We start from the raw sequence: 55,094 nt of genomic DNA on the forward strand, positions 1-55,094 counted from the left end.
ACAGCGATTCACATCCGCGACATGATTTTTCCTAGATGGTCCTGTCGCGTCCACCCTCGCACTCGAAGCATACACACTGCCTGGTCATGTGCCCGCTCGCAAGAGAAACTCACGGAAAGCCGCCCACCAGCTGCCTGTGTATTGTGCCTCTGTCTGTCTCTTGCGCTGCCTCTGTGTGAACCGGTCAGGCACAGAGAAGGTCAGCTGCTGAGAGAGCGTCTCGACTGTTGCAGGGCCTGCATTGGTGAAGCAGGTGAGACGGTAATGAAACAGAGGCACAGGGCTTATTGGTTTTTAAAGACTGCTTCCTTCATTGTGTTTTAACCTCAGTTTTAAAGGATTGTTTTAAGGATCTCATGGGATACCCCTAGCAAACTGTTTTACACGCTGCATATAGCGATTCACTTCCGCAAGAAACATGCCTCTATGAAGAGTCAACGTGGCTCAGAGTTGCATGTGGACTCTACGACAGACGAACATAAATGATGCCGGTTTTCCTGTGTCATCGCGTCTGAGTTGGTGGGAGTGGCCCTGCGAGTTGTCGTCGTATCCAATGGTCTTAGAGTTGGTGGGCGTGGCTCCTTCCTGCGTGCGCCATGGGCGTCTTACTTGTCGGCGGCTTAGTGAATCCACGCCCCTTCCGGCGTGCTTTCCATGGGTGTCTTGCCTTAGTGAATTATATATATAGATATACAGCTGCATAATTTATTTATTTCATTTTTAGTGAAAAATTAAAATAAACTCTACAACACAGATCATATGCTTAAACGTCCATGGCATAAACCAAACATTTTGTGAAAAAAAACCAAAAAAACAAGAAATCTTAATAGTTTGAGCACTTACTTTGAAGAAGGAGCTTGTTGTGCCTGCTTCTCATTCTCCAGACATGTAATATGAGTTTTAACAGCAATAGCAACAAGTAACTGCCAGTGGCGAGCTGGCTATTGTAACACTTTACGACAGAGAAAAACCTCACAGTAGTAATAAGAAACTGCCATGTTTCTAATTTTAAAAGTAAAAGCCTTACTAATAGTTAAAAGGTTACTGGATGGGGTACTGGCCAACCAGATGCTAGGACTGAACAAATCCTACTCACTTGTCATTATGCAGGAATGGGCCTAATGCTCTTCACTCACCTTTTACCTTCATTATGTTCTCTCCAATTCATCTCACAGGTGGCTCCACACAAAACGTCTCCGTTCCATCCAACTCCTGTGTTTTATGTTTGTGTTTTTTTTTTATATGAAACAATATTACACTAATTTTCATGCAAGCTGTCAGTATACTTCTTTAGTATGTCATGGTACATGAGCATCCTGTTCCTGTTGCCTTCAATAGAGAGGGCTTTCTCTATCTTGGAGAAGCTGATGTTTAGCTTCCTTCACTTTATTAATCTGTTAACCCATTTAAACTTTTGTGTATACAGTGTTGATGCTTATCTTCATACCCTCTTTCAAGCCCATTGCAGGTACAGGTACAATTTACACCTATTGTGTAGAGTTTGTATCTAAGCTGAAAAACTCCAAAACTAGGTGCCTATGCCCTTTTGAATCCTCAGAAGATAAATTCCAATAACTATGTGTTCTGCCTCATTGAGGACACTCTCTGCATACTCAAAGTGAGATCTATTGGATCTCTTTATCTTCACCTGTTCTCGGTGATAACATTTTCTCAGTTTATCCTGACTAAACTGGCTTTCATTTCAACGTTGTTAGGTCTGGCTGGAACGTTACTTGTAATTTGTGAATATTCACTGTACCGCTTTATGATTTTGAGCGATACATTTTCAGCAATGGGTAATTGTGCTAACTGTACTCAGTCTGGTAAAGCAAGATAAACATATTATGTACTTTGTAATTTGTATTATGTAATGAGGTTATTAGAAATAAACTTGATGCATTAGGATTAAAAGTCAACACGGAGGTAAGGAATTTAGGGGTAACTATAGACTCGGACCTGAATTTTAAATCACATATTAATCAGATTCTGCAGTGGGCTGGCGCCCTGCCCAGGGTTTGTTTATAGTCTTGCGCCCTGTTGTTGGCTGGGATTGGCTCCAGCAGACCCCTGTGACCCTGTAGTTAGGATATAACGGGTTGCATAATGGATGGGTGGATGGATATTAATCAGATTACTAGGACAGCATTTTTTCACTAATGAAATATAGCAAAAGCTAGACCTCTAATAACATTGCAAGATGCTGAGAAATTAATCCACGCTTTTGTTTTCAGTCGATTAGATTACTGTAACGCTCTCCTCTCAGAACTACCCAAAAAAGACATGCTGTAAATCGATTGCAACTAGTGCAGAATGCAGCTGCTAGAATCTTAACTAGGAAAAAAAAATCCGAGCACATCTCTCTAGTTTTTATGTCACTACACTGGTTGCCTGTGTCATTTAGAATTGACTTTAAAATCCTGCTTATGGTTTATAAAGCCTTAAATAATCTCACTCCTTATATTTCAAAATGTCTTTCACCTTACACTCCAAGTCATAACCTTAGATCTTCAAATGAGTGTCTGCTTATGATTCCAAGAGCTAAACTTAAAAGAAGTGGTGAGGCAGCCTTCTGCTGTTATGCACCTAAAATCTGGAATAGCCTGCCAATAGGAATTCGCCAGGCTAATACAGTGGGGCACTTTAAAACCCTGCTAAACTCATTACTTTAACATGGCCTTCTCATAATTTCATTTTAGTTTAATCCTGATGCTCTGTATATTCAATTAATTATGATTGTTCATGGTGGCTCCAAAATCCATACTAACCCCTACTTTCTCTTCTGTTCTTTTTCTGGTTTTCTGGGGTGGCGACCTGCGCCACCGCCACCTGATCAAAGCACTTTGATGTCCCTACATTGATGGATTAAAGGCCAGAAGTCCACATGACCGCCATCATCAAGTTCTTCCATGAGAATCCTGAATACCATGAGGACTGATTGAGGTCATTTATGTTAGGTAGAATGCCTAGATGAGGCTGGGTGGTCTCATGGCCTGGAACCCCTGCAGATTTTATTTTTTTCTCCAGCTGTCTGGAGTTCTTTTTTGTTTTTTCTGTCCTCCCTGGCCATCTGACCTTACTTTATTTCTATGTTAATTAGTGTTCCCTTATTCTAATTTGTATTTATTTTGTCTTTTTTCTCTATCTTCATTATGTAAAGCACTTTGAACTGCACAATTTGTATGAAAATGTGCTATATAAATAAATGTTTTTGTTGTTGTTGTACCTTTCCACAAATGGGCACTCATGACTGGTAATCTAATTTATTAGGTTTTACATGTAGGAATATGAGGAATCTAGAACATGTTTACTAAATGCTGAGTCCATAAAAGTAAACTGCTTATTGCATTTGCAAGAGATGTGGACGTTTAAATGAGTTTCTATCCTTTCTTGGTATACATTTTACTTTTGGTTCTTTCCTCATTTTATCCCATTTCTATTTAATATTCTTCCTCCTCAATGTTGTTCTGAGCAGTGTCAATGCCCACTTCTTCATAGTCCTTCTCTAGTGCTGCCAAATCATCCCTGGCCTCTGAGAACTCACCTTCTTCCATGCCCTCCCCTACATACCAATGTACAAAAGCTCGTTTTGCAAACATCAGATCAAATTTATGATCCAAACGAGCCCAAGCCTCTGCAATGGCAGTTGTGTTGCTTAGCATGCAGACTGCCCGTTGTACCCTGGCCAGATCACCACCTGGTACGACAGTTGGTGGCTGGCGATTGACACCTACCTGTTAGAGAAATTAATTGAAAGCCACACAGTTATTTGTTACAATCTGCAAATTACATCTTCATTCCTAATCCTGGGAAGAAACTATCACTTTTTTAAATTATCAAGTGTCATTGGGCAGAACTGTTTTGGCTCAGCTTATCATGGCTCTAATACTGTGTGGACTAAGAAGAATGGATCAGAAATTAAGGTCATGCCATATATGTGAAGTATTGGAAGTAGTGAAAGGTTGTCTAATGAGGGAAAAAAATAACAAAATTACAATTGGTTTGGCACCTAGAAAGGTACAATGCCAAATAGATTGTCCTATTGTGTTTGTTTGGCAATCTGGAAAATTAATTGTAAATAATTGTGATCTTTATTTCCTGGCAGTTGGTTGCTATTAGGTCACTCCTGTTGGAGCTGGTACATATGGGGCAGCTTCATCGTGGCAGTCTGCCCCTTAACGCGGACACTTTTTGTTTATATTTATGTTAAATTACAGCATGAGGGCTGAATAATCTGAAATTTCAGCACCTCTTAAAAAAAATATAGTAAAGTGTATATGTTGATATATGTATATAATTTTTTCGGGCTTTAGAGAAAAATGGCATGGTTTAAGGCTTTCATGATCCCTTATGCTGTAATAGTCTCACATACCTTGAAGCCTGTGGGACACCAATCCACAAACTGGATGGACCTCTTGGTCTTGATTGCAGCAATGGCAGCATTCACATCCTTGGGTACAACATCACCCCGGTACAGCAGACAGCAGGCCATGTATTTTCCATGGCGAGGGTCGCATTTCACCATTTGATTGGTTGGCTCAAAGCAGGAGCATGTGATCTCAGCTACTGAGTGCTGCTCATGATTGGCCTTTTCTGCAGATATTACTGGTGAATAAGACACTAAAGGAAAATGGATACGGGGATATGGCACCAAGTTGGTCTGAAACTCCGTTAGATCCACATTCAGGGCACCATCAAAACGTAAGGAGGCAGTAATGGAAGACACAATTTGTCCAATGAGCCGATTAAGGTTAGTGTAAGAGGGCCGCTCCACATCCAGGTTTCTTCTGCATATGTCATAAATGGCTTCATTATCAACCAAGAAGGCACAGTCTGAATGCTCTAAGGTTGAATGTGTAGTCAAGACGGTGTTGTAGGGCTCCACCACTGCTGTAGAGACCTGTTCAAAGAGTAAATTGCCAGGTTAAATCGATGCAGGCAAAATAAAACATTTCTATCATGTCTCAAAGGCAAACCTTAGTTTTATGAAGAAGGTTTTACTTTCCTGTATGAAAGCTAATGGCCGGTTTTGTGATATTTGTCCCTGTTGAATAAAATCAAAATCCTTCAGCCGGCATTATTTTTGCACTATATATCAGCATTAATGTCAACAAAATCTTTTCAAAGCTATTACCTGCTCTCAAGAAGGAGCTTGTATATATCCATAATGTGCAGACAGGATGGGAGTACCTAGTGATTTGCTCATTTCATACGAGATTAATACTGCTTCCAGACAAGGTCACCCAGGTTTAAAAATACAAGAGAAAGCATGCCTGTTCAGCTGCCACTAGCCAAACTAAATACACTTGATCCGGACTGGGATACACCAAGATGAATATGTATTGTACAAAATTAATTGTGCTTTTTACTAGGCTGGAACCATGGTGCACTAGTTAAGGCATAGGACCTTACTGATCTTAAAAATGTCAGCTAATCAATCAGTAATTAATCAGTTTTGCTTTTATAGTATTTACGCAGACACACTAATGTTATTTATCATCCATTTTCCTCTAATCAATAGATTTTTATATATTTATTTGTTCTTACTTATTTCTGGAAATACTTATGCTGTCTGTTCATTTGGCAGGCATAGGCATAGGCATACTTGTATTTAGGGTCTGTACTCTCCCAATCTTCCTTTGTTTCTGATCTGAAACTCTTGCTTTGCAGAAACCAAATCTGACCCATGAAGATTTTGCTAGACCATTGTAATTTGTGGTGGCTTTAGGCTTTATATGATTAAGTAGCATACAATATTGACAGTAAAGATAAAGCATGAGAACTGATTCAGGGTTCATTTGGGCTGACACTGCTGGTCTTCCTCTGTGTAAAGCTGGTATAGTTATGTTTGTAGGTGGCATGGTGGTATTGCACTGAGGGCATGAATTTGTTTCCATCTGTGAAGAGACTTTTGTACATTTTACCCATGTCTAAGTGATGTACTCCCGTTGATTTCACAAAGCTGAAAAAAAATTGGTTAGATTCAAGTAACTAATAAATCAGTAGTGTGTGTGTGTACATTTCTGTCAGTTCTAATGCCTGAATTGTACTCTGCTGCCAGGACTGGCAGAGAAAACATTTGACTAATTCATAAAATAGATAAATGAAGTTTGTTTATAAATTGCTTTTAAAACTTAAATAATTCTTATTCTAAATATACAGCAGTATTTGATTGCCATGGTTTATTTATTGATTTTTTTTTTCTTTCACTGGAGATAATATGCATTTTCATGTAGCAGTACAGGAGTATTAACACTAGATGGTGCATGTAAGTCAGCGTTTCTCAACTTTTTAAGTATTTGCGACCCGAGTTTTCATAACAGTTTTAATCGCTCCTCCCTAACGTTTTTTTGAAAGGAGCCCACTAATACCAATTTGTTCTTTTTTAATTAATGATGTATCATAGATGCATATTTTATTATACCTACTTAGCTTTTATCGACATTTATCTATTTTTCTAGTATCAGAATGTAGTTTAAGTTAATTTGTTTTGGTTTCAATGGATGTATTTCTCATATTTTTGATTGTTTTCTTTTTTTCACATCTTCCCACCCCCCTTTTTATTACTTCCCGCCCCCTTAGGGGGGCCCGCCCTACAGTTTGAGAACCACTGATGTATGTGACTATAGACACCCTGAGATGTTCAGCGGTCCGCAGATAATGTTCCAGGGCCGTGTGTCATTTCCTTGTCATTCATTCATCTTTTTAGACTTTACTATGAACACACAAGAGAAGAGGGGGATGTAATTTTGCCTTGACATGTGAGAGATATGAGACAATGGATGGGTCTACCAGTTAATGATATTGTGCATTTCAGTATTATCAGACATTTCTTGACTATTCCAAAAATGTTCATTATGTTGTATTGCAATTCTTGTACCAGACCAGTACAAATTGAAGACAGAGAGATAAAATCTTCTGAATTTCAAACTTTCTTCTAGAAGATATGACTTGTTTCCAGTTTTGCCCTCAGTCATTTTGAGATGGAATGATTTCATTACAATTGGTTAATTTGTACTTTTAAAGTTTTTCAATGAGAACTAGCTGTGAAATAAAAGCATACACTGAGAATTTAACAGAATATTATCAGAAAATCTTATCTGAAACTGACTGCAGTTTTTCAGGATTAGGTTTTCTGACAACATTACTTATCATTTTTTTACTATCATTTTACAAATTGTAACATTACATTAATGTATTTATGTCTTGATCTGACTGTTGTGACTAGTGCACACATGCAAGCATTTATATTTGTGGGGTCATTTAATATATAAGAGTAAGGGTAATCAGCAGTTTCCTCTATTGCATCTTTGTTTAAACAAAGGTAAGGAGAAATTGTTACTTATCACGGAATAACAAAAGTTAGAATTGTTTTCATAAGGAAAGTCACAAACATGTTTGCCAGGATCATCTGTTACTTGTTATTAACCACCCAAAACTCTGCTTAGTCTAGCTAGTGTTAAATAACAGGCTTGTTTGATTTAAAAGTCTGCTAAATTAATGGTGAAATTAAAAAAAAAATTATATTAATGAAAAAAGGTGTTTTGAGTTGTATAGCTTTGTACCACAACACCTTTAAGTTTCAATTACAGTATTTATGTTTTAATAAAAATAAACTGATAAACCAATGCCACTTGCAAAGTAGTATTTCAAGTCCTCAGCCACATGCAAGATTTACCAAGCAGCTTACCTGAGGTGCAGGGTAGATAGCAAACTCCAGCTTGCTTTTCTTTCCATAGTCAAAAGACAGCCTTTCCATGAGCAGGGAGGCAAAACCTGAACCAGTGCCTCCACCCAAACTGTGGAAAATCAGGAAACCCTGAAGGCCAGCACACTGATCAGCCTGGGGGAGGTAAAGATGAAAACTACTCAGGATTGTGTATAATAAGTTTCATACGGAGACATTGCTCCATTAGCTGTTCCTTTTCATGAAGGAATTGAACTAACTAGTCCAGAAACAAGTCCATATAAATTCATTTAACACGCTCAAAAGAGATTTCATTAGCTGAAGGATTACTGAATAACTTTTCAGGTCAGGCACAGTCCCAAGAATCAATAATGGTCCTCTTATTAAAGCTTGTGGCAACAGGGCAGAAATGTTACAGGCTCAATGGATTTAGTATTAGTTAAATCAAAAAAAGAAGCTTTAGAAGGCTTTGATTGATTCTCAGCTTAATATATTCTACTTTTTTTATTACAACACAGGTATCTAATCTTACTTTGGAAATGTAGTCACATCCACAAAAAGCATGGCATATCTAGAATCATAAAATGAGCTATTAATTATAAAAATTGGGTTTAAAATGCTGTCTGCTGTTTGTAAGGGGACAATGGATTTCTTCAGCCAATTTCTGGCACCAATTCACATAAGGAACTTTAAGGCCTATTGATTCAAGACAGGGGTGACTCACCAGCTTTCGGATTCGGTCTAAAACGGACTCAATGATGTCTTTACCAATGGTGTAGTGTCCCCGAGCATAATTGTTGGCAGCATCCTCTTTACCTGTGATGAGCTGCTCTGGATGAAAAAGTCGCCGATAGGTCCCTGTGCGAACTTCATCTAAAAAGAAAGCAGACAAATTCATTCAGAGATAATATTACACTTGAGTCATGATGGTAAAAATTGGAAAGGCAATACAAGTGTCATCTTCTGTTTTATTTAAAAGTATTTACAATAAAAAATGTTTGGAAGGCTACACTGGTTGGTCTAAACCAATAAATTAATGGAATCCTGCAAAAGGACTGGCATGAAGCATTTTGGAAAATAATTAATGGAATATTTTATTACAATACTCCCTATATTTAATACATGCTCATTTACTGGTGTGTGGAATCAGGGGCTGTTTTTGTTGGTCATCAAACATTAAACACTTTGTCAAAAATATATTTTTATAACCAGAACATCAGTAATTACCACTTCAAACCTTCCATCAATATGATTTGTGAGGATGACATATTAAAGACAAGAAGACCTATTTTTATGGGTTCACCGACAAAAGCGCGATAGACATATGCACCCTGACAAAACTGCAATGGACAAATGAGTGCCGACAAACCCGCTAACTGGTTTTCGACAAATGCGCTGAGAGAGGCCAAGAGAGTATGACGCCCTTGATGCAATTCTTCCTACATATGCAGGGCGTGATGTTAAGGACTATCGTCGTGCCGTGCTGATGGCATGCCGCGTCTCATAATATTGACTTCTAAAATAAGCATTATTATTTATGCTTTAAACTAGTAATTCATATTTAATGAAACTTCCGCTATTTTGTCGGCGCGCATGTCTATCGCGCAAATGTCGGGTCACAATTTTTATGTGAGCATTTTGTCTTTAATAGTGCTTTCTCATTGTTAATTGTATAAACATTTCATTATATAATTAGTATTGGTATTATATAATACTGCTATTTTGCATAATACTTCTCATAAGCAGATGTGGGTGTTTAAATGTGCCTTATTGTTAACTGGCACTCACTCCTCAGTTAATTCCTACCTTGCAACTGACTCTGCCCTGTCGGGATTCTGAGCCAGAATGTGGGTCATGAAGTTCAGTGATGGGATGGGTGAATCACATAAAATATTATAATAATTAAAGCAGAGTAAAACTGTGCTAAAATATAACCAATGGTGGACCTGTGGGCTCTCCATATAATGTACTATATAATAATAGGCACCCATACCACATGCACTCCGAAGACATCATCCACTTGAAGTTAAGCATATTTGGGGTCAGCCAGTACTTGGATGGGAAACCATCTAGAAAAAGCATGGTTGCTGCTGGGAGAAGCGTTGGTGAGGCCAGCAGGAGACACTTACCCTGTGGTCTGAATATGGATCCCAATTCCCCAAATGCAGTAATGAAGACACCATGCTTCAAAAATGCTATTGGATGAAACGTTAAACCAAAGGCCCAATTCTTTGTGGTCATAAAAGATCCTTGGGGATCCTTTGTAAAGAGCATGGTGTATGTCGATGTCCAGGCTTAATTGCCCTCCATGGCCTAGTCATCCTGGCCAACTAATCATCCCCGTCTCTAATTGGCTATCTCTCTCACCACTCCACCATCCTATCGCTCATGTGCGTGAGAGGATTAGTGCAAAAATGGCTGCCAGGTGGATGCTGCACATTACTACTGGTTGAAATGGTTCCCCACTCACTATGAGAAGCACTTTTGAGTATTATTATTATTATTATTTTCATTATTATTAAGTTGCAAAAATTGTTCTAAGTTAGATTGTTGTAATGTCTTCCTAAGCTAAGAGAGCTAACAGCCACAGAGAGCCATGGAAAAGTGATGAAAAGATGGTACCATCACATTATTTTCAGATAAATTTACCAAGGACTGTGTATGAATATTATCAAGCAATATTTTACATCATGCTATTAAAAGTTCATCTCTTAGATTCAATGTATCTTATTCCCCCCTCTGTGCCTTCTGTTGTCATCTTATTTTTCTTTTATTGATATTATTTGAAGAAAACAACATTCCATACAATTACGTCAAACTTAAATGATAACTCAAACATTTCTTAGTTTTGTTATGTCTGTCCCATAATCTTTGCTTTCTGTCTGATCATGGAACAGTCTACTGACCAAAATGTGGCGATGACTTGTAAGCTGCTTTATCACTTTGGCCAAAACTCCGGCCTCCCTGGTTGCTAAAAGGACCTTTTCATTAGAAAATTAGAAATTTTCACAAAATATTGGGAAGTGCATCTTGCACTTACAACGAGACAAATATATTAGTTCAACTAAGCCACTTGCCCTTTGCCAGTCTAGTATTTCATTTTATACAAACAAGTACAAAATGGGGCAAATTCTGTTCTAGTAAAATTGTTATTTGGATAGCCTTTCAGAAGTCTTCCATAGGTATGACAAAAGAAATGTATGTAATTTATACCTTAAAATTTCTGCATAGGCATTTGAGGGAGGATTATTCAAAATCTTCCAAGGAAATCAAGACTCACCAATCACTGTAGGCTCCAAATCTACAAAGATGGCCCTGGGGTTCAGCCCACCATTTCCTGTCTTGCAGAAAAAGGTGTCATAGGAGCTTTCAGATCCTCCAGTTGTTTTATTGCTAGCCATCTGCCCATCTGGCTGGATACCATGTTCCAGGCAATACAGTTCCCAACAGGCATTGCCCATCTGTACTCCTGCTTGGCCAACGTGGATTGAAATACACTCAGGCTGTAAAGGGCAGTGTGCTTTAAAATTAGCTCTTTATGTGACCCTTCACTAAAACAAGACTTTAATATTGATGGTAAAGAACTAGTGTGAATTTCAGTACAGGAATGTAAGAATGTCAAGGAGAGAAAAGACCACTGAGCCCATGTCTTTTACTTGTCCCCTTCTTTGATCGAGGTCTACAGTATATTCAGAGCGCAAGTATGCAAACTGGGATTTAATCCATCTTTTGATTTTATATTACACCTTTCACAGTGCTTAGCAATGCACTTACAACACTGTACAGAGGAAAATGAATTAAATTTCCTTCTAGATAAAGTGTGGAACAGTAGGGCAGCAAAATCTCTGCATACTGTTGGGGCAGATATACTGGTACTAACATTGCCATCCATATTTAAGTCTTCAAAGTTGCACAAAAGAAAAAACAAAATACTTGTCCTGTACTGGAAAATCTTCCATATTTGAACAGCTGATTTTATTAAGTTTTAGTTTTTCCTCAAATGAATCAAGATGATTTAAAGTATTTACTCTCTCATGCATTCTTTCTATATCATGCTAGTACTTTGTAAATTGTAACTTTAGTGTATCTATTTCTTTTTTTTTTTTTTAATTTTTATTTATTAATTTTATTACAATCAATACATAGCAATCAAGTTTTTACAAAAAAAAAGAATTATGTTAAGAACAGATCGATCCCCACCCCTGAGAGAGAGAGCAAGCCAAACGGTGTAAAATTTAAGGCTTGTATCTATTTCAATTAGGCACCACAGAACTTAGTTTATATAGCTTGAGAAAGTAAAGAAGTGAGTAAAAATGACCTAAGGCTTTGAGCAGGATTATTTATCATAAAAACAAAATAACTAATCAAAATTTGTATAATGTCAAAAGTCACAAAACGCCATGTGTGCATTTTAACATCCAGTAAATGTGGTTCATCTGAGGGACAAAAGAGGATGACTACAAAAGGGCAATGACAGAAATCAGAAGGCAAATTGACCATTTCACCTGCAATAACATCAACTGCAAAATTAAACACCACCCAGAACAACATCTAATTCTTGACATTTCTGATTTTCAGTAAGCTTTTTAAAGAATGTTTATATCCAAACTTTATATATTGTCTTCTATTGTTACACCATATAGAAGAAAATGCAATAGATAATAAATAATAAATACCTGTTGCTTCTATGCTTTCTATACTTTTTCTTTCATCTTATGTGATTACATCTTGCCTGAAGAAGGCCCTGAGTTGCCTTGAAACCTTGCATTTTGTAATCTTTCTAGTTAGCCAATAAAAGGTGTCATTTTGCTTAACTTCTTACCACATCTTGAGTGATTGAAATAATAAAAGGACACCTAGGGTGGGAAATATTACTGCTCTCTTGCCCACATGGGTTGAAAGTTTGTTTCTCAATAATTAAAATGAATATGGTAAAAGTAAGACTGTTTGGCTAAGTGGCACATAACCATAAGAGTTGAACTTTTGTGTGTGGTGATGACACCTACATCTTTAGTAGTGCTGGTGATAGTGCGTCTCTATGTAGAGAATCCTGTGTGGAATATTGCACAATATTGTACAAGTGTGTATCTCTGTGTGTGTTAATCTCCAAGGGCAGAAGTTGATGAACCTAGTAAATGTTACCTGGTAAGTCTCACAAAATCCACAATAATACATCACTTCCTTTGAATCCCTTAGATGCCCTAATTATATATTTAGAACCTTTCCCTGAATTAATAGCACATTTTCTCCAAAGGTTATTTATTTAGAACACAACAGTGGCACTGCCTAGCAAAGGCAAATTCAAGCAATCATATTCAATTATTGCACTGTTCTTTCTGCTATAGGTTTTAGTCCATCTTTCATTAGTTTTAGGGGTTGAGAAAATTATGGAGTGAGCAGTCTTCTTTCACCTTTTCCTACCTTACAATTTCCTGTTGCTAGACATGTTGTAAGCTACATAGTTCTTATAACAGATAAATAAAGCCCTGAAAAGCACTTACCATGTTTCTATTATTGGATTGGATTCTTTCTCGTTTTGCAGTTGGCGTCCGCTTATCAATCACACGGTATGACCTAGAAAGAAATAAACAAGTGTAACAAGTAGTTACTCTATTAAAAACAATCCCAATGATTTCAAACCAGACTTTACACTGAACTATTAGGAACATTTCTGTGATCTTGCGTTTAGTTTGCCTAAACAGGGAGCTCTCTACCTTAAACCGTCACCATTTTTTGAGTTCAAAATCATTGTAAGGATTTGAAAAATCCAGTCCTGCAGATTTGTTTGCAGTACAAAAAAGGCAATAAATGGAATGGATGTTTAGCAAAATCAAAATCATTAGTGATTTTTTTTAAGCTGGACAACAGTGTCATTTACTAGTAGAGCGAATGGGATGAAGGTAAAAGATTTGATTTTTTTTAAATGCTATTCCTTCCTTAATGCTAGGAGAAGCATCTACCCAACAATAAAACTGAGGTCTACTTTGCCTTCATGACCAAACATTTTTGTTCTTCATATTGTTCCTTTATCATTTCCCTAATACTCCTTCTCTATGCATGATAACTTTTTGATTTAAACTGCTTTAGAAGAGGAGGCCACCATCCCATAATCTTCATTGTGCTCCCAGTGTATATAAGGCAGATTCATTGCAAATCACAGGGTGGCACAGTGCTTGTTATATTTTCAGCCTGATATTTGTGACCTTCCTCTCACTGATGCTCCATCATTGCCACTTACTCTGAATTTGTAGTGGATGTGTGTGCCCAGTAAGGGACAGAACACCACCCAAGGCTGGCTTTTTAGAAATATGCCAGTAGGTGTGGCAATGACCTCAGTAACTAAAGACAAATGATACACGTTGATGTGTAGGCGTATTCAAAACCCATCAGTTTTATAAGGATAGAAAAAAAGTGCAAGTTACACCCAGTAAACCATCCATTAATTCTGAGATCATTTTCATTATTGTTATTTGAGGTTACAGTGGAGAGATATCAGGTCTTCAATATGAAATTGGTGGAAATACCTGATCATTTTTTTTATCATGGAGTACAAATCTTTAAAGTGTACAGGAAAACCACTGAGCAGAATGGGAGAAAGTTGACCCATAGCCAAGTGGTGGCTTTGGCTGCAGGGTCACTTTCTGATGGATCATAAAGGCAAATATTTAGCAGACATACTTACGTGTCAAGCTCAGGTTCAGAATAGGAGGAGCTTAAAACCGACAAGGAGATTTGTAAACTTTCTGGGAAAGTGCCACTTTTACGGGACTTTTCTCATATGCTGATACACAAACTTCAGTAGCCTAAGATTTCACTAGAATAAAGTGATAGCCTTCTTTGTTGCAAAGAAAGATGAATTTTGGTTAATTTCATATAATAAATTTTTGCTGCCAAGGTTCTTTAAGAAATATTTATATTGCCAGTCTCCCTCTCTTTATGAGGTAGTACCCTCCGCTCAGTAAGGACATAAAATAACTTTCCCCATCCCATGAACAGGTTGCTTATTGTCTAAATAAAAGGCCAACCAGTTGTAGATGGAGTGATTTGACATGAACAGGCCACCTTTGAAATGACCAGATTATGGGTTCAATCTACCAATGACTCAATGTGCAACTTAGAACACGTCTTATAAACATGCTGAACTCCCACTTAGCATAACAAACATTTAGAAATAGCTTGTGGAAACTCCCATAAGGGTGATTCACATGAATATGGTAACTTATTGACCCAGCATTACCTCAAAATCTATGTCTTCCTTACTTGAGATTTTTCACAATATCTTTATTATGTAAGGGTAATCAATGCACAGTGTTTTAAATCTTCATATAATAAATATCCACAGAATAGTAGTTAAGAACAAGCAAAAAAAAATTTATAGATTTAGAGGTTAAAGAACAAAAAAAATCCCTGAGCCTGAAACTTAGGAAAGTCAGTCAGTCATTTCCCAACCCACTATTTAAAAGTAACAACAGCATTTTCTAAACATAGACAGAATACATCAGAGATGAGAAAAAATGTTTGCAAGTCAAAGTTCACTGGCAGGTACAAAAGGATACTTCATAGAACAGTTAAGAAATGCCACAAAAGTTTAGCCTCAGAAATTACTACAGAACTGAATCAGCAACTCTGTGATCAAGTCCCAAGAAAAATTATATGTCGTGAGCATGTCACAAAGCTGGTATTTATAGAAGAGTTACCATTTGGAAACTGCAAATTCAAAGAGATGCATAGCCTGGCGAAAGGAGTCAGAACCTGGACCTGTGAACACTGTAAAAATAAATCAAAAAATAAATAGTCTGATGACATCCAGATGGGTACGTATTTTGAGAAACCCAAGGGATAAATTCAACTTACAATGTCTGTTGCAAACAGTCATACAATGCAGAAAATCTGTAACGGTATGGGCAATGGGGTTCATTAGGTCCGATGATTGCTCTGTATGGTCACATAATGGCCAAGGAATTAAAAGCTCTTTTACAGGACTAGGTGAACAAGCATTAGTAAAATAGGTGTCTGAGACTCCTGCTTTATTCAAACTTTATTTTCTTTGCATTGTCTTCTAGAGATCTCTATCAAGATAAGTCTATTGTGTTTCTACCAGGGAGCATTTTATAATCAAATAATGGTCAATTGAATGTTGTGCTTAAGAATCCTGCCCAGAGTTGCTTCCCAAATTACACCTGTTGCTGTCAATGGTGACTCCTGCAACAATCAAGCAGGTCAGCTTAGTGAGTTTGCTGCTATACTGTGAGCTACAGAGGCTGCCAAGTAAGCTTCTTCTCTAATTCATGGTGTGACCTTGACTTAGGAAGTCAATATTCCTGTGCTGCATTTGTAAAGAAATACAATATATGTATGTGAACAACTGCACTGTAGCTGTGTAGATTTAAAAAAAAGCCTCAAAAAATGTTAAATATAAAGGCACTACACAAAATACAAAATATGCATTTCTTGATTATGTCAACTTGATGTGGGTTACAATGGTGCAAAATATTGGTGAATGGATTATTGTCTTGTGCTGGCATCCCATCCAGAAGTAGTTCTTCACCTCTGAGACCATGACAAAGTCAGGGACTTGGTGAATGCATTGGGAAACGTGTTGCATAAACATTGTTTGCTTTGTGCTAGACTTTCTGATCATGTGGCTGCCCTTGTACATTAGATTATACAGTGTCCTCCATAATGTTTGGCATAGATACGCATTTTTCCTTGATTAACCTGCTGCTCCATGGTTTAAAATTACAAGTCAAACAATTCAGACATGATTAAAGTGTACATTGCAGATTTTAATATGAGGGTATTTACATACATGTAAAAATTACAACTCTTTTACTACATTACCCCCGTTTCAGGGCACCATAATGTTTGGGACATAGCAATGTTAGGTATATTAAAGCCGTCATATTTAGTACTTTGTTGCAGATCCCTCGTATGCAATGACTGCTTGAAGTCTGTGATTTATACACCTCACCAGATGCTGAGTATCTTCTTTGGTGATGCTCTGCCAAGCCTCTAATGCAGCCATCTTCAGCTCCTGCTTGTTTTGGGGCTTAACCCTTTAAGTCTTCTATTCGACATATGGAAGGTTTGCTCAGTTGGATTTAAATGGCTTGGCCATTCAAGAATTTTCCATTTTTTAGCTTTGAAAAACTCCTATATTATGTTAGAAGTATGTTGGCGATCATTATCTTGATGTAGGATGAAGCAGTGCCCATAAGTTTGGAGGCATTAACTGGAACCTGAGCAGATAAGATGTTTCTATATACCTCAGAATTCATTAAGTAACTGCCATCAGCAGTTCCATCATCAATGAAGATAATTTTGCCAGTACCTGTGGCACCCATACATGCCCAAGCCATAATACCCCCACCACCATGTTTAACAGATGAGGTGGTATGCTTTGGATCTTGGGCAGTTCCTTTCCATCTCCACACTGTGCTCTTGCCATCACTCTGATACAGGATCATCTTTGTCTCATCTGTTCACAAGACCATTTTTCCAGAATTCTGTAGGCTCTTAACATTTAGAGATATCTCAAAATGGATTTTAAGATATCTGGAAATGCATTTTAGATATCTCAAATTGACTTACAGATATCTAAAAATGCATCTATTTTAAGATATCTAAAAAGCATTTTATGATATCTTAAATAGATTTCAAGATATCTTGAAATGATATGCTGTACATTTTGAAATATCTGAAATGCATTTTAAGATATCTTTAATGCAATTCGAGATATCTTGAAATACGTTCCTGTGCATTTTGAGATATCGCAAATACATTTCAAATTATCTTAAAATAATTTCCTGTGCATTTCAAGATATCTCAAATACATTTTGAGATATCTCAAAATCATTTCCTGTAACATTTCCTATTCTTTCAATGGGACTTCCTGTGTATTTCGAGATATCTCAAAATGAATTTGAGATATCTTGAAATGAGAAGGAAGTTATTTTGAGATATCTCGAAATATAATTTAGATATCTTAAAACGCATTCAAGATATCTTGAAATTCATTTTTTTTTCAGATATCTGAAATACATTTTTAGATATCTAAAATTAATTTCATGATATCTTAAAATGGGTCTCTGCTCCATTTCAGATATCTAACAATGTATTTCAAGATATCTCAAATTGTATTTCAAGATATCTAAAATGCATTTTAAGATATCTTTAAAAGGACACTCAATTATTTCAAGATATCTCAATAGCATTTTCAGATATCTACAATACAATTTAAGATATCTCAAATACATTTCCAGATATCTTAAAACAGCTTCCTGTCCATTTTCAGATATCTCAAATACATTTCAAGATATCTTAAAATGACTTCCTGCACATTTCAAGATATCTCAAATACATTTTAAGATATCTTATAATAAACAAGTAGTCCCATTGAAATAATAGGCAATTTTACAGGAAATGATTTTGAGATATCTTGAAATGCATTTAAGATATCTTAAAATGCATGAGGTCAATTTAAGATATCTGAAAATTCATTTGAGATATCTTGAAATGCAGACACAATTATTTTGAGATATCTGAAACTGTATTTGAGATATCTTGAAATACATTTGAGATATCTCAAAATGTATTGCAGATATCTTAAAATGTAAAGGAAATTATTTTAAGATATCTCAAAGCGAGTTTCAGATATCTTAAAAAGTAAATTACATTTTAAGATATCCAAAATTCATTTTGAGATATCTCTAAATGTTAATTTGGCTTGCCATAAAAATGTAATCTGGCCATCCTTTTTCAGTGGCTAACTAGTGATTTGCATCTTGCAGAGTGGCCTCTGTAATTCTGTTCATGAAGTCTTCTGCAGATAGAAGTCTCTGACACATACTCATCTGCCTGCTGAACACTGTTTCTGATTTGTCAGGCAGGTGTTTGGAGTTTTGTCTTTACCATTGTGAGGTAGAGGTCTTCTTTGGCCTACCAGTCCCATTGTGAGTACTGAGCACACGAGTGTGTTCTTTCTTCTTAATGATATTGCAAAAAGTTTGCTGACGACACTGCTGTCGTGGGCTGCATCAGGAGTGGGAGTATAGGAATCTAATCAAGGACTTTGTTAAATGGTGCGACTCAAACCATTTACACCTGAACACCAGAAAAAACCAAGGAGCTGGTGGTGGATTTTACGTTAAAATGTTTAAACGTTAGCATTATACAAAGTCATTGTCTGTTTTACCTGCATTTTTATCACTCTTTCATTTAATATTGTTTTTTATCAGTATGCTGCTGCTGGAGTATGTGAATTTCCCCTTGGGGATTAATAAAGTATCTATCTATCTATCTATCTATCTATCTATCTATCTATCTATCTATCTATCTATCTATCTATCTATCTATCTATCTATCTATCTATCTATCTATCTATCTATCTATTGTCACAGATGGCTGGGGTTCTTACCCAGCCGGGACACCTAAAAGGACCGGAGGGTGACAATGATAGCTTCCGGGTCAAGAGAGGGCAACCGCCCTGGATAAAAAGAGGACCATGGGAAAGGGACAAAAAGATTATAACCCGTTGGGACCTGTGGTCACCGCCAGGGGGCTCCTTAAGTCTCAACAGACCAGATGAATTGTCACTTCCGCCACACCAGGCAAGATGGCGGCTGAACCTGCTTCCGGGGCAAAGAAGGGCAGCACTTCCGCCACACCAGGAAATGCTGCCGGAAGATCGTTTCCAGCCACCTGGAATGCATCCGGGAAAGAATAAAAGGGCCCACCTCCTAACAGTCGGAGAGCTAGAGTCGGGAGTGGGAGTTGGACGAAGCTCCCCTGGAGAAGACAGGCGGCCAAGGACTGAGAGAAAGAAGCCCATAGAGTGGTGATTATTGCCGAGTGCATTGTGTGTAATGGTGGGACTGTGTTTATTAATAAAAAATAAACGTGTGAACTTTATAAAGATGTGGTTTCCAACTGAGGGTGTCTGGGCAAGTCTCACAATCTATCTATCTATTTCAGAGGTTTTACTGATGTCACAAATGATTTTATTCTTGTTTTTCAGCCTCACAAAGGCTTCATTCAGTTTCATTATCACAACTGTTGTCCTCATGTTGTCCAATGATAATTGTAGACTTCTAAGGGTAGAAGCAAGCCTGGGTATCTTATGCCTGCACTAATAAGGCAATACAACCCACCAGAGTAATCACAAACACCTGAAATGGGGGAACCATGGATAAAAAGTGTTCTCATTTTTACATGGTGTGACCAAACTGTATTCAAATAGTCTTAAGTGAAAGTCTGCAATGTGCACTTTAATCACGTCTGAATTGTTTGATTGTAATTTTAAACTGTGGAGAAGAAGGGTAACCAAGGAAAACTGCAGGGCCGTCTTAACGCATGGGCAAGCTAGGCAGTTGCCTTGGGGTTCTATGAGCACAGGGGCCCCCTGGTAATCTATGTATGTTGTGACTTGCTGAGTGGATTTGTAGGTTGGGACCCCAGTGCACTGCTTTGCCTGGGGGTCTATAAATGCTGTTAAGATAGCCCAGTCAGTCGTTTTCCAACCCACTATATACTAACACAGGGTCACGGGGGTCTGCTGGAGCCAATCCCAGCAAACAAAGGGCGCAAGGTAGGGACAAATCTCCGGGCAGGGCACACACACCTCCACACACTAGGGACAATTTAGGATCGCCAATGCACCTAACCTGCATGTCGTTGGGTGGAAACTGGAGTACCCAGAGGAAATCAGACACAGGGAGAACATGCAAACTCCACACAAGGAGGACCCAGGAAGTGAACCCGGGTCTCCTAGCTGTGAGTCAGAATTGCTACCCACTGTGTCACCCCATGCCTGTATGGTAATTGATAATTGAAAATGAATCTAGCTTTGAAATGGTCTTATGTGTACCTTGGGATGGAGGGGTGCCTAATTGTATTGTTGGTTCCAGCCTTGTCCAAAAAGTGCCTAGTTAGGCACTAGGACACTAAGACCCTGAAGCCGATTAATCTGGTTTGACAACAAATAAACTGATATATTATATATCCCTATATGCATACATTGCGCTGGATTATCTTCAGTATTAATTATTATTTTACATTAATTATGTGATAGTTGTAAAAGTGTACTGTAAGATAGGCTCATTAAGTGTGTTTTTAAAACTAAACTAAATAACAATTGCAATTAAACGTTACAAGACAATTTTGAATTCATGTGGTGAAGGGCTGCCATATGCTGCAACTACTAAGTTTGTTGCTCTGCATAAGGAAGTATCCTGAACATGGTACAACATAAAGACTGATTTGTTGCTCTTTAAAATCCAGAGTTATAGAAAAGATCCATCCATCCATCCATTTTCTAACCCGCTAATTCCGAATACAGGGTCACGGGGGTCTGCTGGAGCCAATCCCAGCCAACACAGGGCACCAATCCTAGGCAGGGTGTCAACCCACGGCAGGACACACACAAACACACCCACACACCATGCACACACTAGGGCCAATTTAGAATCGCCAATCCACCTAACCTGCATGTCTTTGGATTGTGGGAGGAAAATTATAGAAAAGATCTACATTCAAAATGCAGCAAAAAGGAGAACAAAACAAGAATACAAGACAAAATTGTTTAAAACTTTTTTTTCATTTTCAGATAATTTTTACTTATTCATAGCGATGGACTCTGCTTCGTTTCCCACATGAAAGAAACGTTTACTTTATAATATAAAAGGGGTTTTAAGAGAGTTGTACCGAAAACCAGTTTACATTTCACGACGCGAATAACAGGATAACGAGCTACTTAAACGGTAGATGCGGGATTTGCAGGTTGCCTAGTAACACAGCAGGCATATAAATCTGACGCAAGTCAGGGAAGTCCCAGTGCTGGCAGGATTTCCTACACGTATTGCCTTTTGTCACACAATTGATCACGGCTGAGCTATATTTCACTGACATGATTCGTTTTCTTCTGATTTGTCTAAACTTCTTGCTTTCGGTGACCTCGTGGACTGGAGTACGACAGCTCCTTTCCCGACTCTTTTCGCGTACTTTCTGGAGTTTCGGCCGTACAGACAGAGCTCCATTAGTACCGTACTCGTCCGATCCTATTGAAACGACGAATACGTCACCATACAGAAGGGACCCGGACAGGGAGAAACGCGACCCGAGAGACGCCATGCGAGTGCATGAAGCCACTCTGCAGGAGTGTGCCTCAGAAATCAACTCTATTAGGGAGAAGGTGCAAATGAGAAGCGAATATAACGGAAACCGTTCGGTGGCAATCGGGGGGCTGAGGGATGGGCTTTGCGTCTTTAAACTGCATGAGCTTACGAAAGACAAAGAAGCTCTATGCAGAGAGCTGAGTATCCTGGAACAAGAAACCGCGAGGAAGCTAATCCAAACCGCCAACTAATAGCAATAAACTCTTATTGTAAAAAAAGGCACGTTCTGTTTAGGAGTGCAAAGACCGTTTAGAGTTTAAATTGTCCATCTGTTTAAATGGCGGTGCCCTCTGGAGGTGCTACACTCTTAAAAACAATGGTTCTTTAATGGCACTGTATGGTCCTTCGCTGGGTTGTGTGGTTCCTAGAACTTTTGCTTGACCAAACACCATTTAAATCTGGGAAGAGGTCTTTGGATATGAAGTTGGTTCTTTGAAAAACGTCCTAATATGTATTTAAAAAAAAAAAAACTCTGAAATCTTTAATGTATGGTAGGCTACCCAGCAGGGCAGTAACAAATTAAGAAAACTGGGACTTACCCCGAGTTATTGTATGCGGAAAGAGTCCTTTTAAAATCATGACCCGATTTCACAGATCTGTTACCCTCTATTCATGGTGTATGGACCCTGTTATGGATCTAAATAAATAAAGGTTCTTTCTGGAATCTTCATGTGTATGGATCATTTGGGACGGTTCCCTTGTGGCATTGCTTTGAAGAACCACACTGGCACCTTTATTTCTAAGAGTGTATATGCTCCTCTCGGGTCTTAAAATGTTTGTTAACATTGCAAAACAGACAGTAAAATCCTGGCTGTAACAATCCCTTTGTAATCCGTACTTCTTTGATTGCCTGAGGGCACAGTAATTTTCAATAGCAGTGGTGAGATTCTGCGTTATATAGATGCTTTAGGTCAGTGGGTGGGCAACCTTTTTTCGCATTAAGGCCACTGATGACTGCTTTAACTCGAACAAGGCCACACCATTATGAAGTCATTAACAACATATATAGGTATGCTTTTATTATTATTTATTATTAAACTTTATACTGACCTCAAAGTGTGTAAAAGTGTAAAAATAAGCCATAACACAAGTTAATTCTGAAATTTCAATGACTTTTTTGAGTCTGTTTGTTGGTTGACAATTCATTAAAACTCAGCTCAAAAGTTGTTGTTCTTAAATGTAGCTGGCCTTCCAAATGGTCATCTGTCAGGACTGTGCGGTATCGATTTTTAATGTACTTCGTATGCGAGAATGTACATTCACAAATGTACATGCTACCAAAGCATGTTAACATCCATCGAGCTTGTTCGCGCTGAATGGGGTTGATGTGAGCATCACGCCAAAATGAAATCAAATCCACAGAATTTTGGGATAGCTTGTGTTGAGCATTTGGATTTTCACTAAGTTCCAACAATTCCAGTTGGAACTTCTCTGGCACATTGTCAGGTTCCATCAGGTGTGGCTCTGAAACCAGCCGTAAATCATTGTCATTGACACGGATAACGGAGAATCGAGCCTCAAATTCAGCGACTAGTGAACCGTGCACTTCACAGTACTCATCAAAATGTATTTTTACAGATGGGTTGTTACTGGCAAAATTACTCAGACACGGAAAGAATTCGGAGAGCTGCTGCTTTTGAAACTTGCCGTGAAACAATTTCAACTTGTGCTGAAAAATTTTTATACTCCACCAGAGGTCACAGACACTTTGATTTCTGCCTTGACTGTTGAGTTCACTCAAAAGATCGCTGAGAAAAGCCAGGTTCATGCAAAAGTTGATGTCATCGAGTTTACAAACCACTCCTTTGGATGCATAGAACTCTTTGATAGTGCCTTGCAATTCATAAATTCTATTTATAACAGATCCTCTTGACAACCAACGAGTGTTTGAGTAATATAAAATTCTCAGTTGAATCATCATTTTGGATTAGTTCTCTAAACTAGTGATGATTGAGGGCTCAAGCTCGAATGAAATTCACAATACCAATGTGTTGTTCAAGGTTGGAGACTTGGCACATAGAGCTTGTTGGTGTATAATACAATGCAGTGACAGTAATGTGGGAGATTCTAGATATTGAGAGTAAATTTGTTGTTTAAGTAGAGTCACAAAACCGCCCGTTGTTACTACCATTGCAGGAGCTCCATCTGTACACACAGCAACAAGTCTCTTTAGATCCAGTTTCTTCTCTACACAAGTGTTGTTAAATGTTGTGAGAATATCTTGTGCCTTTGTTGTTGATTTGAGACTGATCAGGGACAACAACTCTTCATGGATGTCAATTGTTGGTGACATTGTTCTGATGAAAATAAGCAGTTGTGCCATATCTGTTGTATCACAGGATTTATCCAACACTGAATACAAAGTAACAAAGTATTGGACTGTTTACATATTTTGTTCAGTTGATTTTTTAAGTCAACCGCGATCTCACCTTGGCACATGATAGAGGTAAATCTTAAAAATTTTGAAGTTGAGATGGTTCGAGACACTACATCAGTATATGGTTTTCCAGTGGCATCCAATTTGAAGGCGACTCGAAACGTTGCCTCAATTTCCGGATTGTGAGAGGATGATTTGAATTTGGCAAACATGGATGTTTCTTTTGTATGGCTCTTACGCTTGCTTTCTGGCCTCATCTTTTAAATTGATGTACTTCATGTATGACTTACAACTCTCATAGTGCTGTTTTGAATTTGATCTCTTTAATGTTCTTATTTGCGTCTTGCATCTTAGGCACATCATGGAGTTTCCTTGGTTTGACATGAAGAAATCCAACTCCCATTCACTGTTGAACTGTCGATTTTCATCGTCTACATGTCCGGATTTCTTTGACAGTGGTAACTGCATTATAAAGCCAGTAAAACACAACGATAATTATCAGATGAGGAAATTATGGATCTGACTACTAAAATTAGTTGTGCAATTATAACAAATCTTAAATTTAAAAGTTACCATAAATTTGTGTTTTTTCATTACATGGTTGCTTATCCTGGTAGCCCACATTAATCTACATCTACAGAAGTCGGCAATTTATAATCTTTGTTATCCCATATATTTTGCCTTTAGAATGGGTTATGCTCTTATTCTAAAAAAAATGCAGAGTTTTGTTTAGAAGTGTAAAGCTTGTGTAGGTTTGAAATGGTCCATCTCTTTGAATGATGGTGTGTAAAATACATTTAAGTTATCACACTGATCCCTGTACCCATGAGGCAGCCATTTTTCATTTATCAACTGAAATAGGTAGTTGTAGCCTTTAACAAAAGTTTTTCACCAATCTGTAATGATGTACACCATCTCTATTAAGAAAACCTGGACTTAGCCCAAGTTACTGTATGTAGCAAGAGTCCTTTTAAAATCATGAGCCATCGGTATTTCACACATCTGTTACCATCTATGCATGGTTATTTACTGTATGCAGCCTGTTACAGATCTAAATAATGGTTCTCTCTGGGGCCTTCACAAGGATGGGTCTTTTGGAAAGTAAAAATAGCTCCCCTATAACATTGCTCTGTAGAACCACACTGGCACTTTTATTTTTAAGAGTATACAAATCATGATTCCGAAATCTTAATTTACAGGCTGGGTGGCACGGTGGCGCAGTTTGCTTCCAGGGTCCTCCCTTGTGGAGTTTGCATGTTCTCCCCGTGTTTGCGTGGGTTTCCACTGGTTGGTCCGGTTTCCTCCCAGAGTCCAAAGACATGCATGTTAGGTGGATTGGCGATCCTAAATTGTCCCTAGTGTGTGCTTGGTGTGTGTGTATGCCTGTGGTGCACTGGCGCCCTGCCCAGGGTTTGTTTCCTGCCTTACGCCCTGTGTTGGCTGGGATTGGCTCCAGCAGACCCCTGTGACCCTGTAGTTAGGATGTAGCGGGTTGGATAATGGATGGATGGATGGATTAATTTACAGGCTTGTTGTGTCTTCTAAATTGACCTTTTTTGTGTACCCTTTATTAACAGACAGATGCCTACCTTTTAGGTTATAAAAAGTTTTACTAAAGATGAAACAGGTAAGGTACAGATTAAAATAAAAAAAGACTGGCAAACACAGTGATATTGTACGAATGTGAACATTATATATATTTTTAATATTTCCAGGCAGCATTCAGATTGGTAGTTACAAAATACCCAATGTACTAGAAATAGCCTGACATACTAGGACATGTTGCCCGATATGTCAGAGAAAGTTACCCTACAGCTTGTTATCATAAAAAGAAGTATCTGTATTGATGCAGAGAACAGATTTATTGACATTCGTTACAGACTTTCCTTTTAAGATGAATCATCAACTCTGCATTTGCAACGATAATTGACAAGTTGTGAAGGGCAAGCTTGAGAACAAGTTGGCATTTCTTTGCATTAGCCAATCTTTGCACACGATTAACTTTATGTTGCTTCTCTCCCCAACCCAAGAGTAAGAAGAACATGTGATGTTACAGTGAAGGTTTTGCAAGATTTTGACTTGGAATGTAGTTTATCAACAAGTATCTGGATAATCCAAAAACTAATAACTCAGCGGTGGCTTAGAAAAATTTACCACCGGTGCCTTTGAAAAGAGAAAGTCAGTGGGGCAGTACGCAGAAGGATGCCCAAGTTCTTTGTCTTTAATTCTTTGGAATTAGCTAATACTTCTGCAATATGTGAGTCTAGGATCAGCACACATAGTTTATGAGCTTGACTAGTCTCAATACACTCTTTAATGGCATTTTATCATTCTTTACTGGGTCTTGTGGTTCATCATACAATTATTGCTTGACAAAGCACCATTTAATTCTGGGAAAGTTTCTTTGCCTATGAAGTTGGTTCTTTGTACTTTGAAAAACTTCTTAATTTGTAGAATAGAAAAAAATGTAATGTTTGGTTAGCTACCTAGCAGGACACTAAAAGATTAAAAAAACATGGACTTAGTCTGTGTTACTGTATGTGGCAAGAGTCCTTTTAAAATCAGGGGTCTGTTGGGATTTTATAAATCTGTTACCATCTATTTATGGTTATCTACTGTATGGAGCCTGTAAATATGGCTGTAAATAAAACAAATGGTTCTTTCAGGAACCTTCATGTGGATAGGTCTTTTTGGGTCTCTTTAAAAATGACTCTAGCACTTTTACTTTTAAGAATGTAATATCGTAATGTACTGTATACTGCATAAACTCTGTATATGTATGTTGTATAAGTTTTGAGGACAAGCAGGCGTTTAGGCTGGGGCAAGTGTAATTTCAGAAGAGCTTCACTACTCTATATCCTGAGGGGAGTTCTTCGTCCTCCAAAAATTTGGCATTTTTGTCTGTAATAATGCTAGCTATCATGTAACAATTCCAGAAAGCAGAATATACTGCTTTCTTACATGTTTTTCTGCAGTGGAAACTTACTAGTGATCACAAAACTATTCTTGCACATGAATCCCTTCTGGACATTTATAACATTGGTATGAACCAAAATCCCCCCACATGAAAAAAATCAGACTTTATAAATTTAGGAGTGCTGAATTCATTTCAGAAATTCTGGTTTCTATACCACAAACCATTTTTGTGAGATATCGGATTCAATTGAAAAACACCATTCTGAATAAAATGCTGAATTTTTTAAAATAAATTACATTTGTTTTATGGCATAAGTATTTTTTAATACTTGCATATTATATATGAAGTATATTTTAAGCTGAACAATAACAGTCTACCTCATTCTTAATGCTATTTCAGATAACTCCAATTCAGATATTTGCTGAACATTTTTGCTCTTTGTCTGAATTTTTTTCTCCCTTCTTAGTCCTTCAAAATAGGTAGGAATTTATATTTAGAAGGTTAGAAAGATGCCTCTGTGAAGTTAACTTGGGTAGCAATGTGTTCTAGCCTTGTAGGTGCACTAGGGAAAACCACCAATCTGGCATTCTTCTGTGTACTTCTGCAATGACGGTAACATGAAGAAATCTCTTGTGGTGCTAGTGGGAGTCGTACCGATATGACACCAGATATTGATGATGTCAACCAGAATACTTGAAGTGCTTTTGGCAGTTTATCCAGAACGTGGTTGGGGAATCATTTATAAAAGCCTTGACCTATGGCCGTCAGATCAAGACTACGTTAACAAGTACTTAGATGATGTGACTCTCTCAAAGACCATCGGAACATGTACAAATTTGAAACTGTGGATGTCATTGGAGGTACGTGCACTGTTGAAAGTCCGTACTGCTGCCTTTAATTCAGGTGATGAGGCTCAGGATAGAGTTTGGAAAAAAACACACCTTATTGACACCAGATACACATGGCACATGTGGCAGGGAATCTAAGCCATCACAAACTTTAAGATCACACCACCTGTCTGAAGTGGTGATGCCTCCCTTCCAGATGTACTAAATAAAGTCCACATGTTGTTTAATGACCTGAACAACATAACTGTGAGGAAGTTCATCCCTTCTTAGGAACAACAGGCCCTGTGCTTGTCCACTAATGATCCAAGAAGACCTTTGTTGAATGTAAACTCATGCAAAACTACTGGCCCAGACAAAATACTCGGTCAAAAGCTCAGGGAATGTGCAAATCATCTGACAGATATCTTTATAGACATCATCAGCATTTTTCGGAGGTAGGCAGTCATCCCCAAGTACTTCAAAACCACCACCATCAAACCCATGCTAAACCCATCTTGCCTCAGTGACTATTGCCATATAGCACTCACACTAATCAATCATGAAGAACTTTGAAAGGCTAATCTTGGACCATTTGAAAGCTAGACTTCCCACATTACATGATAGAATCCAGTTTGCCTATCACCTGAACCATTCCAGTGAGATTGTCATTTTATCTACTCTTCATCGGGCCCTGTCTCATCTGGATAAAACAGACATTTACTGTATTTAGCTCTCAACATCATCATCATCATCTTTCAGAAGCTGATAGAGAAATTGGGTCTGTTTGGCTACAGCACATCCCTATGGAACTGGGTTCTGGACTTCCTGACAGAAAGACTTCAGAGATTCTGTGTCAGAAACACCATCTCCAATACCATCACGCTGGGCACTGGTGCCTTCTAAAGATGTGTACTCAGCCCACTTCTGTCCATTTTGCTGATTCATGATTGTATGGATCCATACAACTCTAAGAGCATCATTAGGTTTACAGATGACACAATAGTGGGTTGTCTCATCAGCATTGGGGATGAGTCAGCTTATTATTGTTGATTTCAGGAATGCCCATGCTGTTCATAACCCACTGCAAATCGAGGAAGTGGAATTGGTCAAAAGCACAAAATTCTGTGGTGTGCACCTGGCAGCTGACCTTACTTATTTGGACAATTAACACCACCTTGTGATGATGTGGGTTCAGCTCCATTCTCCCATCTGCTGTTCGGGAGCCCTTGAACCCTACACCATCGGTAATGTTACCGATGAGCTAGATAGTGAGGCAACAACATAGCAAGGGGATGGTACAAAAGTGCAGAAGTGCTTTTATTTAAAACAACAACAAAAACAAAGTGTTCAAATTAAAGTAGGTGCAGTGCATTCAAAAATTCAATAAATAATCCATAAAAGAAACGTGGAGGTAAAAATCAATTAATAGAAAAAACAATCCTTAAAAATGAGGTTAAAAACAATGCTGGAAGCAGTCCTTTAAAATGTAATTCAGAGCCCGGTGACTTCTATCCTAGCATCTCTCCTGCTTCACCCATCTGTGCCCCAGCAGCAGGTGAGACGCTCTCTCTCTGCAGCTGTCTTTCACTCCATTTCAAACAGGTCTGGAGGGCGTCGGTCGCGCACTCATCCTAGACTCAAGACTTAGCTTCTCTCCAATGGCCGGGACTCTCACGCTGGAGATTATCCTCAAAAGTCTCCCGACTCCCGCTGCCTTCCTGGCCTTACGCAGCCAGTCGCCCTTCACTGGTCACTCTTCACTGGCCACCCCCACTACTACAACTCCCGGGTGTTGGCCTAACACCCAGACTTCCATACAGCTGCCTGCGAACATTCACTCGCTCGCTTACTTGCTCAAACCAGTTCTCTCTCTCTCTTGCATTCTGCTTTCTCCAGCCACCTCCATCTTTTTCTTTCCTTGATCTACTCTTTTTTCTTTTCTTTCTTTTTTTGTTTTATCTCTTTTTAGCCGACTCGCGCTTCTATATAGGTTGAGAGGGCATAGCAGATGCAACAAATTAGCAGCCTCAGGAACAATCACGGATGTGGGCAGTCTCTCACCTGTGCACTTAGGTGAGAAACGCCCACACCGCAGATCGCCCTGAGAACTGCTTCAGCCACAACCACCATGCCCCCTCACTAAGCCACGAGAGTGGTGATTATTTATCTAAAACGAGCCTTTGCTGAGAGAGCTGTAGACCCATTATACCACACATCTCCATAGCCAACAAAGTGCAGCAGCATCTCCACTTCCTTCAGCAGCTGAAGATGGGAAGCTTACACATTTTCAACACATTCTACAGAGGCACCATCAAGACAGTTCTGACCAGCCACATCACTGTCTTGTTTGGAAACTGCAGTCTCTTTGATCACAAGGTTCTACCAGAGTTTGTACACACAGCAGAAAAAGATAATTGGAACCTCTCTGCCCTCCATTAAAAACATCTTTATAGAGCGCTACCACTGTGAAGGATTGCTCCCACCCCTTCCACAGTCTCTTTGTCCCACTCCTATCTGGCAGAAGGTACTATAGTATCTGAACAAGTCTTGTGAGGTTCTGCAACAGCTTTACCTTGTCAGTCCAGACTCCGTCTTTACTCATAGTAGCACAGTACATTTGTTACACTTTTTAATACTGTTGATTTTTATTAGCAGTTTTTGTTATTATGCTATGTATTTATTTATTACTATCTATTTTAAGTTATTACTATCGTTTCACTTACCCATTATTTATAAACTAGCAGAATACCCGTGCTTCGCAGCGGAGAAGTAGTGTGTTAAAGAAGTTATGAAAAAGAAAAGGAAAAATTTTAAAAATAACGTAACTTGATTGTTAATGTAATTGTTTTGTCATTGATATGAGTGTTGTTGTCATATCTATCTATCTATCTATCTATCTATCTATCTATCTATCTATCTATCTATCTATCTATATATATATATACCTGCATATATATATATAAAAAAGTAAAAAGTAAAGGAAACATTTTAATAATAACATAACATGATTGACAATGTAATTGTTTTGTCATTGTCATGAGTGTTGTGTGTATATATATACACACACACAGACACACACATATATAAACATATATATATATATATACACATCATATATATACAGTGGTGTGAAAAACTATTTGCTCCCTTCCTGATTTCTTATTCTTTTGCATGTTTGTCACTCAAAATGTTTCTGATCATCAAACACATTTAACCATTAGTCAAATATAACACAAGTAAACACAAAATGCAGTTTTTAAAAGATAGTTTTTATTATTTACGGAGAAAAAAAATCCAAACCTACATGGCCCTGTGTGAAAAGTAATTGCCCCCTTGTTAAAAATAACCTAACTGTGGTGTATCACACCTGAGTTCAACTTCCGTAGCCCCCCCAGGCCTGATTACTGCCACACCTGTTTCAATCAAGAAACCACTTAAATAGGAGCTGCCTGACACAGAGAAGTAGACCAAAAGCACCTCAAAAGCTAGACATCATGCCAAGATCCAAAGAAATTCAGGAACAAATGAGAACAGAAGTAATTGAGATCTATCAGTCTGTTAAAGGTTATAAAGCCATTTCTAAAGCTTTGGGACTCCAGCGAACCACAGAGAGAGCCATTATCCACAAATGGCAAAAACATGGAACAGTGGTGAACCTTCCCAGGAGAGTGGCCGGCCAACCAAAATTACCCCAAGAGCGCAGAGACGATTCATCCGAGAGGTCACAAAAGACCCCAGGACAACGTCTAAAGAACTGCAGGCCTCACTTGCCTCAATTAAGGTCAGTGTTCACGACTCCACCATAAGAAAGAGACTGGGCAAAAATGGCCTGCATGGCAGATTTCAAGACGCAAACCACTGTTAAGCAAAAAGAACATTAGGGCTCATCTCAATTTTGCTAAGAAACATCTCAATGATTGCCAAGACTTTTGGGAAAATACCTTGTGGACTGATGAGACAAAAGTTGAACTTTTTGGAAGGCAAATGTCCCATTACATCTGGCGTAAAAGGAACACAGCATTTCAGAAAAGGAACATCATACCAACAGTAAAATATGGTGGTGGTAGTGTGATGGTCTGGGGCTGTTTTGCTGCTTCAGGACCTGGAAGGCTTGCTGTGATAGATGGAACCATGAATTCTACTGTCTACCAAAAAATCCTGAAGGAGAATGTCCGGCCATCTGTTCGTCAACTCAAGCTGAAGCGATCTTGGGTGCTGCAACAGGACAATGACCCAAAACACACCAGCAAATCCACCTCTGAATGGCTGAAGAAAAACAAAATGAAGACTTTGGAGTGGCCTTGTCAAAGTCCTGACCTCAATCAAATTGAGATACTATGGCATGACCTTAAAAAGGCGGTTTATGTTAGAAAACCCTCAAATAAAGCTGAATTACAACAATTCTGCAAAGATGAGTGGGCCAAAATTCCTCCAGAGCGCTGTAAAAGACTCATTGCAAGTTATCGCAAACGCTTGATTGCAGTTATTGCTGCTAAGGGTGGCCCAACCAGTTATTAGGTTCAGGGGCAATTACTTTTCACACAGGGCCATGTAGGTTTGGATTTTTTCTCCTAAATAATAAAAACCATCATTTAAAAACTGCATTTTGTGTTTACTTGTGTTATATTTGACTAATGGTTAAATGTGTTTGATGATCAGAAACATTTTGTGTTACAAACATGCAAAAGAATAAGAAATCAGGAAGGGGGCAAATAGTTTTTCACACCACTGTATATACATATACATACATATATACATATACACATGTACAAATATAGACATATATATCTATACTAATAAAAGGCAAAGCCCTCACTCACTCACTCACTCACTCACTCACTCACTCATCACTAATTCTCCAACTTCCCGTGTGGGTGGAAGGCTGAAATTTGGCAGGTTCATTCCTTACAGCTTCCTTACAAAAGTTGGGCAGGTTTTATATCGAAATTCTACGCGTAATGGTCATAACTGGAAGCAGTTTTTCTCCATTTACTGTAATGGAGATGAGCTTGAACGCCGTGGGGGAGTTTCGTGTGACATCATCACGCCTCCCCGTAATCACGCAGCACATAGAAAACCAGGAAGACCTCAAAAGCGCTGAAGAAAACATGCATTATATAATTGAGAAGGCAGCGAAACAATAAGAAGCGGCGAGTGACATATACAACCATATTCATGAGTTCTGCTACTTCGGAAACAAAGCACGATGTAAACCTACACTTTAAATTAAGTTCATAGACAGGCTGCGCTGGCGTTTGTAATTTAGTGCCTGCCCATATAAGGCCGTCCGTCAGCGGCAATCAATAGCAAACTCCACTAAATATTCACGGGTGAAGGACTGTGTTTATGGAGAGGAAGATGAGATGGTCAGGGTGGTGTTTGACACAAACTCAGCGAAACTGCGAGAGAAAGTTTTAAGTGCCAGGACTAAGGTAACATTAAATACAGCCATGGACATAGCACGAGATGGCACCAGCACAGCTGGGAACTTCGATGCATGTACACGAGTGGCTCCGTGAACTGGCGCAGTGCACAGATAAAAGCAACAGTTCCAAAGGCTGAACAAAACGAATTACACAATTGAAAAGGCAGCAAAAATATGAAGCGTCTGATAAGCATATTCATAAATCCAGCTACTGCGGAAACAAAGCACACGGTGGAAAAAGTCAATGTCCGCTAAAGGAAGACAGTGTAAAAAAACCGTGCATGCAGTGTGTCAGGTCTCAGATAAAGAAGAAGGCGAGCTGTTTATTGATGCAGTAAGAAGCGAATCGATGAAAGAAACCTGTCATCTTTACAGCGATTGACAAACACGGAATGTAACTTGAACACAACACATCCTACAAATACGAACCTGATTGAAAGAAATAATGATAATCAAATCCTTGATGACAGCAACACTCAGTAACACTCACAAAACAAATACTGTATATTGACAGTCATGTTACGTTATTTTTAAAATGTTCCCTTTTCTTTTCTAGCTTTTTAACACACTACTTCTCGCTGCGATCGCGGTATATATATATATATATATGTATATATATATCCGATCTACATACTCGAATAATGGATACTTTATTAGCCATCAATGATTGTTTTGGTAAAGCCATACTCAGTGTATTCATTAGATGAGCGGTAAAAAGTAAGAGCGAGGGAGGATGCAGGCTGTAGTGTGCGTCAACTCTATCTGAATTGCGATCACATTTCAAAAATATATCTTTTCAAGTTCTATTTAGTCCATATTTGTCAAACTCAAGGGCCACGGGCCACATCCGGCGCGTGTAATTATATCCGGCCCGAGATCATTTTATATACTGTATTATTGTTATTAATGGCCCAGGTATATGAAGCGCTGGTAACACAATAAACTACAGATCCCATAATGCAGCGCTTCAGCTGCCTTGCGAACACTTATTGCGAAGCTAGCTCACGCGATGCTGAGAGAAAAGTTGATTCTGAAAATAGAGCCTTTAAAAGCGATGGGAGGCTGAGTATATGTTTACTGAACCCGTGTGTCTCATTTGTGGAGCTAATGTGGCTGTAATTACAGAATTTAATCTAAGGCGGCACTATGAGACAAAACATCAGGGTAACCTGAATGCAATGCAGAAGATACAGAAAGCAGAATAATTAAATAAGAATCTGACACTTCAGCGGACGTTTTACCGTGCACAATCACAAAGTGATTTCAAGTGAAGCTGCTTTTATGGAGACACAAATGCACCAGTGCAACTTTCCCTCTTTCCCTGTTGCCAAGTAATGTTAAACCAAGTCGTCACTACGGTGTTCCCAAATCGCACTTTGCTGATAAACTGGCGCACTGAGTTTGCACGGGCTTTGGTGACTTTGAAGAACAAAAAGTCCGTCTACATGCGGCTCGAACCTTGTGCATGTTTGGTAGCACATATCTGTGTGAGAAGCTCTTCTCAGTGATAAAGACTAACAAAACAGCACACAGGAGTCGCCTCACTGATGAGCACCTGCAATCCATCCTGAGAATCTCCACAACACAGAACCTCACACCAAACAGAAACGAACTTGTGGCCAAAAAAGATGCCAGGCGTCCAGCTCTAAAATGACATATGAGCAAAGACAACTGAATGATTTGATTTGTTATTGCTGAAAGGAACACATTTTATTTATATTTCCAGGTTTTGTTATGCAGCATGTTCATATTTGAATTTGTATAATTTTGACAGGATATATTTTTATGGAGAGCAAAATCTTTTGGGATATTTAAAATCTAAGTTTATTTTTATATAAAATTACATAAGAGTAAAGAAATTTGAATGTTTGTTCTTTTAATGTTTACTTTATTTCTAACTTGTATAATTTAGACAGGATATATTTTTATGGAGAGCAAAATATTATAAGTTGTTTAAGGTTTGAGTTGATTTATTCAGGAATAATATTCCTGTCTGTTTTTACCATTCCTACCAAAGATATTTCTGTCGACTAAATAAAAATTCCTTCTATTTAAAATTTAAATAGAACTTGAACAAATACGATAGTTCATAATATCCACGCAGACTTGCACGTAAGGCGGGAGTTATCCGTTTTAACAAGCAGCGTATTGCACTGATACGAAATAGCTGTGTGTGTATATATGTAGATATGTATGTATATGTATATATGTTTATATATGTGTGTGTGTGTGTATGTATATATATATATGTATTTGTGTGTATATATGTGTGTGTATGTATGTATGTGTGTATGTATATGTATGTGTATATATGTAGATATATATATGTATGTATATATGTGTATATGTATAGATATTGTAATGAATGGCCGGCCATTTATCCTGGCCAATACCCCCAAGCCGCCAGGTGGAGCCCTCCTTGCAGCGAGGAGGTCCCCAGAAGACCAGCAGGGCATCATGGACATTGGCGTTTTTATGCAAAGCCCTGCTGGATGCCGTGGGGGCCACAGGAGGGAGCTGCAGGGAGGACCGAGGGCTTCTTCGTGCCCTGTGACCCGGAGGTTCGTCACAGGAAGAGCGACGGACTTCCGGGTTGAAGAAAGGGACGATTTACCCTGACCCGGAAGGGAAAAGGACTCATGGACTATTGGGTAGAAACACTTCCGGGTTAGGGATTATAAAAGGACTATGGGAACTCCCAGACAACGAGCTGAGCTGGGTGGAAGGGTGGCAACGCGTCTGGGAGCTGGAGGATTGGTTATTTGTTTATTATTGTATTATTGTGAGATTTATGAGTATTGTGGAGGAGAGTGTGCTTTGTGCACTGTGGCAAGAAAATAAAGTCAACTTGAGGACTTTTACCTGGTGTCTGGAGTCGTGGACAGGGGTTCAAGGGAGCGAGGGCGCCCCCTATCGTTCACAATATGTATATATATATGTTTATGTGTGTGTGTAAATATATATATATGACAACAACACTCATCACTCACAACAGTGACAAAACAATTACATTGACAATCATGTTACGTTATTTTCAAAATGTTTCCTTTTCTTTTTCATTGCTTCTTTAACACACTACTTCTCCGCTGCGAAGCGCGGGTATTTTGCTCGTAAACATATATACACATATATATACACAGTTATATATATATATACATATATATATATATATATATATATATATATATATATATATATATATATATATATATATATATATATACACACACACATACATATATATATATATAGCAAAATACCGCTTAGCGAGAAGTAGTGTGTTAAAGAAGCAATGAAAAAGAAAAGGAAACATTTTGAAAATAACGTAACATGACTGTGAATGTAATTGTTTTGTCACTGTTGTGAGTGATGAGTGTTGCTGTCATATATATATATATATACATATTGTAAAAGATGCAATAGACAATATAAAGGTTTGGGGTTTTTCTGGCCCCGTAAATTGCAGACAATCCACAATATTTCAAAAAGAACAGGTCAAAATATAAACAAAACAGTTCATATGCGCGCGCCTTTCATAGGTGTCGGCCATTATAGAGGAAGGGCGGAAGTGAAGGAATGCTGGGAAGGAACCGTGAGGGAGGATGGGACTGCTGGCGTCAGGAAAGATGGTGGAGGAAGGGCGGAAGTGGGCGTACTGCGGGCAGGCTATGATGGCGGGCGTCTCTTTTCTGGAAGACAAAGGAGAAAGGTTAGTACCCGCCACTCCCTGCCGTGACGTCTTCAAGCGCTTTAAGATCCGTCCGCGGCCTCCTACTCGCGCATGCGTGACAATATATATATATACATACATATATATATATATATATATATATACATATATATATATATATATATATATATATACACACACACTCATATAAACATATATATATACATATCCATACATATATACATAGACACATATATACATACATATATACACATACATATCTACATATATACATACACACACACACACAACTATCGTATATGTTTAAGTTCTATTTAAATTTTAAATAGAAGGAATTTTTATTTAGTTGAGAGAATATTATTCCGGAATAAATCAACTCAAACCTTAAATAACTATATAACTATAATATTTTGCTCTCCATAAAAATATATCCTGTCTAAATTATACAAGTTAGAAATAAAGTAAACGTTTAAAGAACAAACATTCAAATTTCTTTACTCTTATGTAATTTTATATAAAAAATAAACTTAGATTTTAAATATCCCAAAAGATTTTGTTCTCCATAAAAATATATCCTGTCAAAATTATACAAATTCAAATATGAACATGCTGCATAACAAAACCTGGAAATATAAATAAAATTTGTTCTTTTCAGCAATAATAAATCAAATCATTCAGTTGTCTTTGCTCATATGTTTTTATTGTCCAGAAGAAAGTTGTTTGAATGGTTTTTACAGAAATATGCAAAGTCAGGTTGATCTATCCATTATCTTGACCTGGTAACAGATAAGCAAATAGTGAAAGAATACACACACTTTTCTTTTATTGAAAGATTCCACCATGAAAACCTTCAGATCATTTTACGAGGGAAAAAAACAAAACAAAAAAGTGATGAATTTTTGTAAGTTTAATTATATTTAAAATGATTATGTGTGTAATTTACAATCTTTTCAGGTCTAAATAACTCATTTTAAATAATGTTTTTTTCATTTCTCCAAAACTGGGTGTGATTGAGCAATGGGGTTGCTAGATTTGGAATCAGAGAGAGCCAAGCGTAAATGGAGAAAAGCTAAACTGATAGTCCACTATGAAATATCAAAGGCAAAAATAACCAAATATAATGCAGTCTGATTGAGAGGCAGTCGTATTTGACCAGAAGAAAGTTGTTTGAATGTTTTTTACAGAAATATGCAAAGTCAAGTTGATTTATCCATTATCTTGACCAGGTAACAGATTAGCAAATAGTGAAGGAATACACACACTTCTTTTATTGAACGATGTTTAGGGAATACAAAGGTGAAAATGTTTGAACAATTTGCAGAGCCTCTCTCTCTTCCTACCCAGAACTTAGTACAGAATGCAGCTGCTAGAATTTTAACTAGAAAGAGAAAATTTCACCACATTTCACCAGTTTTAGCATCATTACATTGGTTACCTGTATCATTCAGAATTGACTTTAAAATACTACTAATGGTTTATAAAGCCTTTAATAATCTTACAATCAAAGTCATAACCTTAGATCTTTGAGTGGCGGTCTGCTTATAATATCAAGAGCCAGGCTTAAAAGAAGTGGTGAGGAGGCCTTTTGCTATTATGCACCTAAAGACTGGAATACTTTACCTATAGAAATTCGGCAGGCCAGTACTGTGGAACATTTTTTAAAAAACTGCTAAAAACCCATTATTTTAATATGGCTTTTCCGTAGCTACATTTCAATTGTATACCTAATAGACTATATTGGTACAGAATGATTATATTCTTCAGGGATCTGCAATCTGTACTAATCCCCACTAGTCTCCCCTGTCTTTTCATGTCCAGATTTTGCTTATTTTCTCCAGCCTAATTGGAATTTTTAATTCTTTTTCTGTCCTCCCGGCCATCAGATCTTACCTTGTTTTGTTGTTACTTATTCTTTAATATTATTTCTTTATCTTAATTGTTTTTTATTTTCTTGTAACATTCACTTTGTCATCTTGTAAAGCACTTTGAGCTACATTGTTGTATGAAAATGTGCAATATAAATAAATGTTGCTGTTGTTGGTATGAGCCTGCATCTAACCTTAAATTCAGAGCAGTGACAAAAAGATGAACCAGTACAGGTTGTATTCGCTACTGTTCTGAGTAAAGTCATAATACCATCTTATGGTTCTGATAGGATAAAACCTCACCCAGAGTTAACTTGTTTCAATGCTTGTGTGTAAAAAGTTAGATCATTTGTTCTTCAGTTGTCATCATATCAGTAGTAGGGCAGCATTTTGGAATAAGTTGAAATGTTATGAAGATAGCAGAAATGTTATCTGTCCTTCTACCTGTATTTTATTAAATATACGTTGAAATTTCCAAAGGCTTTGAGTATACATTTTTCAACGATTCCAAATAGAAGTAAAGTCAGTTTTTCCCAATTGCATATTAAACTGTCTACACCATCTTTTGACTTTGAAAATCCTTTCTATGATTTCATTTCAATCTTCCAGTTAGTTGACTTGGCTTCTCAGAACCTCTGCTTCCAGCCTAGGTTTCTTCTTCCACTACTAACATCTGCTCAGACGATTAACAGGAAATCATGCACAGAGGAAAAAAGCCTATGCAGTTAAATATCTTATTAAGGAATCCTGTCATCCGAAACACTGTTACCTTAATTTGAGCTGCTGAATTTTCCCCTCTTTCTTCCTTATTGACCTATTAAAAAGGACCTCTGAAATCACAATAGTGTGAAGGATTCAATCCAGTCAATACCCTGACTAGATACAAAAAAGGTCGCAGAAAAGTTTTTATAAAATAAAAAATGGATTTTAACAAAGGCTTGGCAATGCATGAAACTCCTAAGAGCACAAAGGAATTGCCTTAGAAGGCAACACAGTCCACAGCAACCAAAGTCTGAATGCAGAACCCAAAGTCAAAAACAGAGCACAGGTTCAAAAAAATCCAAGAAATCCCAAAACAAAAGCAGAAAGCACAGTTAAACAAAAAAAAAAAAAAAAAAAAAACACTCCACTTTAGTTGAAATGAACAGCCAGGAGCTAAGGAAGGCCCTCCAATAAACAGAGTGGAAAGTAGTTCCTGGCGGTGATTGGAAGGTGGCCCCACCCCTTAGGGAACCATTCACAAAACACATGGAACATACTCAGAATAACACAAAGAATAATATACGTAATAAACAACAGAAACATTAATAAAAATAAATGATACAATATGTGGTGTTTCCACATTCCACTGGTACTGTGATTTCCTTATGCATCTGGAAGAAATGTTAGGTTAACAGATGTCTTGAAATACCTCTCATGTATTAGACTAAGAAGAATGATGGGAATTTTTTCTTTTTACAGTAAGGAAACCTGAAAACATCATTACTTTTTTTTTTCCTTAACAAATTCAATATTATTTTTTGTAACAGGCATTGCTTACTAATTCAAATATTCTGTGTATTCTGTGAGCCCTTCAAAGATGCACATCCCTAGTCTTGAGATATTGGTATATGGGCTAAATAACCTCAATATTTGGGGCAGGACCATTATTCTCTAAAAGGTGTTAGAAAGCTTCATAATGTGATAAATAGCTTTCAGACACAATTTCTCAAGCTTATCTCTCTATTATAAAAAAAAAATCTTGGAAAGGAAAAGCAGAGCGACGAGATGTGATCTTCTCACAAGTTCTCGGAAGACATTTAAAAGACCTGTGAGACAGAAAAGTCTGGCCACGGAGCGTCTTGCGGGGACTGTAAACATGAGACTTGGTGCCAACTGATTGTCCCAGGGCCATCTCGCGGGGACGTGGAACATGAGATTCCTGCAAGACACGCCCTGCTTATCAAATAAGAGCACATCCAGCCAGCAAAACACTCAGTCATGTAAAGGCACGTAGCACCCACAGATCCTCTGCTCTCAGCAAAGAAGAAAGTGCAGCGTGGAGAAAAGAGACCCAAAAGTGTTGGAGAGAAAAAAAAGGCAGATAAGAGATTATGAAAGCAGTGGAATTCGAAAGGCTCAAACAAATGATGGCGTGATACACACGCAGAGAAAGGTACAGAATATGAAAGCAGTAAAATTCGAAAGCATTGTAGCGTCCCAGCCAAGTTGAAGCTTTTTTTGTTTTAAGTGACTGTTCGGTCCGATTGAGGGAGGGTGGAGTACTGCACGGAAGACTGATAGCGGGGTATTGATTGATGCGGTAAGGGGGGGGGGTGCGAGACCTGGGGGATGAGGGATTGGAGAGGGTGCTAGAAAGTTGTGTTTGGGGTTACGAAGTTGGCGATTGTTCAAGTAGAACTTCTGTGACACTTTATTAGGCCAGTCGCTACATTATCAAAAAAATGGTAGTAAAGATCACATTAACACAAACAAAAGGTAATTCATCATCAGAACCAGGTGTAATTGAAAAAGTAGCAGGACAAATGGAGGTCAGAAATTAAAGGAAAAGAGTGGAAAACAAAGTCTTTTTGCCTTTACACAATAATGGACCATACGCTATGAGAATCTGTGGTCCCACACCAGTCAGAGCAATGACATTTTTAATTTCAAAGAATGCACAATTCGGTCAGGTCTATATTTATAATCACAGAGAAGCGATGTAAATTTTAACAGGTGACAAGAAAAGTAATGTATATATTCCGCGAATAACATTAAACACCAAAGGAGATTGTGATATGCCATTCGTATTAAAATGTTTACAGTTTACTGTGAGAATAGCTTTTACTATTAATCAAACAAAGGGGTTGGTGAGCGAAGTGAGCAGGGGGTGGAGCCCCCTGGTGTAAACTAATAAAAGGGATCAAGGGAATTAACTACACCTCTGACCCAGCAGGAAAATAAAAGTTTACTGAACTATAATGTATATGCAGAATGAAAAAGGAGGATGGTTGGAAACTGAGAAGACAACACAGTTTCAGATGGAAAAGAAAAAACACCTCCTGAGTAATTTGTAGCCTAACAATAAACAACAAGTTTCTAAAATTCAGTAGTAAATTTTAACAATTTAACTAAAGGCCTGTATTGAGAATTTACTAATAAAATGTCAGGTATAATTAACATAGTTGGTTTGTAGTGCAACATTTACCATGTCATTACAGAAGCTTTGAAACTACAGAGCAGGTTTTGCTGAAGCACAAAAATGGCAAGCATGACAATTTTGTCTAAAAAATTTAATCCATATTGTGATATAAGAACGGGCATCCAGGCCAGGGAGGAGCATGGTTTATTAGCTGGACAGCAGGCCCAAGTAAAATGATGGATAAATTGTATGGCTGGACAAAAAGATAACTTTGAGCTCAGTCAGTATAATATAATGGATGGACCAGCAGAAGCCAAGAGTCTGGAGCTGTTCCATTCCCCATATGCCAAGTAGCATCAGTCCTTACATGAGAACCCAGTTGGGACACCTGCATGGGTATTTGGGATGTGGAGTCTGGAAGCGCAGTCTTGTTGGGGTCCCCATGTTCCAAACAGATGGTGCTGTTGGCCAGGTTTCATTATGGCCCAGAAGTGATTGGCCAAAGATGTGGCAGGGCCCTGTATGCATCTAGCATAAAAGGAATGAGACACCGGGCAACACTCAGTGGAGGAGAGGAGGAGGAAGAATTTTATGATTTATTGTAATTTTGGCTTATATATGAAGAGGTGATCATTTGAAGGTAATTTATAGAATACCAACACTTTATTCATTTAATGTGTGGTGCTTTACTGGATCTGTGGTTTGGGGCTCTCTGGTTCCCCTTTGTTGTCACAATATACTATAGCAGCTTCTTCCATAATGTCATCAATTTGGTGTCATGGCTTACTAATGTGGTGGGCCTACATCCCAACTGCTTTGACCATCGCAACAGATCTTTTTCTACTGGACAAATATACCAAAGGAACTGTACTCTATTTTGCCTCCAACAGGATTAGAAGATTGAAACAAAGTTCTGTCGTTCGATCTTTGGTTTACACAATGCTTTTAACAAGAGTGTTTCACAAAAACTCCCATTGTAAATATGATTGTGTCATTGATCATTCAGCCAATGTACCCTTCCCCAAGGGTAAAGACTACCTATTAACCCATCCAGAAAGTCAAGCTATGGAAGAATTAAAAAAAATCATATTGAATAAAAATGTGAGAAATGGATGTATTGCTCCTTCTTACAGCTTCTTCATTGAAAAAAATAATGGAGGATTGAGACCATGCATTGACTATCAAGAGCTAAACCGAATTACAGTAAAGAACAACTGCCCCCTTCAGTTTATCTCACCAATTCTTAATCACATGACTGGTTTCACCATTCTTTCTAAACAAGATTTAAGAAGCGCATATAATTTGATTAGAATAAGGGAAGGAGATAACTGGAAAATGCATCTAACAACATTATTGGGCATTTTGAATATCAGGTAATGCACTATGGGATTACCAATGTACTAGCACTATTTCAGTCATTTGATATGGGCATTATGTGTTGGTTTATATTAATAACATTTTGATTTTTTCCTTAAGGTTTAGAAACTCACAATCATATTTGTGAACTACTGAAACGTCTGAGAGTTAATCTCTTGTTCGTAAAATTATAGAAATGTTTCATACTGATCAAGTTCATTTTCTGGGTTATGAAAGTATGCAAAATGGGTTAGCAATGCATTAAACAGTAATCTTGACTATTTTGAATTGGAAAGTACCAGAATTTGATAAAGGTCCAATGCTTCATAGGGTTTGCAAATTATTACAGAAGGTTTATTGGGAATTTCAGTTCTGTTTTCTCTCTTATCATTTCCCTGACAAAGAAACCTAAGAAAAAATTTGTATGGACCCACGAAGCAAAAGAAACTTTTGACAAGTTAGTCTTTATTCACCGCAGTTTCCATTTTGAGTCCCAAACCCATCACATCAATTCGTTTTTGAAGTTGATTCAACCAGTATTGGGGTAGGAGTCATTTTATCACAAAAATATTCTGATAAACACCAAATTAATCAATCTGCTTCAAGAAAAATGTCTTCTGCAGAGGAAAACCTTGTTGCAGGTAACTGAAAGCTTTTGACATTTAAATTAGCTACACTGACTATAAGAAGTTATTATATTTGAAGTCAGCGAAATGTCTTGATGCACGTCTTGCCTGTTGGGCTTTATTCTTCAGTTGTTGTTTCAGTTTTGTAATTTCTTATAGATCTGGTAAGATAAATGCCAAAGCAATACTCTATTCTGCGTTTATGAACCAAATGCATTATTCCTGAAGTTTTTTGGAGTTACTGAAAAAGCTCCATCAGACAATTTAAAAACAATGATTCAAGAAGTCAAGTTTACTAAGCCTCCAACAGTCGCATTACCAAAGAATATGTGTTATGTTCCTCCAAACCTACATAATAAGATATTAGATTGAACTTATGGGTCTAATATTCTTAGCCACCTGGGAGTGTTATAAACCCTGAGCAACGCTAGGATATATTTAGAATGGGAAAACATGTAAAAAGACAGTTTGCTGTAGGGCAAAATCCTCTCAAGATCTCCCTGTAGGTTTGCTGCAACCTATTTCTTACTTTTCACATCCATTGGAGATGCTCTCAATGGACTTTATCACCGATTTCCCTTCTTCGGAAGGTTACACAACTATCTGTGTACTATATATCTTTCTGTAGTTTTTCTTATCTGAGATTGGACCAAACATAGTGACTCACTTTACTTGTTCTCTCTTTTTTGACATTTGGTTTTGTCCCTTGCTTTTCCTTGACTTTGTTCTTTCTCCTATGCTTCACTCCTATTTTCTGAACTGACTGCCCTTTTTGTAGACAGTACAGACACCATCAATCCTGGTGTTTTCGATTTTTTTCAGAATTTACTTATCAAAGTTATCTAAAATAAACCTGAATATCTGGGAAGTCAATGTACATTAGTTTAAGGATTCAAAATACAAAAAATAAATAAGCTATAATGTATACGGGTACTCTGGTTTCCTCCCACAGTCCAAAGACATGCAGGTTAGGTGCATTGGCGATTCTAAATTGTCCCTAGTGTGTGCTTGGTGTGTGCGTGTGTGTGTGTGCGCTCTGCCCGGGGTTTGTTTCCTGCCTTGCTCCCTGTGTTGGCTGGGATTGGCTCCAGCAGACCCCCCGTGACCCTGTAGTTAGGATATAGCGGGTTGGATAATAGATGGAAGGATGTATATCATAGCAGGTTTCAGGCAGCTGGGCGGACTGCTGCTCTTTTATAAAATAAAGAATATGGATCATTCCTTTCATTTCCACTATTGTGTGTCATTTATAAATGCTAATGGCATTCTTTTAAAGTGGTCCTTTGTTAGCTGTTGAAGTAACTGTGAAAACTGCCTAAAATAAAACCAGTTTTTAAATCAATTTATCCATCTTATTCCTCGTTTTAGCATTAAAAATTGTAACCTTTTAAATTATATGTATAATGTAAAACTGAAGAAGAAACTGTTTACATTTCTTTAAATTGAGGAAAATACGAGTAAATTATAAAACTAAAATAATCCTTAATGGAAGAGTATAAGAGCTGAAATTTCAATTCAATATCATGTTTTGTATTAACTAGTTACTTTGAATTGCCCTCCTTTGAAGGAATGCAGGAGTGTGTATATGTAGCTTGCAGCAGACTAACTATCCATTGGGCAGTGGTACCTGTCTTCTGCCTGATGTTGTGGGATATGCTCTGGCCCCTCCATGAGGTGTTTTACAAAATTGATGCATGAACAAATAAACAAGTGAAACATAAAGGTTCAGCCAGAATCTCTATTCATCATGTAGTGTAAGGCAGCTGACAAATGAAAATGACAATTCCAAATATTAGATGGCAGAATAAGCTGCATCCCAGTTTTTTGAGGATATACAATGTTACATAACATTATTGAATGTGCATAATCCAGTTCAGCGTGACGGCAAGCCAGAGTCTATCCTGGGCAGCAATGATTACAAACAAAAGATGGATGATCAACATTTTTGGCCATTTTCTTCTGGTGCCCCTTTAAAGTTTACCCCATACCTTATTTCTCCCAGCAAACACTTGAAGCTGACTAATGGTGAAGCACTACCACAGGCTGATTTGTAGTTAATTTAAGTAACAACGTTACGCCTTTACTATGATGTAGGTTTGTCACACAACAACAACAACATTTACAGTATATAGCACATTTTCATACAAAAAGTAGCTCAAAGTACTTTACATAATGAAGAATAGAAAAATAAAAGACACAGTAAGAAAAGAAAATAAGTCAACATTAATTAACATAGAATAAGAGTAAGGTCCAATGGCCAGGGTGGACAGAAAAAACAAAAAAAAACAGACGGCTGGAGAAAAAAATAAAATCTGTAGGGATTCCAGACCATGAGACCGTCCAGTCCCCTCTGGGCATTCTACCTAACAGAAATGAAACAGTCCTCTTTGGATTTAGGGTTCACACGGAAGGACTTGAAGATGATGGTCATGTAGACTTCTGCCTTTTGATCCATCCATAATTGTTGGTGCATCATGAAGCTTTGAGTAGGTGGAGGTGGCGCAGGCCACCACCACAAAGAAACCGGAAAAAGAAACAGAAGAGAGAGTAGGGGTCAGTACCGATTTTAGAGCCACCATGAATAGTTATTATGATGAATTGAACATACAGAGTATCAGGATTAAGTTAAAGTGAAGTTATGAGAAGGCCATGTTAAAGTAATGTGTTTTCAGCAGTGTTTTAAAGTGCTCTACTGTATTAGCCTGGCGAATTCCTATTGGCAGGCTATTCCAGATTTTAGGTGCATAGCAGCAGAAGGCCGCCTCACCACTTCTTTTTAGTTTTGCTCTTGGAATTCTCAGGAGACACTCATTTGAAGATCTAAGGTTACGATTTGGAATATAAGGTGTCAGACATTCCGATATATAAGATGGAGCAAGATTATTTAAGGCTTTATAAACCATAAGCAGAATTTTAAAGTCAATCCTGAATGACACAGGCAACCAGTGTAGTGACATCAAAACTGGAGAAATGTGTTCGGATTTTCTTTTCCCAGTTAGGATTCTAGCAGCTGCATTCTGCACTAGTTGCAAACGATTTATGTCTTTTTTGGGTAGTCCTGAGAGGAGTGCGTTACAGTAATCTAGTCGACTGAAAACAAACGCATGAACGCGTTACGATAATGAAACTCCAAACTTCATTATAATAGTTTAAAAAGTATCAAAATTTAATACAAATTTTTCCATACCTCAGGCGTGGAGGTGAGAGATGCATATAAAATTGAAGTTTAAAGATAAATGGCAAAAATATATCTACAGTGTTGCTGGGGGAAATGGCACATTCTCTCTGTAATGGCTACTTCTATTTGTTTTCCCCCTTATAAGCATTTTGACATTTCTGCGTCTTCCCATGTCCTTTAGTCTCTTCAACTTTTTTTCTTTGCACCCTTCTGATAAGTTTTGTTAGAACATACTTTTACTCTGTCTTCCGACTGCAAGACATATTTAGACTTGTAGTGGTCAAAGCCTTGTGAGTTTTCCACATTTGCTATGGCATCAGAAGCAGATGGTCCACTACGTCTGTTATCAATGGCTTAATCTCACCTTCCATTTAGAAAATCTCTTTGTAGATTAAGACTGGCCTCTTTTTATTTATCAGGCCTTGTTTACTAAACTGAGTGGGACACCTCTATTATTTCTGTGTCACCAGTTCTGTCACAGGTTATCTTCTACTGGACACGTGGAAATTTTGTGGCAGTCTGTTTTTTCACTTTTAGAGTACTGAAGGTGGACCTCAGGTGTAACAAGCTATTTCATCCCCTCTGTGTTGTTTCTGTTTTTGGTTTATGTTCTGCTTAACACAGCATTTCTCAACCTTTAAGTATTTGCGACCCGAGTTTTCATAACAGTTTTAATCGCACCCCCCTAATGTTTTTTTGAAAGGAGCCCACTAATAACAATTTGTTCTTTTTTAATTAATGATATATCATAAAGGCATATTTTATTATACCTACTTAACTTTTAATGACATTTATCTAACTCTATATTTATTTTTCTAGTATCAGAATATAGTTTAAGTTAATTTGTTTTGGTTTCAATAGATGTATTTTTCATATTTTTGATTCTTGCTTTCGTTTTCTCATATCTTCGCCCCACAGTTCGAGAACCACTGGCTTAACATGTCCCTAGTGTGTTGTATAGTTCACATTTTTTGCATTTGACTTCATTTGTCAAAGTGTTTTGTTTTTTGGTTGGATACAGGCAATGATGGATGCCACACCTGCAGAATAAAGAGGGTAAGGTGTTTTTGTGTTATGTTTCTATGGGTTATACAACCAATCATGGATGTGGTGCTACATGTTAGTCTTTATTTGTTGATTGGTTCACGACATTATATGGGTGCTTGTGATACTTGGAGCTTCATGCTGCCATTATGGGATGCAGCAACACAGCTGGGTCCTACTTATTTCTCTCATTTTACATTGTTTAACCTATTGGTTCTATGGCTAACTTAAAGGTCACCTTCTTGGAATGTTCATGGTGTCTTGTTAAATGTTAAAGAAACCCAAGTATCTTCAAGTATATTTGGCAAATAAAAATGACAATTCTACAGGAATCTAGTCCATTGGATCTTAAAGTATGGATCGTGACTAATTTGGAGTTGTGTGTTGTCTGATGTTGGGTCGTACAGAGTCATGATTCACAATTCTAATAGGAAAGGGTTGTGTATGGTTTGTGTAGTGTCTTGCGATGGGTTGTGCAGGTAGTTTAAGTAAATGCCATTGCACTGCTATAACATTGGATATTCTTCAAAAGGGACATCTCCTATGTATGACTGTTGGTGTCGCTTCTGCAAGGGGGAACAAAGAAGGAACAAATTGGGTCTTGGAAAAAAAAGGTTTAAGAACCACTGATCTAATCCATGCATTGATATGGAAGTAGGAGATGCTTTTCAGCTGTCCATGCAAGCTTACATTTACATTTATTTGCTTGGCAGATGTCTTTATCCAAAATGACTTACAAAAGAGGTAAACATAATTAAGTAACATTAGGCTAGGGCCTGTTTGTTCAGCAAGTGTAGTAGGACAGGTAACAAATGTTACAGACTGCCACAAGTGAAAAGATGTAGTAACTAATAAATTTACAATCATAGATTAACAATCAAAGCAATAAACTTTAATGTAACAACAAATCAACCAACAGTATGAAAGATCACAGAGCAAAGTTAATTTATTTATTTATTTTTTACAATCAGTTAGACAGATATTCATAAAACAGACAGGTTTTCATTTGCTTCTTAAGTACATTGAGGGAGTCATCAGTTTGGGTGGAGGTGGACAGCTCACTCCATCAACTAGGAACTAGACAGGAAAAGACTCTGGATTGAGACTTCATACTACTCAAAGGCAGCATCACTAGATGCTGTTCTCTTACAGACTTGAGTGGGTTAGAGGAGCATAACACTTCACCAGTGTCTCCATATACACAGGTGCTGACCCATTGACTACTCTGTAGGAAATATCAGGGATTTGAACTGTGCTGCAACAATGAGCCAATGCAAAGACCTGAGGAAAGGAGTGACATGTACCTGCCTTGGCTGGTTAAATACAAGACGAGCCACAGCATTCTGGACCATCTGCAATGGCTTGATAGCACATGAAGGTACTCCTGCCAAAACTGAGTTGCAGTAGTCCAGATGCAACAAGACCAAAGCCTGTACCAAAAGTTGTGCTACTTATTCCATCAGATAACTTCTGATCTTGCTGATTCTGTATAGAGTAAACCTGCATGAACGAGAAACAGCAGAAATGTGATCAGAAAAAGCTGCTCATCAATCACCACTACAAGGTTATGCACTGACTTGGCAGGTGTTAGCAACAGTAAGCCAAGCTGTACAGAGATGGAGAGTTGAAGAGACTGGCAGGTGAGGATCACAAAAAGCTCAGATTTTGCCAGGTTGGGCTGTAGATGGTGGGCCTTCACCCACGTTGAAATGTCAGTAAGATATGCAGAGACTCTAGCTGATACTATGTTGCCTTCGGGAGGGAATGACAGGTATAGTTGTGTATCATCAGCATAGCACTGATAAGAGAACCCATGGGATTGGATGATGGAACCAGCCAGGTGGAGTACAGAGAGATGCTCTCACAAATCTGGTGCAAACATTCTACTGCAAAGCAATCTGCACATCAAAACACCTGGCTATGGCTCTGGTAATGTTTATGGATGTTGTCACTTGCTGAGAAACACACTAAAGTTGGTAGTAAGATAGCAATACACCTCCTGACTCCATACTGGTTTTCATTCTTGCTAACTCAAGTAAAGCAATTCTAAATTTCAATTTGAAATCTATAATTTCCATTTTTGAATTATTTTTATATATTAATGCAATTTCTTAGATATTTAACACATTCTCTGTTCCAATCAATGCACTCACTTTGCAAATTTATTTCTGATTTAAACCTGGTTGACTTCTTCTCAATGCTGATTTTTGTGAAAAAATGATTCTATAAACTTGATAAATGTACTTCTATTAATTCTGACTGTGTGGACAACTTCATGTTTTTACTGCTTGCTTTAAGATACTCTAAAATTGGGTTCATAAGTGGTTAGGCTCCAAACCTGAATTCCGTTTCATATCTTTAGATATAATGCACCTTCCTTGGTTGGGCAGGGCATGATTTTTTTTAAATTATTTACTTTAAAAGGCTAAGTTTGAAGTTTAGTACACAGTCTCAATATCTTACATCTGGAGTAAACACAGCAAATAATTAGCTCCTGTTTCAGCCATCAAAGGTAAATGAAGGCTACATAGAAATTCATTATTTTTATTCTTAGAATATTTTTTTTTAAATTCCATCCCCTTTCCCTCAATTTAAATTCATTTCTAGAACACCATGCATTCCAAAGGAAGAAGACTTCTTTTTAGACATTTCCACCAATGACTGGATTAACGGGGGTTAGACTGTTCCCCAGGCACAAATTGCCTCCATTTTAGAACATCGCTCCCATTTTTGGAATCATTTATCTAGGTGTTGCTACTTCCCAAACACACAAAAAAAATATTCCTTAGTGACAATAATGGCTCTATAAACCTAAATTTAAAACTTAACCTTGAACACTTCTTTCTAAAAATAAGGCAAGAAGCTGTACAAGTGTTCAAATTTCTTTCAAAATATCTTCAAATATTATGATGCCATATTGCCATAAAAAATGGTTCATTGAAACGTGTAATAATTCATCCACAATTTAATACACCCCAGTCAGACAAAATTTATTTATTCCATTCATGCTGCAGAAATCAACATCTCCCTTATCCTACTGATGCTGCCCTCCGCCTCACTAGACTCAGAGAAGGCATTCAATGGTATGATTTGGGTCTTTAATTGGAAGGTTTTTAAATCAAAGATGTTTATCGCAGAGTTTATTAAAATAATCTAGACCCTACACTCCACATCTTCAACAATTATGTTTATGAATTTGGATTTCTCCTAATCATTTTGCATTTGCAAAATTTTCCTGATAAGCCTGTTGCCATGCTTCCTTTATATTATCTTCTCTATCTCCTTGAAGTCTCTTACAATTACTCTACATATAAACCAATTACCCCATTTTTAAACATTCTCTGTATTTTCAACATTACATTTGCCAACATTCTGCTTTTTCTTAGAAGCACCACTTTAGACCTCTCACATATACTTAGCCTATTTAGTTCCTATGAGGAATGTCTGGTTAAAAAATCAATTGGTCTGAAATGAACTTTCTCCCCTTAAATCATATTTGTCAATGGTTCTCTCCTCCTTTATCAGTCCCAATAGAATGTTCAATCTGATTTTTTCGACACTGAAATTTCTACTTTAGTGCAGAGCATTTCTCTTTCAAACTGCAACTGAATTCTGAAAGTGGTCCTTGGTCCTCTCTCCCTCTATTTTTCAACTTTTAATTGGTCATTACTAAAATGAACATTGTTATAAGTTTTAATTTTGTCACTGCCATGTTCACTACCCCCCTCCTGTGAAATATAGTTATGTAATCAGCCTCCTTCTTTACCACTACCTCGACAAAGCAAAATGATCCACAATCTAGCATGCTATTGTATATTGGTCCATGACACAAGGACAGGGCTAATGTCCATAGCAGATTTATGTTGAACCATTGAACAATGACTCTTCATTGGATCTAGATTCAGACTGACTCTTGTACTAATCTGCCATTTTAATAGCCCACCAACTGCCATCTTTCTTCCTCCCATTCCATCTTTATTTTTCCCATCAACTATTCTAGTGCTCTTAATCCTTATGTTCTTAGGACATGGGGTTAGGTTGGGGTCAGAAACTGGCTGTCTGGGTTGGTGCTTCCATACTTCAATCTATATATATAAAAGTCAATGTATGCGGTGTGTGTTTATGCATGTATGTTCCAGCATCACTTCCGAACCACTGGAGTGATTTTCATGAAACTTGATACACGTTTCTCATTGATTGACTAAAAATACTGTAGAGTCAAATCAACCTTAACCAACCCCCTTCCGGGTAGGGTGGGATGTGATCTTGAGGTCTTGTATGCATGTTATCATCCAGTTGACACTCGGAGCAACCACCAGAGGGCAAACTGGAGGTGACTGCCAGCATTCTTCATGTCTGAGCACCACTGCGCCCCTGTTGCTTTTGAAATTAAATAGAGGTAGCTGTGTTGGTATCCCAACTATTTTTGGGACTCATTCTGTCTTTGTAACTCAAGCTGCCATATATATACATACATATATATTGTCGGAGACGGCTGGGGTGGCGACCTGGCCGGGATGCCCAGGAACACCGGAAGAGGGCTTACGCTCACCTCAGACCACGTGGAGGCGACCACCCTGGTTCCTTTGGGGGCCATGGGCGCAGATCTTTGAAGCTTTACCCTGCAGGAGACTGTGGTCCCCTCCAGGGGGCGTCCCTATGCCTTCCGGGTACGCAGCCGGCACAGCGGCCACACTGGGGAGTGCCGGTGGAAGATTGCTGGGAAGCACCTGGAGCACATCTGGGTGACTATAAAAGGGGCTGCCTCCCTTCAGACAATGGCTGAAGTCGGGAGAGTAAAGGACGAGGTCTTAGGAGGAGGCAAGGAGGTGGCCTGAAGAAGGAAGGCGTTGTTGTGGCCAGGACTTTGGGGGACTTTTGGGGTTGTTGCTGCACTTTTGTAAATAATGGAGTTTGTGAATAAACGTGTGTTGGGTGACATTAACGTGTCCACCTGTCTATGTCCGGGCCGGCTTCCATAATATATATATATATATATTATATATATAATATATTTATATATAAAGCAGACTGTAACAATCTTGTGGTCTTGTATGTATGCTATCATCCAGTTGACGCTCAGAATGTTTCTTTAATCTTTAACCTCACAGAAAACAAATCTCTCTATTATAAAAGAAAATCCTGAGATGAGATGAGATGAGACTATTTCAACAAGATTTTTTCAAGTTCCACGAGACAAGAGGTTTGCAGTGAGATTTTTTCAAGTCACACCCTCCTCTCAACCATATTCAACCACACACACAGTCCTCTCACCTCTCATTTGTGTGAATGCTTTTGAAGAACACAGTTCCTGCTCTCTAAGCAATCATACATTTTTACATTTTCCTCACTTTAAGATCACAAAGAAAGAACACTTATTATGTCCAAATCTTATTGACGAATTTCATCCCCAAGTGTTGAAGAAATTAGTACACGGGAAATGCTACCACTGAGATACGATGAAGTTAAATGAATTAACGCAAATATTGTTGATTGGTTACATGCAAAACTGGTTAAATGTGTATCAATAGACTATGCTGAAACAGTTTGTGGTGATCGTGTGGAAGATGAAAACATCAACTTAAAATCTCCCAAAGAATATCTACAAACGTTAACACCATCCAGTTTTCCACCTCCCAAATTACTGTTAAAATAAAGGATGTATCCAAGAAAGGTAATGTAGTATGTCTTCCACAGATGACATTAGACACCAAAGGAGATCTTGTTATGCCATTTGTTTTAAAACATTAACAGTTTCCTGTTAGAATAGCATTTGCAAAGACAATTAACAAATCAGAGAGACAAACATTCGAAAAAGTTGATTTATTAGAGAGAAAGAAACGAAATTCACTCATGGGCGGTTATACATTGCATTGTCACAATGTAAGTCCAAACACAGAATCAAAATTCAATGCGATATTGACTAAAATTTATTTCAAAAAATTGTTTTTACTGGAGTTTTACAGTAAAAGTGTAAGTTTAAAAAGTATTTGCGTGTTCATTTCAAAGCCAAACAGAACGAAATTGTATTACGCAACGGATATCTCCAATGCAACATGAAACATAATTTACTTTCGAATTATTAAATTTTACTATTTTTTAATATGGTTAATTACTCGCTGTAATGTAAAATAGTTACAATCTGTTTAAATTGTACATCCGCAGCTCCATACGTAAGTGGCAGAAACGTATAGTCACTAGTAGCACCGGCCCCGGGGTCGAAGCGAACAGGGGGCAAAGCTCATTAATATTTTGGGAATGCTTTGCTGCTACTGGAACACAGTGCCCTGAATCTGTACTACAAGGCACAATGAAGTCAAAAGATAATTAAGGGATTTTGGGATGAAGCGTACAGCCCAGTGTCAGAATGCGTGTCTTAGTTGCCAGTCATGGATTTCCTACAGAATAATGGCCCAAAACAAGCAGCCCAGAAAAGATGAGAAGAAAGAATTTGACTGTTCTGAAATTGCCTACTAGGAGTCCTGATCTGAATCTTACTTAACCTCTGTGGAAAGAAATGAAACTCACAATTGGGAGATGCCAGCATTCAAACGTGAAATACAGCAGTCTGCTCAAGAACAGTGGCCCAAACTACCAGTTGAGAAGATCAGAAATCTCACTCAGAGCTACAGAAAGCACTTGATTACAGTTACTGCAGCAGGCTGAGCTGTAAAATATTAGATTAGGAGAAACAATATTTAGGTTTATGCCATTTTCATTTGTTTTAGAATTTAAAATAAGTTAGATCATAAATAAAAAGCAAAGTTTCTTTTCTATTAAATACAAAATGATGGATATCTAATACTTTTGTC

At 37.9% G+C, this 55,094-nt stretch overlaps 1 protein-coding gene across 1 annotated transcript; it reads right to left on the bottom strand.

Moving 5' to 3' along the window:
• Positions 1-3,437: 3,437 nt before the first annotated feature.
• Positions 3,438-11,190, bottom strand: LOC120534363 (tubulin alpha-8 chain-like). The gene is made up of 5 exons (XM_039761902.1): positions 10,965-11,190; positions 8,409-8,557; positions 7,688-7,840; positions 4,370-4,897; positions 3,438-3,731 (listed from the first exon to the last, which is right to left on the bottom strand). The coding sequence occupies exons 1-5, from the start codon at positions 11,143-11,145 to the stop codon at positions 3,438-3,440; spliced, it is 1,305 nt and encodes a 434-aa protein (XP_039617836.1). The 5' UTR covers positions 11,146-11,190.
• Positions 11,191-55,094: the final 43,904 nt, after the last annotated feature.

Source organism: Polypterus senegalus, chromosome 1, assembly GCF_016835505.1.
Source record: "Polypterus senegalus isolate Bchr_013 chromosome 1, ASM1683550v1, whole genome shotgun sequence".
Taxonomy (NCBI): domain Eukaryota; kingdom Metazoa; phylum Chordata; class Cladistia; order Polypteriformes; family Polypteridae; genus Polypterus; species Polypterus senegalus.

Excerpts from the sequence above, each read along its gene's own strand:
- LOC120534363 (XM_039761902.1), bottom strand. The coding sequence starts at position 11,145 with ATGGGCAATGCCTGTTGGGAACTGTATTGCCTGGAACATGGTATCCAG. Across the intron at positions 8,558-10,964 it reads TTTGGAGCCTACAGTGATTG|ATGAAGTTCGCACAGGGACC; the intron begins GTGAGTCTTGAT and ends CTTTCTTTTTAG. Across the intron at positions 3,732-4,369 it reads GGTGTCCCACAGGCTTCAAG|GTAGGTGTCAATCGCCAGCC; the intron begins GTATGTGAGACT and ends TTTCTCTAACAG.